At 33.5% G+C, this 72089-nt stretch overlaps 1 protein-coding gene across 1 annotated transcript; it reads left to right on the top strand.

Annotated features, from left to right (window-relative positions):
* The first annotated feature begins 30900 nt into the window (after positions 1-30900).
* On the top strand, positions 30901-44876 carry LOC149413899 (uncharacterized). The gene is made up of 8 exons (XM_089643917.1): positions 30901-30967; positions 31927-32030; positions 41817-41953; positions 42036-42197; positions 42415-42440; positions 42551-42673; positions 43253-43321; positions 44032-44876. The coding sequence occupies exons 1-8, from the start codon at positions 30901-30903 to the stop codon at positions 44421-44423; spliced, it is 1080 nt and encodes a 359-aa protein (XP_089500043.1). The 3' UTR covers positions 44424-44876.
* Positions 44877-72089: the final 27213 nt, after the last annotated feature.

Below are 72089 nucleotides of genomic sequence, written 5' to 3'. Positions count from 1 at the left end.
CATCTTCAAACTTTGCTTTTGAGAACATGAATATGTACATTCAACGCAAGCAAAAGGTTTTTTTCCACTGTGAGTAAGCATGTGCCTCTTCAAATCTTGCTTTCGAGAACATGAATATGTACATTCAACGCAAGCAAAAGGTTTTTCTCCACTGTGAGTCAGCATGTGCGACTTCAAACTTTGCTTTCGAGAACATGAATATGTACAGTAAACGCAAGCAAAATGTTTTTCTCCACTGTGAGTCAGCATGTGCATCTTCAAAGATACCTTTTGATTAAATGAAGAGCGGCAGTCGGAACATGAAAAAGGTTTTCCTCCACTGTGAATCAACATGTGTTTAGTCAAATTTCCCTTTTGAGAAAATGATTTCTTGCAGTCGGGACATGAAAATGGTTTTTCTCCACGGTGAATCAACATGTGTTGAGTCAAATTAGACTTTTTTAAAAATGATTTCTTGCAGTCGGAACATGAAAATGGTTTTTCTCCAGTATGGGTATGCAGGTGCCATTCTGCCTCAGACTTACGTGAGCAAGAGTAGTTACAATAGCTACAAGAGAATTGTTCTATCCCGGGATGCCTCTTCAGGTTTGGTACTAAGTCTAAAAAAGATTCCGGACAAAGCATTAAAATGTTAAAAAAATTAAATCACAACAGAAGACATTAAATGAAGGACACAAATTGTGAATTTACAAAGATTCGTTTGAAAGTCGAATTACCTGCTATTCGGGCAATTATTTCAGAGTGCTCTAAGCATTCCTTTTTAACATCCGGCAGATCTATGTCTATTTCCGTATAAGAAGTTCCCCCTTCATTCTGTCCTGGTTCTTCCTTCATGGGAACAGTCTCCAAGTCAGTGCTACCTGTAATAACAAAAGATATTTAAGGTTTATGGAAATTTAACAAAGGGTTAATATTTTTAATAAAAAGGAGTCCAGATGACCGTTTCTGGTATCGATGTATTCACCGACGAAAAAACCTTGGATTCTCGAACAGATTTACAAACGAGCTCACGATGTTTATGGTCAATGGAATATCTACTTAATCGAACTAAAACATTAACCAATGAATGACAAGAGGTCGTGTCGTTTATATGCATTTGTCCGCATCCAAGACCATCGGGACCATTCGAACAGTACTCTTGGCAAACTGCACACTGCTTCAACAACGCCAATTCCCAAAATCATAAACGAAAAACAATTTGAAGGTTGTAGACCAAAAAATTGCTTACCAAAATACGAACAGTGGCTAGAATCCATTTATAAATGTGAGACCGTTATTTTTGAGCTAAATAATTATAATTAAGCTCAAAAATATAGTTATATAGTAAATTTTAATTTCGAAATAAAGAGAAATAGTTGAGATTTTCAACTTCCGAAAACAAATTTGCTGGGAACCCAAATTTTCCTTTATTTTAAAGGTTCAAGATATTCAATACACTTCCAACGGATGTTAAAGAAGCTAAAAGCCTTGCAGCTTTTCTTGGATTATGCCTTAATGCTATAAAAAATAAGTTTTACATGAAGTGTTAAGTGTCCCTAAATGCCATAGAAGTAAATTGTACCAACAAGTAATTCTTAATGGTTTATACAAGATATAAAACGGATTTCTTTATAACTAAATAAAAACATTAAAAAAAACATTTTTACATTCGGAAGGTCGATAACTATATTAGTACACAGCATTTCTATTTCACCTGCGCCTTCCTGGAACCCCGACTCCGCCTTTATGGAAACACTCTCTGGGTTGGGAAGATCCATGACACTGTCGTGAGAGCGTCCTGTTATGTGATGGTAATTTGTCGAATCTCACAAAATGGACCTGAAACAGAAAATTGAGTCAACAGAACCTATTTTCGTGGAGTTTATTTTTGTCTACTACTTTTGATAACGAGATGAGAATTTTAATGGGTCTAGAGTTGATCTTGTCCGCTTTAAAACGAGTTTTGCGTATGGGTATAACAGGTCCAGATTCAGTTCTTGATGAAATTTTATTCAAATTAGACCTTATTACAAAGAAAGCAATTGGCAGACCTAAGAAATGAAATGTAAGACTGAAAAATGGTTGAAGTGAATAAAACTTATTATATATGTAAACTCCTTGCCAAAAATAGTAACTACGACGCCGAAACACTAAGGTCAGTACAAACAATAAGAAGCTTTTATCAAAACGTGCGTGGGATGCGTACAAAACTTCATCGTAAACACAATACAGATTATAGATACAGAAGAAAAACATTTCAATACAAAGACGTAAAATACACAGATATAACACAGTCAACAAATTCATAAGCATACAACATACTAAAACAGTCTCATCTATACAATTACATGCATACAATTAGATATAGAAGATACAAGATAAGTAAATGTTTGTTGGCCGAATATATGGGTGATTTTGGAATGGACGTGGCCACATTCTTGACCAAAAATTGTATTGTTTGTGTAATCTACTTATTCTTTTTATATGAAATGCGACAAAGCGTTTATATTAACAGATTATATATTAACTAATTCGTGTAATAATTTTATATCTCTGCTTTGTGCAAAATACTTCGCTAACCAAAAGCTTAGTCGTAGTTTTGGAATGTTAGAATGTAACCTATACTTGTCTTGCACGAGTTTCCCCAAGACGTTATTCCGTATCTTCATAAGTGATTATGAGATCAATCATTTCTCGTATGGCGGTTATGTCACATCTCGATACACCTACATAAACATTGTCTGTACAGCAACTAACCAGTAACCACTAGCGACTTCAGTTAGATAACAATATCGAAGAAATGTGCGTTTTGACGAAAGATTATCACTCCATGGTTCGCACACACTCTTTGTAATCGCGTCAGGGTCTCCATTTCAGGTATGCATTAAGTTGATGTGTGTGGGAGTCAATACGAAATGGGGAGTAATAATAATGACGCGTCTGTTAAGGAGCTCGTTCATATATTGACTGAGGTTGCTAGTGGTCACTGGATATGCGAGATGTGACGTAGTCGCCACACTCGCTTAGTCAAGAGTAATATAAGCAAATGTATTCCCTAATTTAGTGTACCTATTGGGTTAGTGGATGCGACATAAAACTCTAATAAAGGCGGTCTGCCAAAGTGGTTTGAAAAAATTATTTAATTAATTAATTTATTTATTTATTTTGTAAGAAACAAACAGATTTTATATAATATACAACGATAGATATAAATATACAAGTTAACTGAAGTCAAACCACAGAAGTTTCTTATGTTAAAGTTCATTAAAAATGAAATTTTAGTATCTTAAAATTAATTTGGTGTTAGGAAAGGGAGAGGAAGGGGAAAATAGGAAGAGGATAGGAGATGCTTCCGATACATTCCATACTCTTATATTAATAATCGATCGTACGCATTACTTCATATCGACATTTCTTTAGGTTACTACCAAAAACGTCAATGCTGTAAAATTTTGCATTATATTGTGCACATATACGAGGAATTGGGGAATTTTTTCGAATTTTTGTTCCACAAGAGGGTAGATAAAATAAATCAGATTGTCGGGTTGATCTAGACGGAATATGAAGATTTATTAAATTGGTAAGTTCTGGTGGGTCCAGATCATTATTTAGGATTTAAAATAATAAGATTTTATCAAAAAATTGACGTCGTGTTTAGAGGGAGTTAAAATTATGAAATTCAATGGATTCGGTATAATTTGAGAAGTGTAAGTTTAGTTTATAATTTATGTGTTTAAAATTTTTTTTTTGAATTCTTTCTATTCTTTCGATATGGGCTTGGTATAAAGGAGTCCAGATCGGTGTACAGTGTTCCAGGTGCGGGCGAATATATGAGGTGTAAAGGGAATATAGAGTGTTTATGATGTGGAAGGGTTTTGCTGTGCGAATTATAAATCCCAGCATTTTATTGGCTTTGTTAATGATGTCATCAGTGTATTGGATAAAGTTTAATTTAACATCCAGTATTACCCCAAGGTCCCTGATATATTTTACTTCATTGATGTGTGTGCCGTTTAGTGTGTATACAAAATATATTTTATTTTTATTACGTGTAAATGTTAATTTATTGCATTTTGCGATGTTACTAACAAGTTTGTTTAATTCGCAATAGACAAAGAGACAATTGAGGTCCTCTTGAAGTTTAATGCAGTCGTTGATTGATTTAATTACTAAGTATATTGTTTTATCATCTGAATATGCAAGGTAATTAGCATGTAAAAAATATTTGTGAATATCGTATATATATACATTAAATAATAATGGGCATAAATGAGAACCTTGAGGTACACCTGAGAGCACAGAGGAGAAGCTGGACTTTTTTCCCTCAACTAAGACACTTTGAAGTCTACTCCAAAGGTATGAAGTGAGCCAACGGAGTAAGTCACCATGGATGCCTAATGTAGTAGGATGCCTAGGGTAGTGCGTAATTTATCAGCTTTAAAACTAACCAATAACTATGAACAACTTAACTATGACAGGAATAATTGATCATATCTATTCATATCATTGATCCATATCTCAAATGGAATCTTCATACTCAAATAATTAAAAAACAAAATAAGAAAAACAATGCACTTCTTCAGAATCATACCAAACTTTGTCGGCTAACAACACCTGAAAATGATTTATTTTGCAGTCTGCCAATCTATTATTGAGTATGGTGTCATAGCATGAGGAGGCGGCACTTCATCTGCACTAGACCCAATCATAAAGGCTCAGAAAACTTTTTTAAAAATAATTCTAAGGCTACCTACAACAGACTTGAATCTAATTTTTAATATTATGAATGTGTTTGATGTTCGGCAGCTATTTGCAAAAACTATCCAAACTCATCTTTACTCAAATATACATAATTACCACGAAAAAAGTTCCAATACACGATGTACTCGAAGCAACAACAAATACTTACTACAAATACCGATAATACATACTACGTTTGGTCAACGAAACATTAAATACTTTGCGACAAGACTCTTCCAGACAGCATAAAACAATATGATTCACAAAAAAAATCAAATATAATGTAAAAACTTGGATCGAAAATAAGAATAGAGCCTTCACCGGTGCATTCACACAAATTCGCAGTTATTGAAGTCACCACATTATTGAGCGAATACATCTTAATACAAGTATAGGTATGTTCAAAGGTATTAGGAACTAAAACAAAAAATTCTGCCTCAACACAGGCTAGCCTAGTGAGGCGATATTTGAGAAACCTCAACTAACTGCACTTTTATTTTCTTGTTAATTTTATAACCAAAAATAAAAGTTACAAATCAATGTAATATAATAATAATAATAATAATACTTGGATGACTTGTATAGCGCCGTTTTGTGCAAAAACACCTCAAGGACGCTGTAACATATGTATTTATAATTGTAATGTGAATACTTTCCTTAATAAAGATATTATTACTATTACTGATTTAACTGGTTGGAAAAGTGTAATCGATATTATGCAGAATTAAAGGAAACAGGATGACAAGTTTCGAAAAAGCTAGAAATTTATTTAATAAAATAAAATAACATACTTTTTGTTTTAAAACCACGAGTTTTTAATAGTTTTTAGAACCGACCGGTTTCGCTTTACTCAAGCATCTTCAGGGTACAAATTATTACTCAACAAGAAGTACAGAGTGTGAACATATTAAATAATTTTTCAGAGGTAGACAAAATGATATAAATATAACAAACACAGCGAAAGTATACAATACATTTACACAAGTACGAAAGACATAGGAAAAACCGAAAGATAATTATGTAGACTAGTGGATTAAAATATAAATATATCAGTAGAAACAAAGCATCAAATGACATGGTGATAAGGAGAACTTGGACATTGTTAAGGGTTTATTGGAAATAAACCTAATATTGGACTACTTGATATTTCTAATTGATTATTCAGAATATGACTTTTGGATTTTACAGTTTTTTTTTTTTAATTCCAGAGCTTCTAGATTATTGAGTCTGTTACCATGCCCGTTTGTATGTAAAATATTAGCGCCGGTGTTATGACAGAAAGTATGATCTGTACTAATCAGATGATTGGCAAATTCAGAGAAACCGTTATTATTGAGACAACGAAGATGTTCATTAATCCTAATGTTGACATTACGGGTTGTCTTACCGATATAAAATGCCGTACAATTATGACAATTTAATTTATAAATTCCTGAATGGCTTAGTAAGTCTTCGATATCTTTTGAATTGATAAGAAATTTAACTTGATTATAATTGGTATAAAAGGCCGGTCTGACTACAGAAGGAAGGTTTTTAACACTTAGGTTAAAACAGTTATTGAATTAAATACGGCGCCATTGATAAATAATATTATCATCGATTTTTGTACAAGGACTAGCGAATAAGAAGCGATTTGCTTTAGTTTTTTGTTTAAGATTATTTCTATAAAATATGATTCGTAGCCATTATTTTCCGCTATTTTTTTAAAATTATTTTTAGTTCATTAGCAAAATTATTATCTGACATTGGAATTGTGACCAAACGATGGACCATTGAATGGAATGCGGAGTGCTTAAGTGTAAATGGATGATTCGATGTACTGTGGATTACAATATCAGTAAAGGAGGGTTTACGAAATATGTTAAAATCAATTTTGTTATTGACGATCGATAAGGTAAGGTCTAAAAAAAATAATGTTGAATTATTCCATATCTCTAATGTGAATTTAATCTGATTACGATAAGAGTTAATAAGATTGAGGAAGGAATTCAGTTGACGCTCTGTCCCTGTCCATACACAAAAAATATTTTGTTGTCTCCATCTGTTTAATTCTTTTATATAAGCTCACACTCTGTACTTCTTGTTTAGTAATAATTTTTACCCTGAAGATGCTTGAGTAAAGCTAAACCGGTCGGTTCTAAATATTATTATTTTTAATAAATATGTCAAACCACAAAGTGATTGCTTTCTACAATAATATGAAAAATATTTATTCATGCAAGTACTTACTGACCGTAATGTTCCACGTCAAGTTTTTATTTCAGGAACAAGTGTGAACAATGATATTCACCTTGATTAAATTTTCGACAAATCGAGCTTCATTATCTGGATTCTTTTTTGACAGCTAGGCCATAGATGTTTGTAAAAAAACAGATGGTTAGTCTATGACATTCGCCTTAAGGTAGGTACTGAAGCAACGAATAATATAATCTTTTCAAATACATTTATGTTTGAAAGACGCCAATTGATTTAATTTACTATTAATTTTAATGGTTCTTAATAGTACAACAAAACTAAAAAAATCAGTATATGTGAGTTTTCCCTTTCTAAGAAAGGTAACCAATTATTATGGAATGTCCCAGCAGCACTAGTCCAAATGCTAAAACTTCTTACGGCTTATTATGAAGTGTCCTAGCAGCACTCGTCAATGCGCTAGCTATTTTTTATGGATAACAGAAAAATTTGATTCAATGGGCAGGAGCTTCTTCAAGATCATTTTTGTTAAAAATGTATTAAGTCAAGGAGGTAAAAGGTCTCCCACACTATATATTTTGTACGATCTCCTACGAGAACTCAATGACTCTCGAAATGTTTGCTGTCACATCACTATGAGGTCACAGCGCTACTGCGGGTATTAAGATAATTATTGTCTGGTTATCTGTTGAAGGAACAAGACGAAAGTCATCCATGCAATAAAGTGTTTTTCATAATCATCCTAGAAATTGAAACGGAGGAACAATACAAACTACACAAATGACACGGTGCTGCTGGCACCCTTGATTAATGCGATCCGAGTAAAAAGCGAAGAGTACGCAAACTTACACGTTGTGCATTTCCAAAAATTCAGTCATAATCGTATTCAAACACAACAAAGAACAACTAAATATTCCACCAATATGTATAGAAGCAAAGTAACTGACTGTGGACTCACTGGTTAACTCCATGGGATTTGTCCTTACAGAGGATATTGAAATATGGATTTATAAAAGATCTGTCATTTGAGATTTTCTAACTTAAAACCCTTTTTATTCAACGGCACAAAAGGAGTTCTAATAAAAACATTAGCGCCTCCCACTCAATTTAGATAGCGAATATCTAATGTGCTCGATCAGGGACCTACTGCATTCCATGTTGATGGCTCATGCGTCAGTGGTCCTGGCCTGGATTCCGGGACACCTCGGTATTACTGGAAATGACTACCCTGATTCTATTGCTAAGAAAGCCACTTCCCATGGTCCGTTAAGTGATATTCCTATTCCTGAAAGACCATTTACCTTATCTAAAACCAAGTACCAATTCCAATGGTCATCTGAAAGGAAAACATTCTCTATAATAAAACATAGCCAGCACTCATTAATCCAACCTTCTATTCTTGTTCAGAGGAAGTTACAAGCCAAAAATGTCTATATTCTTGGTATACCTTATATTGTAGGTAATAGGCATTAAAATCGCTTGTCAAACGGAGTCTAGAAACGTTCGATTTCAAGCAAAAAATGGATTTTTATTTATTTTGTAATTAATTTTAATAAGGGTTTACTGAGTGCACACATGCTTTAAAACAGTTTTGCTCATTTAATATACTTTCAACAATGTTACTTCACATTATTCTAAAACTACTTTCATAGTACCTTGACCTTTTTTGTACTCTTATTATCGTATAAAATTATTGAACTCCGTTGTACAACTCTCTATGATAACTTGCATTGTACCTGCTTATAACATTCATACACAGTACTGTACACTCATTATTGTACTACGTATAAGTATGCTGCAATAGAATATGTTCCATAGCAAAATTGGGTATTAACAAACTGTTTTAGTACATCAAAATGCAAAATCGTTGTATTCACGAAAGCGAAAAATCCGAACACATTTGGATATTTAATAAATGGTAATATTTTTCATTGACTTGGACAAAAAAAGTTCGTGGAGATATTTTCCAAAGCAAAATGTAATTTCAACATTATGTTAATAATTTATGCAGCAGCGAATAGACTGCTTGAATTTGTTATTCGAAATAATCTATCATTCCAATTCCGAGTTTAGATGGACTAATTGCTAGTTGATCATGCGCTTGTCTCCGGTTTAATAAAACAGTGTTTCTTACATTTATCGTTAATATCGAAATGCTAAAAATGTAATACGTATTGTTTTATTTTTACTATAAATACAAATAATAATAGTTTACTAAAAATGTATGCAGGGGAAGAGAGTGCAACATTCTAATTTAAAACTATTAAAATAGCAATACCTGGATATTTATAATTGAAACAGAAAATGCTCAAAATAAGCACGTAGTTCGTCAAATACCTCAATTTTAGCTGTAGGCGAATAGACGGCCTGTGGGGTAAGGCACTCGACTAGCATACCGGATGTCACGAGTTCTATTTTTGGCGTGAGCAAATAAATGTTATTTGAAAACTTTGCTGATTGAAAGATTCTTTGAATATCGCGATGGTGTAAGACGACAGTTCAGAATTGAAACCTTGCTTGAAATGGTTTTGGCCGTGTTAAGTGATTAGACCTGAATAATCAGGTACTTTGACAACACGAATATGCATAGTGCTAAAAAGCAAAACGTTTTTCTCCGCTGTGAGTAGAGATATGGTTCGCCAAGGGCCCCCTCCGAGAAAATTATTTTTTGCAGTCGGAACATGAAAAAGGTTTCTGACCACTGTGAGTCAGCATATGGTTCGTGAAGAGCCTCCTCCGAGAAAATGATTTTTTGCATGTCAAACATGAAAAAGGTTTTACTCCATTGTGAGTCAGCATATAGTTCGACAAAGACCCCCTTTGAGAAAATGATTTTTTGCGGTCAGAACATGAAAAAGGTTTTACTCCATTGTGAGTCAGCATATAGTTCGACAAAGACCCCCTTTGAGAAAATGATTTTTTGCAGTCGGAACATGAAAAAGGTTTCTGACCACTGTGAGTCAGCATATGGTTCGTGAAGAGCCTCCTCCGAGAAAATGATTTTTTGCATGTCAAACATGAAAAAGGTTTTACTCCATTGTGAGTCAGCATATAGTTCGACAAAGACCCCCTTTGAGAAAATGATTTTTTGCGGTCAGAACATGAAAAAGGTTTTTCACCACTGTGGGTTACTCACATGCTTTCTCAAAGATACCTTTTGAGTACATGAATATGTACATTCGAAACATGAAAAAGGTTTTTCTTCGCTGTGAGTCAACATATGTCTCATCGTACTTGCCTTTCTATAGTATGAATTTCTACAGTCAAGACACGAAAACGGTTTTTCACGAGTGTGAGTCAGCACGTGTTTCTTTAAATCTTCCTCCCTAAAAGATGAATATGCACAGTCGTAACAAGTAAAAGGTTTTTTTCCACTGTGAATAAGCATATGGTTCGTCAAAGTCCCACTCTGAGAAAATGATTTTTTGCAGTCGGAACACGAATAAGGTTTTATCCCAGTATGACTGCGCAAGTGCAGTTCTATCTTTGACTTATGCTAGCAGGAGTAATTACAATAGGTACAAGAAAATCGTTTTTTTCCGGGATGCGTCTTCTGGTTTGGTTTAAAGTCTGCAAAAGATAACGAATAAACCAAAATATATGTTAAGTACATTAATTCATAACAGATGAAATTATTTAAAGAGCTCAGATTGTGAATTTAAAAAAAGAAAAAAAAGGGTTTTACATGCAATCCGGGTAATTTTTTCAGAGTGCTCTAAGCATTCCTTTTTAACATCATATAGGTCTATGTCTATTTCCGTATAAGGAATCCCCCCTCCATCTTCTTCTCGGGGCTCTGGTTCTGCCTTGATGGGAACAGTCTCCACATTGTTGATATCTGTAAGAACAAAACAACAATACATTCCGTTTATGGAAAATTAACATAAGGTAAATTTGGTTATAAGAAGGACCACAGATGTTTGCTTCTGTGGCCGATATTTTCACAAGAAAAACCTTTTATTCTAGAACAGATTATGATTTTTATAGTCAATGGAACAATTATTTCAAAATCAATAACATATTTTTATTGGCGCTGAATGAATAACTATATAGGTATAACTAGGTGATTCACAAAACATACAGAAAGAGAAAGAGTTGCCAGTAAGTCGGATGGATTACTTCAGTCGTGAAATAAGGAGTGGACTCAGCTTGAGGAATCGGTAATTTTTAACTAGCGTCAGAAGTCGAAAGTTTGTTTCGTTTGGCAATTTACTGTAACGTTAATGTTTAACGAAAATACAAAAGTAACTAATGTACTACTAGAGGGGACTTCGTTTAATAAGAATTTGTATTGGCTGCGTTACGTTTTACGCAGTGAATTTAGCAACCCATTTGCGAATATACATAAAAATATATTCATTAAACTTACTGGCTTCCGGAATGCTCTCTACATACTGAAAACATTCCTGCTTTATATCCGGGAACTCGTATACTATATCTGTACATGGAATTTCTATTTCTATTGCGCGTTCTTCCTGTGAACCTGGTTCCGTCTTGATGAAAACACTTTCTGGTATTGGAAGATCCACGACAGTGTTGTGATAGCGTCTTGTTGTGTGATGGCAACTGATAGAAGCTCACAAAATGGACCTGAAACAGAACATTGATTTAACGGAACCTATTTGCTCGCAGTTGTGTATTTTATTTATTAGTACATCTATCTATGAAGGCAATATAAGTTTTAAGATGCGTGCCAAACGTAGACGTTGACAAGGACATTAATGTGCCGTAAATAGGTTTCATTATTATTAGTGTTCATTTTTCTAATGTCGTTTAATTACGACTTAATAATCGGATAACTTTGTGTAATTGTGGGAGTCTTCGATGATATTAAAGTTGTTCGTCAAGATTACAAGTTGTTTTAATCACATCATGAAATATAATAGTACTGTTGTAGGACTGACGTCCTATTTGAAGTTATTCCGAGAACTGCCGAAGGCAAGTAGCGCCTCCTGGCCACAATCGGCTAGGTCTGGAATCGGTCAGAACCATTCAGATTCTGATGTGCGCGCGCATCACTCCTGTTGGCACTACAATTATCGTTAGATTGAAGGATTAGCACACTATTCGGAAAAACAAACGATTTGTTAGCTTACAAAGCTGGGCCTTGAGCAATTCCTTGGGGGACACCGAAAGCATTCGGAACAGTTAAACACAATGGGTTCGATTAGTAAAGTTGGTAACTATGAAAAGGACGTAGGCAAGAAGGAAGAAATTCCCGGTTTACAAATAACCTGGAATGGTGGCAATATTTGAGAACCTCCTACGAACATCGTCGGTTACTTGGTATTCCAGCTACTCTTAGTTTATTTATCATATATCATGGGAAATAAAATGCCTATCAAAGGAAAATGGAAATCCATTTTTTACCGTGTATGAGTTTGAAACAATAAATTCAGTGACATCAATAATTGCATCAGCGGTACGTTAATGACATTGTAATTCGAATAGGCTACGTGAAAACTATTTGACGACCACTTTCAGAAGTGAGTTGATAATTGTATTTAATTATTAAGTAACCGGTCAGTGGCTGAGTTGACATCGCGTTTGGGTCCCACCTAGGCGTAGTGTGTTCAATTCCTAGGCTGGCTTAGTCCTCCACCACAACACAAGCAACATTTTTAGCTTAATGTGGTGGTAGTAGGAGATTTTCAAATATTGTCCGGTTATTCGTAACCCGGGAATGTTTGTCTTTCATTTAAAGAAATGTAAAGTAAAAAGTAGTGTGATGCCTTTCATGCCTGCAGTTTGGTGGCGTCCATGATCGAGTGGTAAAGCTCTGGACTAGCAAGCTGGTGGTCGTGATTTCAAATTCCAGCGTGCGCAAGACAAATTTATTTAACCCTGCAGTGGTCGCGTGGACTACATATATAGTCCACTAATACTAAAACAAAAATTTCTCTAAAATGGTAAGCATTAGTTTCACGTGCTGCTAGGTACTTTTAAACGAACTATCGAGAGACGCACTGAGTGCAGCGCAAGCCATAAATCGTGTGAGGACGTGTAACAGTAGATCCGCAAAGATCCATACGTAGTCCGCGCGACCAATCACGTAAGTATTTTTCAAGTGTGTAAATACGTATGTAATATTTAAAAAGATCATTTGTGGGGATCATTCGAAATTATTTTCTTTCCTGAACAGAAAATATTACAAGTTAATAATTTTTAATAAATAGTTTTATTATTATCTCAATTAGAGGCAAACCCGTGAATTATTAATTATAAAACAGAGGATTTGTTTTGTGTATTGTTACTAGTTAAGAAAACTGAACTGATTATATTTTCTTATTTTTTGTTTTATTTCAATTTAAAAATGGACTACGTCTGTAGTCCGCGCGACTCCTCATTTAGATGCGTGACCACTGCAGAGTTAATTGTGTTATTTCACAAATTACTCATTAGAACCTACTTATAGTATATTAGCGGCATGTTCAGAATGGAAGATACTCTCAGTATCACCCTGGTGTAAGACCACGATTCAGAATTGAAAAGTTGCTTGAAATGGCTTTGACTGTATTTGGTGACCAAAGTTGAATAGCCAGCCACTTCCCCACCTTCATCTCCCCATCGCTTTCCCCTCCACACTACCTTCCGCCCCACAACATACCCCAATTGGGGATGCCATAGTCTCACTGGTTACAAACGGTTGGGAGCAGTTGGTACTCTTGTACGATTTCACATAAAAAAGTTCTGTATTTTTTATAGAATTGATAATTTGAAACCCTATTTTGACTATTTTTTTGCGAATTTTTTTTTAACAAAAAACTAAAAATTATTTTCCTACAACCAATTTAAACTCATGATGAAAGAGAAAGGGGCCTTTTTGGCCCGGAGCTCAGTATGCCATTATTTCAAAAAGTCAAAAAGACACACAGTGCGTAAGAACTCGAGGATATTAATTTTGCTAGTAACCAACCTTGATGAAAACATGATTACATTTTGTAAATTAAAAAATTACAATTTTGTTAATTTTTTCAACTAACATACTAGACTCATTTCTGTATTATGGTAGTCGTAAATGATTTATGTAAGAATAACAATAATAAAACGAAACTTAAAAATAAAATTTATGGTAAAACAGAAATTTAAAAAATGCATATCATTTTAGAAACTTTATGAGGAATAAAAATAAAGATAAAATTAAATAAATGATGGGTAAAAACTTATTTATATTAAACACTGTTAGGAAGTCATTTGAAGAAGGCTCTTTCCCTTTCAAATAGCCAATATTGAACACGGATAATAAAAAAGGATATAGAATGATATAGAGTTTAAAATGTAAGTATCTTTGAATATGAAGTCAATTAAGAATTTGGAAAAATGCATTGTTGACTTTGATGTTGCACAATATGCAATCCAACATTTGAAAACGGTTGAGCCAATCGCCAACAGTTATTGGATTTTAGCAATATAATGCTTCCCGCTTATATCAATGTATATTTGATCCACAATTTCACTTTTTATTAATTTATGTGAAATCATTACAACTAATATCTAAGAAATACAAAGTTAAAGTGAAGAAGATGTCAAATTGACAGTTCAATCATTCCTCGCTTAGCCAAATTTAGCGAAAAGATTCCATCTAGTTGAGCTAAGTCGCGTTGGAAATCACGAAATAGTGTATTAAATGACGCCTCAGTCTTAATCAAAGCTCATCGGTGGCACAGTTTGATTTGGAACAACATTAACTGACCAAGCAATATGAACTACGCCATTTACTAGGGTAGAAAACATAAGATTTAGAACTTACTAACAACTAGGACAAGATTGGAAACATTGATTTAATTCACAGAGACGAAATTAAATCATGCTTTATTAATAGTTAGGTTATTCATAGACAATAAATGGACTAAGAAATTATAAAAAAAAGATAAATTTATCAAATTCTGCTGCCCGATTAAAGCCCGTTCATAATAGGAATAAGCGTAAGAATTGGCCGGTGCCGTAATCCGTAATATTTTAGATCGTGGTTTATAACGTTAGAACGTTATCACTGATACGGTACGCACGTCTTACTGTCGCGCTGTCATTAAAAAAAAAATTTTTTCGCGAATTTTGTTCACTGCTGGATCGAATAATGAGTGACGTCGTGCTCCTAGAGCTGAAGAGCATCATTCTCGAACAAAGTAGGACGATTAACGAGTTGTTGGACCGTGTAAAGGCCGTGGAAGCGACATTAAATCGGCAGGTAACAAGCAAAAGTGACAACAAAAATGCACTACCTACAAATCCCGCGCCTCAGCGCTGGGCTGACGTAGCGGCCCCCGCTGCACCGCACACCGCGCCCGCTACCCTGTCAGCAGTAACGCAAACCAAGGAAAGGATGAGAACTAGAGCGGCCACCAAAGCAAAAAATGACGCCGGTCAATTTGAAACCGCATCTTTTAGCGGCGCGATCCCCAAAACGCACGCCACGGAACCACACGTTCCAATTTCCGAGCCGGAATCAAAAACCGCTCCTAATACGGAAGATTGGATAAAAATTAAACGCAGACAACGCACAGTGAAGAATTTAACTATCGGTAACTCCGATAAGTCTTCGAGTATAAAATCATATCCAAGAATAAAGAATATTATCGTGTCTAGATTACATAAGGACACAACAGTAGAAGAGATCCGGGCACATCTGGAGAAAAACGAAATAACAAAAAGTGAAATAGAAAAATTCATCGCACATTCTCAAGAATACGCAGCTTTCCGTATAGGTGTAACGGAGGATCTATACGAAAAACTTTTACGGGAAGATTTATGGCCTCGAGGAGTACCGGTAAGACATTATCGGTACTTAAAACCAAAACAAAATCCTATTGATGATAATCAAAACCGGACCAAAGTGAATGAAAATGCCGCCGCGAAATGACTAGAGAACCCCCTAAAAGTGAATTCTCTCCCTTGCACAATTTTTTACCAAAATGTACGGGGATTAAGATCCAAAACCGATGATTTCCTACAAAGTGTAATAATACAGAACAACGATCTTATATTACTATCAGAGACATGGCTTAACGACAGCATTTACAATAGTCAACTCTTCGATCAACGGTATGACGTGTTCAGAAAGGACAGAACCTCGGGACATTCAAGGGGAGGAGGAGTACTGCTAGCCGCGAGACGTGACCGTGCAACTCAAACCCAGAGACTTACCTATCTGGAAAGTAAAGACGAGAATATGTGGATAAAGACATGCCTAAATGATTTTGGTGTTATTTACATATGTGTTGTGTACATTCCACCGGCATCGCCAAATAAAACATATACCGATTTTTTTGATAAGATTACTGAGAATTTTAACTTTTTAATCAATAAAAAGATTATTATAATAGGCGACTTCAATCTAAAATCTAGTAACAAAGGCACCGAAATGGATCTCATATATTTTATGAATCTTTTCCAAATGAAACAAAGCAACTCTATTACAAATGTGAAGGGAAGCACGCTGGACATTGTTATCAGCAACATTGATTTAAAAGTATATAAATCCTTATACTCACTAGTTAAAGAAGACGCTTATCATCCATCGTTGTGTATAGAGATTTCGCCGAACAAAAACACAACCAATTGTCAAACACGAAACTTGTGGAATAATATTGATAATAGTGTTAGGCGAGGATGGAACTTCGAACATGGCGATTTTAAAGCTCTTTATTGCCATTTACAATCTCATGACTGGCAACCTTTGAAGGACATAAATGATGTTAATTTAGCGACACACTTTTTCTATTCCATAATTTATAAATATTTTGATATGTGTTTCAAAATTAAGCGCACTCCGAGGAATGGTAGAAAATATCCTAAATGGTTTTCTAGTGAGATTGTTAGCGACATAAAACTCAAATTCAAACATTACAAAAAATGGAAGAAAACTGGAATGGTGAGTGACCGGGAAATGTTTTGTCTACTTAGAACAAAAATAAAACGCAGTATTCGATTAGCACATGTGCAATATATTAATTCTATTGAAAAAAATATCAAATGCGATCCCAAATCTTTCTGGAAGTATATCTCGTCCAGAAGAAGTGATGGCGGGTTTGTTGACCATGTTACTTGGAATAATCAGTCTTTCTCAGGAGCAGATATTCCAGAAGCATTTGCAGACTATTTTAAATCAACTTATAGTAAGGAAGCTGCGGACTTGAAATCTTTTATACCTGGAAAAAATACGCCAATAAAAGCACAGAATGTTGATATTCAAAATATTACAAACACTGACATCACCGCTGCTGTTAAAAAATTAAAATCCAAAACTTCTTTTGGACCGGATCTTATTCCGTCATTCGTGTTAAAGGGATGCTTTGAGCCCTTATTAACACCTCTCGCGTATATTTATAATCTCTCACTTAACTCCGGAATATTCCCAGACCTGTGGAAAATCTCTAAAGTTACACCGTTACATAAAACTGGTGATAAGGCTTCAGTCTCTAATTATAGACCAGTGGCGATCCTATCCTCTCCAGCCAAGTTGTTTGAACTAATAATTCATAAATGCATTTATACCCAAGTTGAACCCTTTATAATTGACCAGCAACACGGTTTTAGGTCTGGCAGATCTACTGTGTCTAATCTAATGGTTTTTACGGAGTACATATCTCAAGCTCTTGATAGTAACAATCAAGTAGATGTATCATACAATGACTTCGCAAAAGCCTTTGACTCAGTAGATCCGCTTATTCTCCTAAATAAACTCGACCAATTTGGATTTTCAGCGAAACTTCTATGTCTATTTGTAAGTTATTTCTCAAATAGACAACAATACGTAACTTATGGTATTTTCCACTCTTCCAACTTCATCACAAACTCTGGAATTCCACAGGGGTCGAATCTTGGACCCTTACTTTTCTCGCTATTTATCAATGACATTTACCATTGCATAAAATTTTCCAAGTTTCTCTTATTCGCGGATGACATGAAACTATTCCTTTTAATAAAATCTTTGGAAAATTGCTTGCAGCTACAAAGTGATATAAATTCTATCGTCGAATGGAGTCATACCAATAAATTAGGGTTTAATATTAAGAAATGCTCCATTATGTGCTACACCAAGGCAAACAAAACGATTTACTATAACTACAAAATGTCTTATTCATCTCTTCAGCACATTGTTATTTCAAGAGATTTGGGAATCGCATTTGATACGCACTTAACATTTCACGTCCACATAGAAACGATATGCAACAAAGCTTTAAGAATGCTAGGATTTGTGCTAAGCAACTCCAGACATTTTTGCAGCTCGGCCGCGATTCGTGTGCTATACTATAGTTTAGTACGTAGCATTTTGGAAAGTGGTTCTGTAATATGGGGACCAATGGATTTAACTTACTCTCAAATGATAGAGAAAGTACAAAAGAAGTTTCTGAGATATTTATATCTTAGAGACTTCGGATATTATCCCTGGTTATATCCATCAGCCTTTTTGTCCGGCATGCTGGGTATTAATAGCCTCACCGATAGAAGGAAAACTGCTTTGCTGATAACAGCATATAAACTTCTAAATGGTAACGTCTGTATTCCCGATATTATAGAAAAATTTGAGTTTTATGTCCCCGACAATTATACAAGAGCGCGCAGGCACAGAACCTTTGTCGTTCCAAAATGCAGAACCAACTTACCATTAGTAATGCCGCTCGGAAAAATGATTATGTTACTAAATTACCTGTCCCCTGATATAGATATTTTCCAACTTAATATTCACCAGTTCAAAAACGCTATTATTACTTAATAAATTAAAATAAAATGTATGTTTATTATTGGTTATGTATAACTGTAAATGTGCATTTAAAATAAAATAAAATAAATAAATAAATAAAAATAAATAAATAATTGGAAAGGAAAAGAATAGAATACGCCCATAGAAGTGACTATGTCGCTGTCAATGTTCTATGCCAACTGTCAACCGAGAGTTTATTCTTCCTCCATCTTATAAAAAGTCATATTGCTTTACATAAATAAATATTGAAACGATGGATCCATCAGACATTGTTGCATGTGGAATGTTTTTGTCGATTCTGGGGCTAGCACACACTGCAATTGAGACGCACAGTTGACGAGAAAAATAAGGAAAAAACGACGTTGGAGTGTGCGTCCAATTAATCATAAAAGGAAGAAAACAGGACATTTCCATATTTTGTTTGAAGACATGGCGGCAGTATACAACGATAAATTCGAGAAGTATACAAGAACGTCGCAGACCAATTTTTAAAAATTGTTAGGACTTCTACTACACAAATCAGATATTCGATTGTCAAATAGCAGATACCAGAGATTATCGATCGAAAGTACATAAATCTCAGTATATATCTTAGCTTTCTGCTAAGTTGGACCATCTTCTCGGTTATGGAAAAAATAAGAGATTATTGCCATCTATTATAAACGGATGCACAGGTTTCATATCTTCCAACTTCTACGGCCTAGGGCTTATCGAATACGAATTACGGACTACTCCTATTATAAACGGGCATTTAGTACTCAAAAGAATTATATATACCAAATAATTATTCATTGAGGTAGTTACCCCTGATCGCAACATTTCAAAGCATGTTTCTATTTCAGAAACGCGTGAGAACAATAATATTTAGCTTGATGTCTGCACTTTGATATTTTCAACAAATAGGGCCGTATTATCGTCTTGATTCTTGACAGCTAGGAAGTAGATGTGCGCTAAAAATAGATGGTCTAAGAGATGGCGTAGACTAACCATCTATTCTTAGCACACGTCTATGAGCTAACTGTCAAAGAATTCTTGCTATAATACTTTCCCATTTATTGGAAATATCAATCTGCTAATATAAAGGTGAATGTTATTATTCACAAGCGTTCCTGAAATAAAAACAGGCTGTGGAACATTTCGACCAGTAAGTACCTACCTCGATAAATAAATATTTTTTACGATTTTTTTGTCGGTCTCGTATTTTATATTGTCTTTGTATAACCTCACTTATAAAGCATGGTTTCGTCTCTGCTAAACTTGTTGTCATGTTTCCTTTAATTTTACATAGTTAAACTTATACCGTTTTACCTCTGCAGTTAAATCAACTATTCGAAGCTTGTCATAGTTATTGGTAAGTTTTAATGCTAATATTTTCTACCCTAGTTTGTTCAGTTAACTTTGTTCCAAATCAAACTGAGCGACCGATGAACTTTAATTTGAACTAATGCATGATTTAATAGCGTCGCGACTTAGCCCAACTTATGCTAAAGTTTCACTAGAGAATTAGCTAAGATTATTCTTGGCTAAGCGAGAAACGATTGAACTGTCAATATGATGTCTGAGAAGGATATTAATATTTACTTTATCAAAGGCTTTTGAAAAGTCAGTATATATTGAATCTACTTGTGCACGAGACGTGAAAGCTTCACAGATATAGTGTTCATACAATAGAAGATTGGTTGTGGTAGACCGACCGGTCACAAAACCATGCTGTTCTGCAGTAATAATATGCCTAAACTTAACAGCAATCTTATCTAAGACAATACTTTCAAACATTTTCGGGGTGGTAGACAGTATGCAAATTGGTCTATAATTTAAAACACAATTTTTATCACCTGATTTAAATAGAGGTGTCAAGTGATTAAGTTTCCAAGGATCAGAATATATTCCAGTTTGAAGTGACAGATTGAATATGTGTTGAAGTGGAGCTGCTATAAACTGTACTGTAAACTTCCTTTATGAATACTGGTGGAATCTATAGTATCGGGTCGAGCTGGTGTAGCAAGATCTAGTTCTATAATATCCGGTCGACTGGTGTAGCATGATTCTTATGATTTTAACATAATCATAAAGAATAATTCAAATAAAACAACACGAGTGCGTACCAGATCTAAACTTCTTTTAGATCAAGAAAGAAAAGACTAGAGACAAATTAAGTGGATTATTTTTTGAAGGTCGAAAGCAAAAGACTTTGGTTTACATAAAAAAATGATACGAATATTATAAAAGGAGTGTCGTTGATCGTTTTACCAGGTTCACATTACTTGTCGCGTGTTACGTCTGGGTTAAATACTGCCGTTAACATAACCAAAGCAAAAATAAAATATTTGTCTTCCAAAAGACTTGGTTGGTTAATGCACGAATTTATTTTGATTTTTATTATTTATACCCGCTAAACTGCCAAAGCAGTTTGTCAGCAGGTCAGTTTAACAATATTAATATATTACTCAAGCATACAAACAACGAGAAATCACAATATTTAAAACAGATACAGAAGAATTTAAATAAGAACAATAACTACAAAACAGAGCCATATATAAAAAATAAACAATTGAACAACTTTCAACTTACTACAATACAAAATAATATAATTCAAAGACAGTCAGTTGTAACACAGGCAAATTACTCTTATTCATATATATATATATATATATATATATATATATATATATATATATATACATATGCATAAGATTTTAAACAATATCAGTATAAAAAAGCTTGATCTATTAATCATTTTTTAATTTTATTTTTTAATCCGGTGGTGCAATTTGATTGAATTATTATGTCCATTGGAATCTTATTAAATATGGTAGGCACAAGATAAGAGAAAGTCCGTTGTCCGTATTTATTTATAATTTTCGGAATGGACATACCTTCATTTCTATTGAATCTTGTGTCATATGCATGATCTACTTTTTCTTTGAATATTGAATCTGACATTATGTTTTGACATATAATTTTAAACCATAATATTCCTCGAACAGATAATACGTTAACTGACTATATATAATAATGTTATATCTCTTCTTTGTGCATAAATAAGTTTGTTTACCAAAAGCTTAGTCATGGAGTTTTGAATTGATTGGATGTAACCTATATTTGTCTTGCAGGAGTTTCCCCGGACGTTATTCCGTATCTAATTGTAGATTCCGCTAATGACAAATAGATTATTTTTAACGTACTTGTACGCATAAAATATTTAATTTTGTAAATTCGCCCCGCAATAGCTCGTAGGCGTTTGCAGATGTTGCTAACGTGTGTATCCCATTTCATATGAGCATCTACAGTTACCCCTAAATATACTTACGTTTGTACCAGTTCAATGGTTCCACATTTAACTGGAGGTGTGATTCAAACGATGGACAAACGTTTGAATCGTCCGGTACAGTGGTAGTTCTGTCTTTTTAATTGCAACGAGCTGCTACTACGCCATTTGATTAATAAGTTGGTACAACAACTGCACTTTTCCACTTTCCGGCTCTTCTTAATTATTGTTAAATTCTGCCAGTACTTTCTAAAAATAGATGTGAAGTACTCGACCATTCTGATTCAAGCAAGGATAACAAATTCTCCCTTGATAAAATCCACAGTTTCCAGCACTTTATCCTGATCTTCCTACAAGAAACCGAAGAGTCTAGGAGTGGTATTGGCTTTCTCCGTCGAGCCGTATTTTACGACTTTGTATTGGAAGCGGAACGCCATCAGAAAATTTGGTCATATTATCATAAGGGCATACGTTCTTACGTGGCGTTTTTAAAATATCACAAGCCATTCTCGCTATTTTCCGAACGAATTAGAAATAATAACTAATTCTGTGTTTAAACAAAATGCTTAATATTTGAACTTTTAACAATGATAACTGATGAGTCACCTATCACCAAAGAATTAGGGATAAGGCATTTATTGAAAGCCAGATAATTAGCTCGTCGTTCCACGGGTCGGTAAACGGTGTTTAACGCATTAATACATTCATTTAGTGACAGGCTGCATATTTTTCTGCTCCCAATTTAAGTGCTCCGCAAAGTGTTTATTTTTGGCAAAAACAAACAGTGAAGCTGATGATTAAATTAAACAAAGTGCGCACTATCGATTGGAATAAAAAAATAATAATCAATTAGTAACATATCTTCTACAAACCACATTTAAAAATAAATAAATATTTTAAACTTTCTGAAACTGTCAAACTGGTGACAACAATATTTGTGCAGTACTACTGGTTGTAAAAGTGTAAAGTGGAGTAAGTTTGTGAAAAAATAAATATGGCCAATCTACACAAATTCATGGAAGAAGCAAAGGAGGTAGTTAGTGAACTACTTCTCCCAGTGCAAGATTCCAGTAAAAAGTTCAGTAAAGACCAACAAATTATTGTGACAAATAAAGCCACAAACATTTTATCATTATTAGGGCACCTGGCAATTGAAATGTCGGAAGATAAAAATAAAACAGAAATCGCGAACAGAGAAAAAACATATGATTACCCTCAAAATAAACAAAAAAATACAAAAAATAAATATTGTCTAATGATTAGTCCTAAAACAAACAGTGACTCTTCTGACTCGATTCTAAAAAAAATACAAAAACATATTAAAACTAGTAAACTGGGAATATGTATTGAAGGCATCAAAAAAATATCCCGAAACAGAATCATCATCGAGTGTTTAAAAAAAGAAGATACGAAGATATTACAAATGGAGATCTCAAAAGTAATAAATGATGTCGATACTAAGGAATTAACAAAAAAAAAACCTACTTTAATTTTCAAGGGAATATTTAATGATTATGATAAAGAAGATTTCACTTGTGACATCATCGAACGAAATGAAGAAATTAAAATTATGTCGGAAAATAAGGAACATAAACCTGTGTTCAACGTCAAGAAAATAATTAAAAATAAATTTAATGATACATCTAACTATGTGGTTGAAGTAGAGAGTGAAACCCGGAAAATACTCTTAAACAAAGATAAAATTAAAATCGGATACCAAAGAATCTTTGTTGAAGACGCAAATCCAGTAATGCAATGTTACCACTGTTTACGCTTCGGACACGGTGCTGCAAGATGTCTGCAGAAAGAGAAGGAAGAAAAGCCTGTTTGCAGTTACTGCGGTCTCGACCACACATACAGCGAATGCGGGAACAAGGACAAACAACCAAACTGCAGAAACTGTTGCACTCAAAATGAAAAATATAAAATGACATTTCCAGTTAATCATAGGGCAAATGACAAAAACAACTGTAAGGTATATAAAAAAATGCTCGCAATTGCTGAACAAAATATTGAATATTAATTTTTACTTATCAAAAAAAATGCAACTATATATTTTAAATAAGAATCTTTTGTTATATTGTAGTTTTTTGATAATTAATGAAGATAATCAATTTTATTTACATGCGTATGTGATATGTAAGTTTTCTTTTTTTAAGATGCTTGTTAATATTAAATTAACACATCAAAAGTTACACACTTTTCTTTACCAGATCCAGAATATTAAAATACATTTTATAATCATTGTTTATAGGCCTACACTATTTAAATACGTTCTATACACCTACTCTACATATACTATTATGTCCATTGCCTTGCATCTAAATTATCTATTAATAAATACTGTATTTCAACTTTTTACTTTTATACGGAATGTTATAAGTGTAATATTTTATTATATTTTATATAAAGAGTATAATAGTTTATATACACCGCAATACCAATATTCCCATTTAAATCTGCACTACTGTTTCAATACTTGTTTTAGCGGCGTAAACTCACGCACACTATCTTACTTACAAATCGTTACCAAATGGAGAATGAAACAAATAAATTATTGTTATCCATTAATTATCATGTTATCAATTAATTATCAATTATCAATTAGTTATCAATTAAAATTCAATGAACGAAACAAATATATTTCATGTAGAAAATGTAGGTACAGTATGTTTTTACTGGTGCAAATTATTAAACCTACCTTATACTGAACAATACTATAATCTAACCATGAATGTTTTGGAAATATTTTATTTAAATCATTATGTCTTTTAGTTTCATAGATGATGACAATGATATTAATTTTTGTAAAGTAAATAACCTGCGTGAATGGTTTCAAAAGCAAGATTCAAGGAAATGTGATACAAGTAAACTTAATTTTGTTCAACTAAACATTAGGTCAATATGTAAATATTTCGACCTATTTCATATTTATTTTAAAGACTGTTTAAATCACGTTGACGTACTCATGCTTTGCGAAACGGCAATTCGTTCGGAACTTGTTAATCTTTATGATATTCCCGGATACAATTCGTATCACTATTGTAGAAAACAAAAATCCGGTGGAGGCATCTTGTTATATATAAAGAATAACCTTTCCTTTTCGCAAATATTTCTGGACACCAAATTTTTTGAGAACGTTTTTGGAATATTGACACTTCCAAATAAGAGCACTTTAAATGTCTTAGCAATATACCGACCTCCGAATCTAAATAAGCTATCATTTTTGTCAGAAATATCCTCTGTGTTTGAAAACAATATTAAATCAAATGAAAGTGTAATATTTTTCGGCGACATAAATTTAAATTTATTAAACAAAAATGATCCTATCATAATAAATTATGAAAATATTCTTACAAATAACTATTTGAAAAAATGTATAGATGGCGTCACTAGGGAAGTAATTGTTAAACAGAAAATAAATAGTTCATGTATCGATCATTTCTACGTGCGAATAAGCGGTAAACTGCCCGCTGGATTAACCAGTACAATCTTCGCATGTGTATGTGACTATAACATTGCCGATCACAACACAACAGCTATAAGTATACGCTATAACTCGGTAGATAATTTAAACTCAAATGATTATAATAAAGTTAAAATTCTTTCGCAAAAACTGGTTGATAAACATATTTGTAATTATGATTGGAAATCGCTTCTAAAGGAAACCGAATGTTCTGTTATTTATTTGAAAATTAAAAATTATTTTGATGACTTGTATAAAAAAAGCACAATTGAAATAAGCAAAAAATCAAAAAACCGACCGCATGCCATAAATGAATGGATATCTACTGATGCACTTTATAAAATTAAAAAAAGAGATTTTTTATACAAACGTTGGAGAATTGCTCCAATGAACAAATACTATGAAAAAGAATATAAGTGTTTTAGAAATATTTTAAATAAATTGTTAATAAAATTAAAAACCTCATACTATAATGATAAATTCAAAAATATATTTCAAGACTCAAAATAAACATGGGACGAATGTAATCAAATTTTAGGAAAGAAATGTAAAAATGATTGTGACCAAGTTGCATCCAAATATTTGATGAAAGATCGGACCGAAGAAAGCGTAACAAATGACTTTGTTGATTATTTCTCTGACAATGTTTGCAATATGTTACATAAATGTAATCACAGGACAACTGGGTTTGAACCAGAGGAGATGCCTCAAAGCATGTACCTACCTAGGGCTAAAATTGCTGATATGGAAAACATTGTGAAACAACTTAAAAGCTCTTCTCCTGGAATCGATAATATCAGAATGAGCGATATTAAAAAACATATATTAACATTAGGTCCAATTATAACCCATTTTGTAAACAGAATCTTATTTGAAGCAAAAATTCCAGATGATTTAAAATGTAGTATTATCAGACCCATTTATAAAGGAGGTGATCACACCATTTTGGGTAATTATAGACCAATCAGTATTTTGCCATCACTCGAAAAAATTCTTGAAAAATACATTCAAATTAAATTAATAAAATATTTGGAAGATTTTTCTATTATTGATACTAACCAATATGGATTCCAAAAAAAAGGGCACTGAAGTGCTACTTCAAAAGTTTGCCAGCTTGATAAATAATAATTTAAATAATAAACATCATGTATTAGTCTTATTTATAGATTATTCCAAGGCATTTGACACTATTAACCATAAAAAATTGTTGAAAATACTAGAAATCATAGGAATAAGAGGGAAACTTCTAAAACTATTTGAAAATTATTTGAACAACAGGTGCATGCAAATAAAGCTTTTGAACACATTAAGTAAAAAAAGAAAAATCTTAGCAGGTGTTCCTCAAGGTTCCATATTAGGTCCTATTTTATATATAATTTATGTATCTTTTATTAAATTTATTTTTAAACATGTAAAACACTTTGTGTACGCGGATGATACTGCATTGGTGTTTTCTTGCAGTGATTTGCAATTATGTATTGAACTTTTACAAAAAGATTACATTGAACTTTTAAAATGGTCTCACGACTCTGGCCTAATCATAAATGCAAAAAAAACTAAATTGATACACATTAGATCACCAAATGCCAAGGTAAATACTATTATACCCGAAATTAAAACACACAATTCAGATTGCCTACATGTTGGTATCCCTGCGTTGTGTACATGTGAAAATATTGAACTTGTTAAAAAATATGTTTATTTGGGTGTTATTATTGATTGTTTTTTCAAATGGGATTTACAGATAAATAAAGTCTGTGAACGACTGAGATCTATTGTTAATAGATTATATAAATTAAAATTTTATGTTCCAATATGCACACTTCGAATAATCTATTTATCACTGGCTGAATCTATCATGAGGTATGGAATTACAGCTTGGGGATTTTCCTCTAAAACAAATATGAATCATGTTCAATCAGTTCAAAATTCTCTTGTTAAATTATTAGCTCATAAAAGTTTATATGAACAAAGGCATAATGTTCCATACCTTTATCAAAATCTGAAAATCCTCTCGGTAAGAGCAATTATGTGGTATAAAATAATTTTTCAACACATAAATAGCCCTATGTACATAAATAGACTGGAACACACTTACAATACTCGTTTTACATTAAATGAAGGACTAATCGTACCAAAGCATGTAAACAAATATGGACAAAGAACGCTAGACTACATGATACCAAATTGTTTAAATATGTTACCTGCAGAAATCAAAAAATGTACAAATATAAAAAGAAATTTTTTGTTGAAAAATTGGCTAGCTGAAAGAAATAGTTTGTACTAGACTCTAATACAAACTATTTCTAACTGCATACGCTTTAATTGTTTTTTGTTTTTATTTTTATTGTATTACACCTCTCATGATATGAATGTATACATTTGATATAATCTGTTTAAGTTAAAAGCACCCAATGACAAACTACTTTAAAGTAGTTTATTGGGACTTTTTGATTTTTTGTATATTATTTTGATATTTAATAAAAAAAAAAAAATAAAAAAAACACAAACCGAAACCCTGCACAGAAAATTAAGTTCGTTAAAGTAAGTAACGTTCTGCATATCAGTTCATTGTGGAACTTTTCTGCGCAGGGTCTTACAGCATTTGGTTTATGTGGATTGCTTACCGACCCTTCGAATGACGTGCTCAGTTATCCAAGAGAGAATATTTAAAGTAGCGACGTAGAATTTTGATGCAAGAACCTACGTTGATATGATATCCTGGCAAAATACGCTTATCACGTATCCCCCGATGGAACAAAAGAAGAACCAGAGGAATGCCTAGTAATAATAATAATGATGACTTGTATAGCGCCGTTTTTGTGGATAACCTCAAGGGCGCTGTACAAATGTATAATACATTTATACAGTGATCTATGTTATTACTTACTATTTATGGAGATAATATACATTACCATACTTACCTGGTAGATCACTTGAGATTAACACTTAATTAAAATTATCTAATTGTTTATTAGCTAAATTAAGATACAGGATTTAGGACATAATTAGAAAATTGGATATAACTGGACTTTCTCTCAGGAATTGTATATTTAATTTAAACATTAGAAGTCAGTTCTATTTTCAATAAATTTGACAGGTTGCCCTGTTACACATCAATTGAACGTTGTTTGCCCGTTGTGACTGAAGCATCTTAGAAAGTGTGTGGCAAAAATAACAGAGAAGGCTTTATTACTTCCACCATAAACTTTTATAAATCCGCCAAAAATTGAAACAAAACATTATTTCATACCGGGATAACTTATAACATTTATTTTACTAATGAATTCTGTAGAAACTGTTTTTCATCTTTTATAAAAACAATGTAAATGTTCGATTGATCAAAATCTTAAATCGCAGGAAGTTTAATACAACGCATTCAAATACGCGCGTGTTTTTATATCCCTTTATTTTATATATGTCACCTGTGACAGATTATAACATGCTTTAAAAAAAACAGCTGTTGGACGTGAAAACAACACGTGCTATTGTTTCTCTATCTGCACAGACAGACTGTGCCACAGCAACGTATGGCGCGGTACAGCTAGTTGTAAATAAATTGTTACTTAGGAATATAGTTAAAAAAATATACCTGTTAACTAATTTTCAACCGTTTGGGGGAACCTTAACATTAATTAATTTAAATTTTTATTCAAATTAAATACCTGTGACAAATTTTCTTCACGAATTGAAATGAGACAATTCTTTGGCAATACTGTAGTGGCGTGCACTACCTATCACCTAAGTTGACGGTATTTCACCTAAGTTTGGTACCATTTAACTAACTGTCCCCCAAATTCCTGAGGGCCAAACATTTGAGGACACAACAAACGGTTTATATCAAAACTGACCTGAAGTCTGATGGCTTCAAAACCCTTCGCTTGAAGAGTGTCAGAGAGTGTCTCCTTGTGCGGACGTTATCGATGTTTATCCGAAAAGTGCAATTAACAAAAATAATATTAGATAACGGAGAAACGGGGCGATCGAAACATAATATTTTAAAATATCTTTTTACTTGATACTCCAGTACCGTCATGTCCAGTACAATACTACCGTCGTAGACTAGCCATCTGTTTTTAACCCACATCTATGGTCTAGCTGTCAAAACATGAACAGGATGATAATACAGCCCGGTCTATTGGATATTTAAATTTGCGGTTATAAAACAAAACATCACACGTGATCCTGAAATAAAACCACACTATAGTACTTTTTTCGAATCGTCTGAATGTTCGTTTGATTCATTTATTATATTTTTATAAACAAGTTCTTCAATAAAACTGTGAAAATGATTTTGATTTTTAGAGAAACTTTAGGTGGCTAAGATCATCATTAAATATTAAACCCACAATCACAAAATAGGCGCCCCTCATAGCCCCTATCAATTGGCACCCAACGTCAAATCTCCTTTCAATTGACGCTCACCGTGGTTTCCTGACCACCCACTGAAGACTACATACAGAGAGGACGGACGGTTTTAAAATAATCATAAAATAGTTAATTTTTACTCAAAAACAAATTTATTGATGGAATCGAGGAAATAGCATTTGAGTCAGTAAAGTGTGGAAAATCACATCAAGCATGTGGTGGCCGAAATCGTTGATGCAGTGCTGGAGGCGTTCTTGGAAGTTCGCGTAGACTCTCCAACATCGCTCTATATCATAGGGGTGAAAGCGGAGATCCATAAGCAAAATTCGCCTTTCCGAACGATCACTGAGGCGAACTGCAGCAGCATGTTTCCGGGCAGATCGAGTCGGACTGCGAAGAAAGGCTTGTCGAACGCGTTCAACATTTTCAGGAGTTCGAACTGTTCGCGGAGTTCCTCCTGGTTTTCTGTTGATCAGTTCACCACGCCTGCAAAGTGATTCAACCCAACAAAGGATGGTGTTTCGAGAGGGAACAGCTCTATTCCGACGAATGTTGAAGTGGCGACGAAACTCACGCGGTACGACGGTGACTGACTCATTACTTCGGACGAAACAATCATAGGCGAGAACGCGGTGCTCCACCGTCCACGGCTCCAGGACGACAGCTGGTAAAACAATGCTAGGAACTAACGAGTCAAGCGGCACCCTAGAAGAGAACTACCCATCTCAAAAACGTCCGTCCTCTCTGCCGCACCCTGTATAAATGATTTGAATTTATTTGAAAATGTTTTACCAATATTAAACATTTTATTTCTGTGTGTTGTAATAACAGTATGGGATATTCTGTTTTTTATTATATATAACTTTAATAATATGCTTTTGAGTTATTTGTAAAGGCTTGATAAATGCATTAAGCGCACCACCCCATCCTATAATGCCGCAAATAATTGAAGATTGCGCATGAGAAAAATATGTAATTCCTACTTTTCAATTAGAGATAGTTTAATTTGTTTTCGATTCCCAATTTAGATTTGTTTCAATAATAAAACCCAAATTTATAATGTTTTCAACTTTAGCGAACAAAGAGATATACTAACAAAAAAAAATACTCAATTCACACAAGTCAGTTCTGTTTCAGGTCCATTTTGTGATCTTCGACAAGTAACCATCACATGACAGTGCCATGGATCTTCCCAACCCAGAGAGTGTTTGCATCAAGACGGAGACAGGGTCCCAGAAAGAAGACGCAGGTAAAGTAGAAATGTTTGTAGTATGTCGAAAGTACTCCGACGGCTAGTAAGTTTATGGAACAATTTATTCTGCAAAACTGTAGATAGGAATCTAAATTCCTGTTTATTGTGGAATAGAACGTTACAAAGACTAATGCATATAAACGAAATGATCTCTACCTGTACACCCAAACATAAGTTGCTTTTGTATTTCCGTTAAATGTTTAGTATTAAAACAGTTTTGGATAATATTTACCATTTTTCCCATCGTATACTATCATACCTACTTTCCATTTCCTTCCTTAAAAACAGCCTTACTCACATTGAAAGAAGATGATCTGTTGCATTGTAAATTGTCGTAAGTCGACATTCGTATTCGTGTCGTGTGGCAAGAAGGTGTAATCGTCGTGTCCTCGTCGTATATTCACACGCTTTGTGCTCTGTTTGCAAATATTAAAATCATATTAAAGATTATCTCGTTTTGGAAGAAATTTCACCATGCGAACAGTGCAAGTTAGTCGACAGCCCTACTGCCGGGATTCATGGGAATTCAAGGTAGGTTGTTTCTATCATTCCACATTCCAATTGAATGAGCTTTACACTGTCGTATTTCTTGTGGATTTGATTTACAGTTCATTTCCGTGTAATAGAACACGTTAAATAAACCTTATAGGAAATTGCTAGACGTAACAAACTTTTACGCCCCAAATAATACCCCGCTAAAAGTTCATGATTCCTTAAGGTTTTTAAGGCTAAAAAACTTCAGTTACTTTACTGTCAATGTGCTCTCTTTCTATGTGATTTGTGAATCACAAAGAACTAATGAAAATGTGTTATTGGTGCAGGAAACAATAATTGAAAATCAAACGCTCCCGTTTAAAGGTGTCTCCGGTGAAAGCATCGATCCCAGAAGCGGGCATCTGGGGTCCTTCTTATTACTTCAAGTTACCTTATGTTAATTATCATATATTATATAACAGGTGGAATTAATGTGGAAACTGTTCCCATCAAGGCAGAACCAGGGCCCCGAGAACAAGATGGAGGGGGAATTACCTTTACAGAAATAGACGTAGACCTGCTAGATGTTAAAAAACAATGCTTAGAGCAGTCTGAAAGAATTACCCCGATACCAGGTAAAATCAAGTATTCTTTGTAAATTCACAAGTTTAATTTTATAAATAATGTTGTCTGTTATGAATTGATTTATTTAACTTCTATAAAACTTTCTTCTGCAGACTTAACAACAAATCTGAAGACACGTCTGGGAAATTCCTGCTCTTCTGAGTCAAAGTTAGAACTTCACTTCCGCGACCGCGCTGGAGTTAAAACTTTTAAATGTACTTACTGTAACTATTCGAGTACAGCTAATCTGAAGATGCACATGCTGACTCACAGTGGAGAAAAAGCTTTTGCTTGTGTTGACTACACATATTCATGTTCTAGAAATGCAGACTTAAAGAGACACATGGTTACTCACAGTGGAGAAAAGCCTTTTTCATGTTCCGACTGCAAAAAATCATTTTCTCAGACGGGAACTTTGACGAAACACATGCTGACTCATAGTGGAGTAAAACCCTTTTCATGTACCGACTGCAAAAAATTATTTTCACAAAAGGCCCATTTGACGAGCCACATGCTGACTCATAGTGGAGAAAAAGCTTTCGCTTGTGTTGACTGTACATATTCATGTTTTCGAAAAGCAGACTTGAAGAGTCACATGCTGACTCACAGAGGAGAAAAGCCTTTTTCATGTTCCGACTGCAAAAAATCATTTTCTTTGAAGGGAAATTTGACGAAACACATGCTGACTCATAGTGGAGTAAAACCCTTTTCATGTACCGATTGCAAAAAATTATTTTCACAAAAGGCCCATTTGACGAGCCACATGCTGACTCATAGTGGAGAAAAAGCTTTCGCTTGTGTTGACTGTACATATTCATGTTCTAGAAAAGCAAACTTTAAGAGACATATGGTGACTCACAGTGGAGAAAAACCTTTTGCTTGTGTTGACTGTACATATTCATGTTCTGGAAAGCAAGGTTTGAAAAGGCACATGCTAACTCACAGTGGAGAAAAAGCTTTTTCTTGTGTTGACTGTAAATATTCATGTTATCAAAAGGAAGGTTTGAAGACGCACATTCTTACTCACCGTGGAGAAAAGCCTCTTTCATTTTCCGACTGCAAAAAATCATTTTATGGGAAGGAAAATTCGGCGCACCACATGCTGATTCATAGTGGAGTAAAACCGTTTTCATGTACCGACTGCAAAAAAATATTTTCACAAAGGCCCATTTGACGAGCCACATGCTGACTCATAGTGGAGAAAAAGCTTTCGCTTGTGTTGACTGTACATATTCATGTTCTGGAAAGCAAGGTTTGAAAAGTTACATGCTTACTCACAGTGGAGAAAAAGCTTTTTCTTGTGTTGACTGTAAATATTCATGTTATCGAAGGGAAGGTTTGAAGACGCACATTCTAATTCACAGTGGAGAAAAGCCTCTTTCATTTTCCGACTGCAAAAAATCATTTTATGGGAAGGAAAATTCGGCGCACCACATGCTGATTCATAGTGGAGTAAAACCGTTTTCATGTACCGACTGCAAAAAATTATTTCCACAAAAGGCCCATTTGACGCGCCACATGCTGACTCATAGTGGAGAGAAACCGTTTTTTATGTCCCGACTGCAAAAAATTATTTGCTCGAAAGGAAAATTTAACGAAGCATATGCTGACTCATATTTAAGAAAAACCTTTTGCTTGTTTTTCGTGCCTCTCTTTGTGCAAAAAATATTTTTTTTCAAAATGAAAATTTAACGAACCACAAGCTGACTCTAATGGAGAAACGCTATTTTCATGCAAAAAATCATTTTCCCGAAAGAGATATTTAATGCACCACATGGTAACTCATCGTGAAGAGAAGCCTTTTTCATCTTCCGATTGCAAAAAATCATTTACTCGAGAGGCACATTTGCATGTTCCGCATGACCTAAAGATCATCAGTACACTATCGTTATAAGCTTTTTTAATTGCTGCCCCACTGTAAGAGCAGATTGAAGGATTATAACACTAATTGTGTACAAAATTTTGAAATAAGTTACACGAAAACAAAATACTTGAATTAAATATGTTACACAATTTTACGCATAAGCTCTCAAACCACAAAAAAATGCAATAATTATATCATATACCTTTGATTTATTTCTCTATAATTTATAAATAGCAATTATTTGAGGATATAGTTGACATTTCTATGTCAAGTATATCCTCATTTCTATGTCAAGGATAAAGCAAAGTAATATCACTTATTTAACAGGAACATAACGCCAAAAATCCATTAGGTGGGTTCTTAATTATATATTTTACATATATTTAAATTGTAAGTCAAAATATCAATGTAAAAGTTGTGGAACACTTTCGTTGTTCCACGTCTACTACAAGAAGAGCAAAACAAGTCTTCGTTATTGTATTTACCTATGTAATTCATTTCTCTGTAGTAATCTATTTACAATATATTTATTGCTTTTGTGTTTATTTCGTAGAACTCCAATTTATTTTTAACATTTTTTTTATTAAAATAAAATTTAATAATAAAATTATTAAGTTCTGCAAGTATCTTTTGGTTTTTGTTATTGTTGCAGCTGTTTCGGCTTTCAAGGCCATTTTCAAACTGTGGTTTTAACCACGTTTAGACGACTAATTTATATAATTCTATTTTACCCGCTCCCAAATTAAAATGATTTATTACCGGTTAAACCTATTTACTGATAAAATAATTGTGACAATAGATTTCATATTCTGTCTGGGTATTTTGAAGTCTGTTTTCCCATATTAATGTTATCTTAATTTCTTAATAAGCTGAAACAGCTGTAACAACAACAAAAACTATTTACAGTACATTGAAAAATGGAGACTTTACGCGATGTGGTAATGTATAAAGCTATAATAATTACTGATACTTTAGTGTAGACATACTGTAAACCATTATTATTAAATAAATGCTTTTCAGAACTAAAGGGAAATTAAACTAGAATACCAAGATAGAATGATCCCAACATCCTTTGTAAATCAACCTTTCATTCATTGAAAGCTAAACATTATTATTATTACGTTTATTTGAATGCACTGTGTAATGTAATTAATTTATACTTGTTTATATAAAGCCCGACAGGCGTAAATTAATAAATAAATGAATAATTTCTTGCAATTTCATTTCATGTTATAATTACTTGTAAAGATGTAACTTGTTTTATGGGTGCAGAAAATGTTTGCAAATAAAAAGGTTGCAATTATTTTGTTTTAGTTTGGTCTTGGGAAACTACCGAAACATCCAACACGCGATTTTCCCGCAGTGGTGGGAAGAGAGGGTAGACTGCCAAGCAAATCCCCCTCGGCAGAAACTCACTTTCATCGACATGCAGAGTTATATCCCAAGACTGTGGTATAATTGTCACAATAATACATCATAGAGGACCTTGATTTAATGGTAGGTACATGAAATTGAATCAACATTTATATGTCTGGGGTATCCAACTCATAATTTATAATTTTGTATAAAAATATAAGTATATAAATATAAAAATATAAATTTTCTTCTAACACTTAACTTATGCAAGTTCAATGAATGTAATAAGAAGTCATAATCTCCTGTTTCTAAAGGAATTCCAAGCCTAAAATTAATACACCGCAAAAATTTGCGTTGGACTCTTTCAATTGTATTAAGGCGTATTAACCAGCGACCGAGAATTCGAATTTGGTCAAAAGACGGTCTCGCAATCGGACGTTTTTTAGAACGAGACAGAAATACCATATTCATTCCACTGCCAGCAGTACACTCCGTGCGGCGGTCGAAACCTACAGCATGGTTCCGATGAAATAACAATTATTGTGTTTGAATTTTCGGTTGTAGCTTTCTTCCTAATAAGTAGTTACATACATATTTGTAAATTATACGTCGGAGTGCGTAAACATAAATAAATACAAATGCAGTGCGTTGACATAGTAGGTACAAAATAGGTAGGTATTTGAATAAACTTTTTTTTTTAATTTTTCAAATATTTTTATTCACTTGTTTTTTTTTTAAATTTTATTTTACATAGGTTTAACAAAAGTGATTAACATTAAGTTTGATTGTAAAAAATCTCTCGTCTTACATATTTATCCGTTTGTAAGATAGGTATTACCAGTAAGTTTTATTTCTAATACTTAAAGTAAGTATATCAAAATAACCTCGTTTTTTTTGCTTCTAAAACAAGAAGCTCAATTCACAATATGACATTATGAAACTGACAAAAAGTAACACTAAAAATACTAAATATGTTGAATTATACCAATGTAATAGGGAATTGGACAATAGAATAGAAATGATTAACAAAAACATGATTTGAATCGCACATCACGAATCAAAAACGTTATTTTGACGGGAATCATATACGAATAGACTAAAATGCGGCATTGCCTGCTCTTTTGTAGCCAGTTAAATACATTTATATGAGGAAGATTTCGAAACAGAAATTGTACAGCTTAATGTGTAACTAAGAAAATTTTATTACAAATAAGTTTACATGGAAATGGAATTAATCTCCTTCGAAGTACTGTGCTTGACTAGAGATATACTTATCCCAACGTTGAATCCATGACTGGAAACATTTTACCACGAGTTACCCGACACCGTGTGTACAAGGTACTGTTGCATACGTGTTGCTCGCGCAACGCCGGGTAGTAAATTATGGTTTATGATTATCGCGGTAATTACAGTTGAATCGGTCACCGTAATATACCATGCATTTCCTGACACCATATATTCAAGGGTATGGTTTTGTGCGTGTAACTCGCGTAACGCCGGGAATAATTGCTAGTTTATAAATACCCCGATATTGACGGTTTCGGTCACCATAATATCCATGATTCACAATATATTGTAGGTATTACCTATTTAAATAATAATAATATTAATGTAAATTACACATACCGACGGAATTTTAGAGACAATATTTGCTTCAGAATCACAATCATTCGTCGGTAGGTGATTATTTTCCCTGAAAATTAAACAACACAAAATTATCGCTAAATTTTATAAAAAATATATGCGTATTCTGACTGATTCGTTTGAACGATCCTGTAGCATATAGAGTACGTACAATGTACAAGGATAATTAAATAAGACTAACCCTTTTTTTTCTGCAAATATTTCTCCCATGTACGTTTTTGATGACGAAATTTTTGTTTTCTTATAAAACTTTTGTCCGATAGTATTTTTCTCTCCATTTTTAAACGAGGAATTTCGTTAAAATGTTATCAAATAGACTGGCGTGGAATAGACGTCCGCTCGCCGCCCTGTCGCAGCGGGGAATGATAAAATTTCGGCTTGCGCCGGGGTAATCAGAAACAACGAACAAACAATAAACGCGAATCGAAATTAATTACTATTTTATACTTCAAGAATATATTTCTTGGTCATAAATTATTTTTAATGTTTCAATAATATCACAGTAAATTATTTTTGTAAAAAAATCTCAACTCTACCAATTTGTAAGGTCATAAATAAATAGTCAAATTGAGGGATTTTCGTCACAAAACGCGTCCTCGGATTTATTTATTAGTAATTTTATTTGAAATAAAAACAAAATTCTTATACATACATATGATAGATAATTTATTGATTGTTTATACTGTATTATTATATGATTTGAAATATTTGTTGTATAATACAACTTCGCCTTTGAAAATGCAACAAATCTGCGCATCGTCCAACGGTAACACTTTATTATGGTATGAAAATAATATTATTTTTCAAAATTTAACATCTTACTTTAATAGATAAAATAACGATCTTTCGAAATCAATTTGTGTTTTTCTCTAGAAAAGTGTCCATACGTCTAAAACTGGCCTCAAAAATGCCAAATTTCAGGTCAAGTCTACCTATTTCGCCTTAATGTGATTATTAAAGACAGGTGACCAAATTGTAGAGTTGTATTCTAGAATACTTCTAACAAAAGATGTGAACAGAATTTTTAATGTGTTGATATTTTTAAAATCCTTGGAAATTCTTACGATAAAACCTAACATTTTCATAGCCCTGTTAGCGATAGAAGTTATGTGAGATACAAAGCAGAGTTTCTGATCAAACATTATGCCTAGGTCAAGTACTTAGATTACAGAGATTAAGTTAAAATTACACAATGAATAATTATACATTATTGGGTGTTTGATTTTATGGAACCTAATAACTTGGCATTTGTTAATATTTAGTTGCAGTTTTTTACAAGAACACCATTTGAAAAAGTTGTTAAGGTTCTCTTGCAAGATTATACAGTAGTACACATCATTAATGACCCTAAACAACTTCATATCGTCGGCAAAAAGTAAAACTTTGACATTGTAGAATATGCTGGTAACGTCATTGATGAATAGGATAAATAATAAAGGTTTCAGGTGTGAACCTTGGGGGACTCCGCTGGTAGCAATAAATTCATTGGATAGAGAGATAGACAGTCATTAATCTTAACAAAAAGTGATCTATCAGATAAGTAAATGATCAACCATGCCAGTAAATTACCACTTATCACCCCTTTTACAAGTTTATTGATTATTACTAGATAGAATACAAATAGGTCTTTAATTGCATACATCATTTTCAGAACCCCTTTTGAACACTGGAGTGAGGTAGCTAGATTTCCAGCTATTGGGGAATTTACCTGTTTTAAGAGATTTGTTAAAGATTAAGTACAATGGATAGGATAGACTATTTACACCATTTTTTAGAAATATGGGTGGGATATTATCAGGACCAGAACTTGTTTTTGGTTCCATGAGTTTAATAGAGGCTATGATATCATTGCGTCAATCAATAGATCAGATATTTGCGAGTTAATATCAGTGAAAAATTCAGGAACATTGTCAACAAAGATATCATCCTCATATACGCTTGTGAAAAAGTCAGCAAATAGATTGAAAATATTCTCAGTTTTGGAACAAGTCTTACCACCATAGTTTATAATACTAGGGATAGATGCATAGTTGTTTTGTAATGATTTATAATATTTAAAGAAAGATTAAACATTAGATTTTATGGAGGTTTCAACTTCCTTATATAATTCTCGTAAAATTTATCTGAAATTACAGCGCACTGTTTACGCAATTTGTGAAATTCAGTAAACTCATGGAGTGTTCTCATTGTTTTGAATTTATGGTGAGTAATCTCTTTTTTTAAACTAAGTTAATAAGATCATTGGTGAACCATTTAGGAAAAGTTGATGTATTTCGTAAAGTAACAGGTACATGACTTTTACAAGCTTGTTTTAAGATACAGTAAAAATGTTCTATATTGTCATTTAATTCGCCATCATTCAGAAATGACCAATCAACATTCAGTAGGATGTTACAAATTTCAGTGTAATTTGCTTTACGAAAGTTATGAGACATTAATTTGATTTTAGGATTTTACATATGGTGTTGTTTATGGTTATATCTAAAGATGAATGTTAATTGTTCAAAGAAAGAAGAATTTCTGAGGATTTAGTTATAGTAACAGATTTGATATTAGAAAAAACTACATCCAGGGTTCGGTCATTGCTATTTTTGTTATCATTTAATTGATTTAAGTTTAAAAAGTTGGACATTTCGAGTATTTCTCATTCGATGTCAGATATGCTGGAGTTATTATTTCAAGATAAATCTGAGTATAATGTATCCCAATTAATGTTTGGTAGATTAAAGTCACCTGCAATGATTATTTTTGTTTCGGGATATTTAGATATTAGTATTTAAATTTCATCCATATGGTTTCTGTAAATAATTTGATCAGATGAAGGAGGAATATAAACACAACCTATTATTTTTTATTGTTTTTGTTTGTGTTAACCACTCTAAAAATATGTTCCACGTGTTTTTAAGTTGTAGTTCCTGTTGACTAATGCCTTAGTGATTGCTAACAAAACACCACCACCTCTTGATTTAGAACTGGTATTCTTGTTTCTATCCAATCTGTATATAAAGTGAATTGTAGCCCCAGTTCTGCTGTGTTGATATTAGAGTCAAGCCTAGTTTCAGTTAGGAAAAGGACATCGTGTGGAAGAGTTGGTGCAGTTGTTGAAAATTGACGAAGTTTTGTACGCATCCCACGTACGTTTTGATAAAAGCTTTTTATTGTTAGTTGTGACCTTAGTTTTTCGGCGTCGTAGTTACTATTTTTGGTGAGGAGTTTATATATTTAATTGTTTAATTCACTTCACCATTTTTCAGTCTAACAATTCCCTCCTTAGGTCTGCCGATTGCTTTCGCTGTAAAAAGGTCTGATCACATTTCATCTTTATTTGATCAGGAACATCACGTCTGTTTTGTAATATACGTTTCACTTGTGACGGTTCTGCAAATTTTATTAAGAATAGTATAAAAAAGTCTTACGGTACATTAACTTGAAAATTTAATAATTAATTGCTTGAACCTCTTATTTACCTAATTAACTTTAGCATATCACAGGTAAAATTTCATGAAGAACTGAATCTTGTTGTAATACCGATAAGCAAAACTGGTTTTAAAGCGAACATTATCAATCCTAGACCCATTAAAATTCTCATCTCGTTTTCAAAAGTAATAGAAAAAAATAAACTCCACGAAAATAGGTTCTGTTGACTCAAAGTTCTGTTTCAGGTCCATTTTGTGAGATTCGACCAAATACCAGCACATAACAGTGCGCTATCACAACAGTGCCATGGATCTTCCCAACCCAGAAAGTGTTTCCATAAAAGCGGAGTCGGGGTCCCAGGAAGGCGCAGGTGAAATAGAAATGCTGTGTACTAATATAGTTATCGACCTCCCGAATATAAAAATGTTTTTTTTTATATGTTTTTTATTTAGTTATAAACAAATCCATTTTATATCTTTTATAAGCCATTAATAATTACTTTTTTGTACAATTTACTTCTATGGCGTTTAGGCAAACTTAACACTTCATGTTTATAGCAACTTATTTTTTATAGCATTAAGGCATAATCCAAGAAAAGCTGCAGAGCTTTTAGGTTCTTTAACCACTGGAACGATTTCGGTCGAAAAATCGACCACTTTTATTTTTCTGCGATTGATATCGGTCCAAAAATGGACCGATTTTTCTAACATTCGTAAAATATTTATTGTAATTATTTAAAACGTTTCCATGGCCAGCTACTTGTTTTATCGAATAGCTGATAATATATTCTCTTTGTCTATGAACTTATCCGTTGTCTTTGAAGTGTTATTTAACGAGTTTTCGCGGTTTTTTTATGGCGTCCAGTCAAAAAACGAAATATTAAATTTTAACATTCACGAAATTTTAGTCTCTTCCTAAAATGCCGTAAGTAATTAATTTATTGGGTTTTTAACGCATAATTATATATCTGTGTAATCATGATTGACTTATCTATCTTTGAAATGCGTTTTTAATTCGTTTGTTTGTAATATATTGTTTTGGTGAAAGTTTTTGTGTAAAAATTCGTCGACTGAAGATGTCATCTGTTTTTGATTTAAAATAATTACATAAATACTGCACTCGCGCATTTGAAATATAGATATTCCATCAGAGTGATTCAAAACAAAGAGATATATATAAGTTTTATTTGAATTGGTTCATTATTAATACAGATATTTGCGAACCAATTATTTCAAGTCATATGTCAAAAAATCGACTCTTTTTTAGATGTAAAATGGTGTAAAGCCTTCGTCACACAATAAAAATTTAGTTAATTAGTTGTATAATTAATTAATTTGTGTACTTTTACCAAATTTGTGCAGAAACAGCTGTCGGGAAAGTCAGCACTCCACGACCCAATAATTATTTTCAAATTTTATATTAGTGCAATATTTAACAAAATTTAAACATTTAAGTACTTACATTAAGTGTCAATTTAAAATATATAGAGTGGTGCTGACTGCAAGAGGAGGCAGAGGAAGAGGGAGAGGTGGGGTACGAGCTGGTGCCGGACTACCTGCACGTGGACGTCAACGCAGAGCTGCAATTGCAGCCTCGTCTGGAGTGTTAGTATTTTTTAATGTTTTTTTATGAAAGTACTTTGCTGTGGCCGTTGAACTCATCATATATTTGTATTTATTTAAACAGCGACCCTGCTTTGCTACTGGTGCGAGAGGATCGCGTCAAGGCCCTAAAGGCTGTTAGGGCCCTGCCTGCTTCCTTCCGGCTAGAGCTGGAAAGCCGAAAATTCAAGAAGCAGGCGGCGCGCATTTTGCTCCCTACCGCACCTCCAAGAAAAACTAAACAAAAGTAAGCAATCGTATTTAGATGCTTGACACAATATTATTGTTTTTTCCCGACAGCGTTCCACTCTTACTGTGAGAGTTGGTAAGATCAGCGCTCTGTGCATTTGGCACATTCAGTGCATATTTTACAGAGTTCTAATTTTATTGTTTATTTACATACTGTACTTACTGTTTCACACGTGAATGAGAACAATTTATATGATTTATGTAAATGTTTTCAGAATTCCATCTCCGGAGAGAACAACGTGTCCCTTTTCACAAGTGACGCCTTCACCGTTGCCACGACCCGTACCACCACCGTGGATGTCCACACCCAATCAACGGCTCCCAATGCACCAATTATGCCTATCCGTGCAGCATCTCCCGAGCCGTTACCTGGGACATCGCGGAGTGGGGAACTCTTCTCTCCGGAGGCCGGCTATCACAGCGAGCTGTGGGTGGACGTGCCATTCTACGAAGAATTGTCGGCGTTTGGGAACGGTGAGTTTATTTTTTGAAATGTCATACCAGGGGCTCAATATAAAATCAATTATCTATATTTTATATTGATATCCCTAGCACAGTTTCACTGTTGGTATATTGGCAGGAAATAAGCATAGTACTTAAAAATTCCACATAACAAACATACAAAATGTATTGTTGTTATGACGTGGATGCATCATTACACATCTTTTTTTTCTATAACGGGTATTGCAGAGTGAGAAATAAGACATGCCGAACTTCTTTGCGAGGATTACATTTGATTCACCGGCTTCTAAACGGTGTAATACAGCATTTTTTTCTTAAATTGAAAAAACACTTTCGCTTCACGGGACTCATTGTGTCGAGCTTCTTAGTCAAAAGCGAGGCTGTATTGGTAGGTAGGTTTTGTAACCGGACAAATTATCATTAAAATAGGTCGCTTTACGTAGTTGGTCACTTTAAACGGATACGTTTTCCTACTAAAAGCTATGAAACCTTACTAGAGTTTACATTATCGTCACTTAAAACAGTAGACCGTTAAATGCAAAGTCATTATATCCAAATTCTACTGTAAATTTGTGTTTTCTTTTATTTCAGAGTCAGACATGGGCAGAAACAGTAACGTGGACGAGGCAGCTGTACTAGAAGAGTCTGTACTTGGAAACCGTGAGTTATAAAACTAACTAACTTACCTTCACGCCATTTCGGTAGGCAGAGAGGATGAACCACCATGCAACTCGATCTTGGCACACACACTCTTTTCTTCATTCCATACCTACCTGACTGTGCTATTCTGACTCCTGACATTGCCCGCCTCAAGTATTTGATTAACTTTTTATTTATTTTTTTATATGAATACCTCACAAGAGCCTTTTTTATCAACCACAATTTAAATACTAACGCAGACCCGTGAAAAATCATTAGATATATATTTTTTTATGTGCTTACCGCACATGAGTATCAATTGCTCCCCACCGTATGGAGCCAGTGAGACTATGGCATCCCCAATCGGGGTATGTTGTGAGGCTGAAGGTAGCGGGGAGGGGAAGGAGGTGTGGAAGAGGGAGGTGGAAAAGTACCTGGCTATTCAGAACTGGTCACCAAACACGGCTTAAGCCATTTCAAGCAACGTTTCAATTCTGAATGTGGTCTTACACCAGGGCGATACTATGGGTATCTTCCACTCTGGAACGTGCCGCAAATATAATATATATTATTTTTAATGAATTTTGTGTGAACATAACACTTATTATTCAAATATAATTTATTTGATTTGATCCCGCGACCATCGTATTGCGAGTCATAAGCCGTACCAGAGGCAGTGGGTTATCGTAATATAGACACATTAAATTAATTTGGGTTTTCTGTTGTTTCAGAAATGGATATGGACAGATCGAGCGACGAGGATGACGAAGCGAGCGACGTCGACCACGAAGAGAGCGATGAGGATACATGCCACCAATACCTTATCATAATATTATCAACGTTTCACCTAACTCCCATAGACTTTAGTAGACAAGACCAGGTAGATAGTGAGGCAATGCGTTCGATTCTGCCGCCTGAAGGTTACTCTTTCGATTGGTCTAATGATATCTTACGGGATAAGGGAGACTTTCACAGGCACGCCAAGACCAACTTTCAATACCGACGAAATGGGCAAACCTTTCTTAAAATCTTTGATGCAGATTTCGTTGAACTGATCGCGAGAGAGACCAACAGGTATGCAGATCAATCAGACTTACAAACCTCAACTCGTACTAGACTATAACAAGGTAATGGGGGGGGTTGACCGAAAAGATCAGCTTTTGTCAGGCTTCCCCATTGAACGACAGCGAAACCTGGTCTGGTACAAGAAGCTTTTCAGGAGACTACTAAGCGTTTCGGTGCAGAATGCGTATATATTGTACGGCTCAAAGCTCCGCAAGGAAAATAAACGCATTTTGTACCGAAACTTCAGGAGTGAGGTTGCGGATGAACTCCTTCTGCTGTTCTGTCGTAGTCAAATTGACACGACTGTGCGGACCATTGGCCTAATAGCTGAAGGAAAGACTCTGCGACCTATCCTGAAAGGCAACCACTTCGTGGTCCGTAGCGGGAAAAAGGTGAAATGTGCGTGGTGCAACATAAATAACATTTTCAAAAGGACCCTTACAAAGTGTGATGTGTGTGATGTGGCATTATGCTATGATTGCATGAAGCCATATCACACTACAATATAGATTTGCTGAGGGTTTTTTTTTATTTCATTTTTTTCTTTTTTGGTTTTTTAGTTATGAAATTCAAATTTATAAATTTAATTAAATTTGTTTGAACATCAATTATGATGGCCTGGATGGCTGGAATTAATCATTTCTTTCCGCATACTCACGTCTCATGTTATGTTGTCCTCAAAGGTTCTATATGATAAGGTTCGGTGGACATTTAATATGTATATTTCAATTCTGATCATTGAAATATGCATGTTAACAAATGCACAGGTATTCTCATTTTTCCCTGTTTATTGTACACATTAAATAACTCGTTTTATTTTTATGTCTTAATTATATTTTGTCAATTTTTCTGTAAAGAGGCTTTTCCAGATCTAGTCACTAAACATAACTAAGCCAATTCAAGCAATGTTCAATTCTGAATGGTGGTCCCTCACCAGAGCGATACTCAGAATCTCACTCTATAGCGAGGCACAATGATATTTATTATGTATTGATTTTCTTAAATTATGAATAAACCAATAAACTGTACATTTTTATTATGACAAAGTGTGTAACCAATGTTTAAATCAATATACTGCTCTTTCATTGTAACCATACAACTGTAATATTGATTTAAAAGGATATTAGGGCTTAATAAATAAATCAATTATTGGTTCCATCAATTATTTTCCCCTCACCCATTTTTTTTCGATACCTTTGCGTTTAGATATAAAATTATCCCTATGATTTTATTTGCCATTCTACGGTCATACAAAGGTTTGATATATATATACAAATTTATCATCATTTTACATATTCCGATTTACCCTATGTAGATTGACCTTAAGGTAGCTGTCAGAAGTGATTTTTCGTCAAATATTGGTGAATTTCATCAACTTTCAAAGTATCCCCCTGAAATATTGGCAATGTTTATATCTATGATATATATCTCATTTTAAGCCTTATTTCCTCATTTTGCACGTTATATAAAAACATGGTTACAAATCTCCAGTTCTAATTTACAATTATTTAAAAAGTAGCACCATGATTTTGACATCGTGAAATAGGCTCTCTGTATAATTCATCAAATGAATAAAATAAAGCCAACACGGCGACTATGCTTATTAATAATTGTAGACAGTTAATGTATCTTCCTAACGTTATACCAGTTTTTGTGGTAAATTTATTATATAGTATAATACAGTGATTTCAATTTTGACACGTCACGCACTCAAATTTTAAAAAATTATTTTCTTACCAAACTTTTGAAGAGAGCATAACGTACAAAAAAATATTTTTCTACTATATTCTTGCATCTGTGGTTATCAAACAGGCCATAGAGAACATAAAAACGTAGAAAATATTCTATAAAGATATTTAAAACTGCTTATTTATTGTTGTTAAGTTTAATTTGTAGAACTCCATTTTATTTTTTTATATATACAATAATATTATTATTGGGTTTATAAAAACAGTTTATTTTTAAACAAGTTCTGCTGTGTAATTATTATTACGCGTGACAGCTGTTTCGCCCTCTAAAGGCATTATCAAACTGTGGGTAGCCCACTTACAGACGATACATTTATATTATTTCTAGGTAGGTATTTTAATTTCAATTACTGATTTCTTAATTGATTTCTGTGTAAAAATGTTAGAAATTATTGATGGTTATTACCCTAGTAAAGTTTCCCCAAGTAGTGTAATGTTTGTAAACATTACACTATATTATTGTATATATAAAAAATAAAAAAAAAATTGAAAACTGCCACTGGCGGCAATTTCAAATCACAAAAACGCTAATTTCGCGCATTTATAAAGTTTAAGATTTTTTAATAATTAATCTATCAATTCTAAAAATATAGAATAATTATTAAAATATAGGTGAATTCATTGGCTGTATAGCACTACAATCAGTTTTATGTCTCCGTATTAAAATTCGGAGGTTTGATTTTTTTAATGTTGGCGGAAAATATTCAAATTCGTCGCCAAAAAACCGCGAGCAATCGGAGAAAAAAGTTTTTTGACGCGCGATCGTTCGAGTGGTTAACATCCTTCGGAAGTGCATTGAATATCTTGAACCTTTAAAATAGAAAAAGTTTTGGGTTCCCAACAAATTTGTTTGCGGGAGTCGAAAACCTCCACAATTTCTCTTTTTTTCGAAATTAAAATATACTATATAACTATATTTTTGAACTTAATTATAATTATTTAGCTCAAAAATAACGGTCTCACATTTTACAAGGGATTCTAGCAACTGTTCGTATTTTGGTAAGCAATTTATTGGTCTACAACCTTCAAATTGTTTTTCGTTTATGATTTTGGGAATCGGCGTTGTTAAAGCAGTGTGCAGTTTGCCAAGAGTACTGTTCGAATGGTCCCGATGGACTTGGATGCGGACAGATGCATATTAACGACACGACCTGTTGTCATTCATCAGTTAATGTTTAAGTTCGATTAAGTAGATATTCCACTGACCATAACACCGTGAGCTCGTTTGTAAATCTGTTCGAGAATCAAAGGTTTTTTCGTCGGTGAATACATCGATACCAGAAACGGGCATCAGGACTCCTTTTTATTAAAAATATTTACTAGGGTGGATCGCCATTGTATGGAATTAGTTTTCGCGGGGTGCGGAATAGATGCTCTAGGTACATACAATTAAGCATACAAAATATCAATTTAAAATTTTGATAGCAAGTACTGCCCCAAAGCAGTTGAATTATTTAAAATCTGGTAAAAAATTGTCCCTTTATAAAACAGTTTTGTGTCAATATTAATACTTTAATTTTTACTTTTACATTTCATAATGAATAAAAATTGCCGCGCCTTATTTAATAATATTAAAAAAATGTGATAATATTTATTTTCCCGCGAAAATTTGACAAATTGACGAGTCCACTTTCTCGCGCCTCGCTCGCGCACCGCGCATCTTTAGATCAACCGTCCATATCTCGCAGTACAGTTTCAAGTTTTACTAACGTTGATCTTCCAACTGACCAACATTACTTTGCTTCATCTACTCCTTCTTCTTATGTCATAAATCCAACAGACAGTGGACTATCATAGCTCACAAATTGTTTGCATATTTTGTGGCAAAATCCATTGATTTAGTGTGTATCGTGGCTATCGGATGTGACGGAACAACAGTTAATATTGGAACTGAGTCTGGCATTATTCGACTTGTTGAAGGAAAACTCCATCGCCCACTTCAGTGGTTGGTCTGTCAGTTACATGCTAATGAGTTAAGTTTGAGACACCTTTTCGAATACCTTGATGGAACGACAACAGGTCCTAGAAGCTTTAGCGGCCAACTAGGAAAGTTACTCAAGAACTGTGAACATCTTCCTGTGATAGAATTTCAAGAAATAGAATGCAACTTACCTATGAACCTTACTTATGAAATTACAAAATCCCTTGACGACCTTAGCACAGACCAGCTTTATTTATTGGAAATGTGCCAAGCAATCGCCGAAGGACAATGTAATGAAAACTTAGCGAAAAGAAACCCGGGTAAAATCTGTCTTTCGCGTTGGTTAACAACAGCCATTACTATTCTCCGACTTTACACATCAACCAAGAATCCGACAGAAATCAGGTGATATTGACTGAATTTGTGCTAAGAGTGTATGCTCCGATGTGGTTTAAAATAAAAACACAACCTTCGAGACAACCAAGAGCAGACTTCAACCGGCGAGACACCTCCACGAAACCATAAAATTGTCTCTTTACCTACCAGAGCCTTTGAAAAAGGTGGTAGATCCCGTAATTCAACGCAACGGGTATTTTGGCCAAGCGAAAATATACTTATTACTATGTTAAACGACGAACGAAGACAGATTAGAGAGTTGGCTCTCAGACGGAATCTAAGTATCCGAGAACTTACGTTGGGGTTCTCTCCAATAAAAGTATTTAAGCTACCTACTTTTAATTTCAACGCGGAAGACTATATTGAGTTGATCTACTGGGAAAAACCATCAGAAGTACCTCTTACAAAACTGATATCTAGCGAGACAATAATTGATGCCATTGCAGACCACGAAATTATTGAATCCAACATTTTGTGTAAGTTCCGATTGATGCCTTGTCACACGTAAGCCACGGAAAGATGCATCAAAGTGGTAACGGCATCATGCAAATAAATTTTATTTGATTAATTTGTGTTATTTCACAATTAATTAATTAAAATAATATATAGTACCTATATTTGCGGCACGTTCCAGAGTGGAAGATACTACCAGTATCGCCCTGGTGTAAGACCACCATTCAGAATTGAAACGTTGCTCCAAATGGCTTTAGCCGTGTTTAGTGACTAGATCTGAATAGCCAGGTACTTCCCCACCTTCCTCTTTCCCTTCCCCACTTACCTTCAGCCTCACAACATCCCCCAATTGGGGATGCCATAGTCTCACTGGCTCCAGACGGGAGCAGTTGGGACTCTTGTGAGGTATTCACTGTAAAAAAAAAAAAAAAAATGCTCTGCTGTTTGAGGCCCTGAAATACGTAAAGGGTGGATACAAAACAAGCAAGAATCTTGTCGTATAATGCCAGTATCGAATTCGAAGAAGGACTTTAAAATACAATAACTTTTATAATTTTTGACTATATTTTTTAACAGTGTTTGTGATTTTTTGTGTAGCAATAGTACTTTATTGTTTCTTGATTAGTAGATAATATTATTAGTAAATGAAAAGTTAATTTTTTTAATATTTTAACTACTTTTATTGAGCGAAGATTAAACCCTTCTTTTTCTAGTTTCACGCTGTTTTTTTTAAATTTGAATATACTTGGGGCAGTTCTTGCACTCAAAATATCTTAATGCTGTCATAATGACTTTTAAAAGTATCCCCATAGAGCATCCATTCCACACCCCGCTGCTAAGAAAAACATAAAAACAAAAAATCGATCCACCCTAATAATTATAGTTCAGAGACACAGATAAAAAACGGGACTCCGCAGGGAACTGTTCTTGGTCCGATTTTATTCTTAATTTTATATTAATGATTTATGTAATTTTGTAATCCCTGCTAAAATTGTGTCTTACGCCGACGACATGGCAATAATAGTGGATGGTAATAATTGGACAGAAACTTTTTCGAAAGCAACTGAATGTATTTCACATGGTTAAAATACAACAAACTCGTTCTAAACTACAGCAAAACATAGTACTTACCTTTTTATAAAAACATTAAAAACAAACATAGAGACAACCTTAAAATAAGAATCCATAATACAAGTTGCAATCAAGAAATGTGCTTCCTGTGCAACGAACTCGCTAATGTCGAAAATATAAAATATTTAGGAGTATCAATAGATTCTACAAGGAAATTCTAAACAATGAAAAATTTAAAATGAATTACTGTTCCCTGGTGCAGTCTTCAATCACTTATGGCGTAATAGGATAGGGTGGTGCACTACATACATTTATGCCTTTACAAATAATACAAAAAATAATAATTTAAGTCAAATATAACAAAAATAAAAGATTCTCGACCGACTTACTGTACAAAGAATATAAATTATTTAATATTCGTAAATTATTAAATCACAAACTATGAAATATATATTTAATAACAGAAATAATTTCAAAATAAATGAAAACAGAATGAGAAAATAATATATTTTACACCCCCAAACCAATAATAAATTAATGCAGACACATAGCAGTTTCATTGGTCCTCGTACATTTACTTCTACCACTACAAACTCAAATGATAAAATATTTAAGAGGTAATTAAATATTTATTATGACTGAATGACGCAGATATTGAAGCGCTTTACTATAAATTTATCTATCCTTCCACAACTCACTTACTGAACCTTTTTAAACTGTTGAACATTATGTTTTCTCTTTACTTTTTATAATAATTATTTATAAATTTTAAAAAACTTTTTCACTTATTCTACTAATTTATTTTATACTTTAGGTACTTGGAAATATAGTAATCGTTTTTATAATACCACACTCAGGCAGTGCCTTAGTGGGTTTTCGTTTCTTGTTTAAACTATTTGTTATTATATATTGTGTTATTATATACTATTTGTTATTATGTATTACATGTGTAAAGAAATGAGTATAAATAAAGTTTAAAAAAAACAGTACGACGGCAAAAAAACCGCTGAAATTCAACGGGCGTGACGTCGTGATTCGATAAACCAATCAAGGGACGTTTACATTGTAATAATCTAATGCCATTTTTTAATAAATAATTATCAATGAATTTATAAATATTACACATTTTTAGTGCGATGATTATAGTCATAAAAATAAATTTTAAATATTCCGAATATTTGAACGGTATCCCTAGTTTGTGAAAATACCCCATTGTAAATTATCGACTATCACAGAACAAGTAATCAAATTGCTGAATAGGAAAAAGTACAATCTCGCAATAAACGATTTTCTCTTTCTCTCTCTCGTTCTAATTTTTTAAATTTTATTTATTTAAAAAATTTACATTTAAAAACGTAAATTTACATTGTTCATGCACATTCAAAGACTAAAATCAGATTAGGTCATCTACTCAACAGTGTTTTAAGTATACCAAAACACTTCTTCAACACTACCTTTTCACACAAAAAACCAAGCTCTGACATGTAAATGCCCAAACATAGAAAAAGTTTACCAATATACATACCTTGGTCTTACAATAGATGTCAATTTTAACTGGTCAAATCACATTGAAAATGTATGTAATAGATTAAGATCCATATTAGGGAAATTTTATCACCTAAAAAACTTTGTTAATAAAAATATATTATACTGTATATATAATGCATTAGCGAAATCAATTATAGGATACGGAGTAAATAGTTACGGATTAACGTATAAAACGTACTTAAATAAAATAGAACAATTACAAATCCGTTTCCTAAAATTGATATCAGGCAAAAAAAAATACAATTATGTGAAGGCGATTATAAAAAATGTTTTCTTTGTGTAATGTGCTCTCTATACATAGTAGGATAGATTACCAACTAACGCTAGATGAATTCTGGAACACAGAATTCAAAAAACCTGTAAACCATAACTACCCTACTAGGCATAGAGAAGCACAAATGCTCATTATTTAAATATCGCAAAATGTATACGGAGATAGAACAAAAAGAAATAAAATTGCGGAATTATTTAACTCATTTCCAGAAGATATTAAAAATGAGACATGTTATTCAAAAATAAAAACGAAAATTAGATTGTTCTACCTCCGTCAAACATAAAAACTATTAATATTGTGGATCAAGATAAGTATCAAGTTCAAATTAAATATATTATTATAAGCTAATACATAGAAAAAGTGAGAGATTTCTTACAATTAAACTGATTGATCAGTTTTGTAGGATCTAAGTAAGAGAAAATAATGTACAAATAAAAAAAACTGAAACATATATAAAAAAATATATATAACCAATTACTGTTTAATCTAAATACTGTGCGTGAGCATGTGTGCCGTCAAATGTCTCTTCCGAGAAAATGAGTAGTTGCAGTCGGAACATAAAAAATATTTTTCTCCGCCATGAGACAACATGTGTCTCGTCAAATTTCCCTTTTGGTAAGATGAATAGTTGCAGTCAAGACATGAAAAGGGTTTCACTCCACAAACTCCAAACTTCCCCTTCGAGAACATGAATAGTTGCAGTCGGGACACGAAAAAAGTTTTTCACCACTGTGAATCATCATGTGTCTCGGCAATTGTCCCTTTTGAGAAAAAGATTTTTTGCAGTGGGAACACGAAAAGGGCTTTTCTCCACTGTGAATCAGCATGTGTCTCTTCAAAGATCCCTTTTGAGAAAATTTATAGCTGCAATCAGAACATGAAAAGGGTTTTTCTGCACTGTGAGTCGGCATATGTTTCCGCGAATTCCCCTGCTGAGAACATGAATAGTTATACTCTGGATTTTCACCACTGTGATTCAGCATGTGTCTCGTAAAATGTCTCTTCCGAGAAAATGATTGTTTGCAGTTGGAACATAAAAAAGGTTTTTGTCCAGTATGGGTGCGCAAATGCTGATCTAAGTTTGACTTATGATAACAGAAATGGTTACAATAACTACAAGAGAATCGTTCTTCTCCAGGATACGTCTCCAGATCTGTCGATAAATCTGAAAAAGATTACGGAAAAGGTAAAAAGTGTAAGCACAGTTAATTCATAACAAAACATAAAAATTAGGAGAGCATGAATTTTCAATTCTAACAACAAAATATCGGTTTACCTGCAGTTCGGGTATTTTTTTCAAAGTCTTTGAAGCATTCCTTTTTAACATTCAACGTGTCTTTGTCAACTGTGATATAAGAGTTTTCTCTTCCACCTTCTTCTTGGGGTTCTTGTTCCGCCTTGATGGTAATAGTATCTACATTAATGCTACCTGGAAAAACAAAACAACAATACACAGTAGTATTAATATATTCAATGACGCCGAGTTATTATCTACATCTAGTCTACATCCGTATGAGGCTTTTTACCTAGGTCTTCTTCCTGGGGCCCTGGTTCCATCTTGATGAAAACAGTATGTGGATTGAGTAGATCCATGATACCTCTGTGGTAGCGTTATGGAAATCGTCCAAAAAATGCTGAAATTGCACAAAAAAGAACGTTGTTTTAAAGTAACTCTAATTTATTTTGGTTGGAATATTCTGTCAAACCAATGAAGTCATATTCATATCAAATTATTGAAATAACCATATAATTTTCAATCTATCAAGACAATAGTAATTTAACACTGTCTTCCACTATATAACTATATTAACCTGTATAATTCGGTATTACCGTATATTGTTCCACTGCAACACACATAAACGCAATTACATTGCAAACTCCCTAATACAGCGGTTTCACACTATGGGAAACCAATACATAGGTGATGTCGATATATTTAATATTAACTATGCAAATTTTGTGGATCACGTAAAAGACTTATTTCAACACTATTCCTAAATTATAAAATTCGTGATATTTTTCCAGGAAAAGTTCCTTCTTTACTTTCATTTTTAATTTTTTTTTATTTTTCATTTCCTTGTTTTATCTATTAATATTTCTTTAGTTTATTATATCAGCTAAACATTAGTAAAAAAAAAAAAAAAATGTCGTGGTATAACTGAAAGTATACTAGATTATGAATATACATTTGTATTACTTTACCAACAGAATTTCTTCAATTCAGTTTCATTTTCAAATTCATTTTCTTGTTTTTATCTATTAATATTTCTTTAGTTTATTATGTCAGCTAAACAATAGTAAAATATGTCGTGGTATAACTGAAAGTATTCTAGAATATGAATTTACATATGTATTATTTTAACAACAGAATAGTCAACACTATAATTTACATGTAAAAACATTATCATATTGGAATGTCCTAAAACGGGCAATCGCCTAGTTGGATATTTTAAGTTCATTAATTGTATTATGTAATATTTACAAACAAACAAACAATAAATTAATAAATAAATAAAATAAATAAATGGAAGTCATATTTTTGTAAACCAGTCAAATCGCTGTATTTTTTAAATTATGTTCTTGTTATTTTTAATTTTGTTTCTTGCATATATTATATTTTAATGTAATTTTATTTTTATTATTTCTTTCTCATGTTTCAAAACTGTCTGTCATTAAAATTGTACCACCTACATGTAAAAGCTCTCTGGGCGTTAAATTAATAAAAATAAATAAACAAATATTGGATCCGCCATTCTACATTGAAACAAATTTCGATAAACCATATTATAATTAGTGATTATTGTAATAAATGACTTCAAAATAGAAACCTGAAATACGTAGACGTCAAATGACAGTCCTGACAGTCCGAAGGTTTGACAAGTCAAATGGATTCCCTAATGCAGGTGTACCGATTGGCGTAAGGTAGGCAAGATAGTGTTAAAACTCATCTCTTCAGAAAACCATAACCATAAACGGTAGTTCAATTGTAGTGTCCGCGATATCGTAAATAACTAAAAATTTGAATAACTCTTGATATTTCCAGGTCCAGCGACATCAGGTTAATTTGTTGCTGTCTGTTTTCAAGTAAAAGTTGCACGGCATTACATAAACTATCTAATTATTGTTAGACACGGCGCATGCGGTAGTACACAATACTTGGGTAGAAAATATCAGCAAAGCAAAAGAACCAATAACTATCTCAAATAATTGGATGATTAATTTAACAGTGTAAGGGATATTTTGTAGAATTTGACAGTGGAAAGAGGATGAAACGATTGGCAGGTGACATAATGCGTCAGAAATAGTTCGGTTAAATGTTAAACACATTAGTAAACCACCTGCGTTGTTCGCTTAAATTAGACAATAATGCAGTCATAGACTATGAACTAATCATTATTTTTATTAGGTAGGTACTGAACACAAGTATTGAACAAAATATTGGTGATATATTTGATATGTCCCTAGGTATCTACGTGACTTGAATTCACAGAAAGACCAAAGTGAACACGTGCTCCAGCATTTGTCTCTGTGATTTTACACGCAGATGGAGGCGGCAGTTCAGATTTTATTAGACCTTAAATATTTTGTCAATAGTTTCACCGGTCCCGCAATAAAAAATTAGAAAGCCAACTTGGAAATACACCCATCAAGTCGTAATCCGAAATGGGTGTATTGTTAAACCAGCGACCCGGCAATAAAAACCTTCGCCCAAGGCTAGGCTATATTGTAATTGTTTGAAAGCTTTGCAAAAATGTAATTTTAAAATCTTTTAAAATAATAATAACTCTAGCGGTGAGGATGGCGATGCCAGCGCCACGGATTCAGACAACGTACCGAAGTGGTGTAAAGCGGAACCACTTTACTTCCAGCACCCCACGACAGGCGCGCTACGGTCGCTGGATTGCGCAGCTGAAGACAGTCCCGAGTCAAACAGTGAACAGTTGATTTTTTGGCACTGGAGAGTGATCATCTCGCCCCCCCCCCCCCTTGGGGCGGTCGCCGAGGAAGCTGCCCTCTCGGCAGTTATCATCTCGCCTCAACAGCTGAAGACAGATTCCGCAACCAACAGTTCATTTTTTTTGGCACCCGACAGTCATCATCTCGCCGAGGGGCCTCCGCCCAGGAGGCTGCCCTCTCGGTGGTCACGATCTCGCCTAGTTCTCGACAGTTCACATTTCCGCACTCGACAGTCATCATCTTGGGAGTCATCATCCTGCTCTCCCCCTCTCAGCGGCGCCGAGGCAGCTGCCGACCAGGGAACTGCCCTAGCAGAAGTTACCGTCTCGCCTCCGCCGAGAAACTTCCTGCTCTCCCCCTTTGGAGCGGCACCGAGGCTCTTCCGACCAGGGAGCTGCCCTAGCAGAAGTTACCGTCTCGCCTCCGCCGAGAAACTTCCTGCTCTCCCCCTTGGAGCGGCGCTGAGGATATCCCTACGAGGAAGCTGCCCTCTCAGGAGTCGCTGCCTGCCGACTCCGCCCTTCGGAGCCTTGGCCCAGGCTGAACTAATTCCGCCCTTCGGATCCAACCCAAGTTGCCGCTTGTGTGATGTCGGTGATAAGTGCGAACATGGAGATCCGCGGTTCCAGATAAGAACTATAATTTACGCCTAGTATTGAGCTAGATTAAGACTAACCCTTCTTTATACATTTTTGTTTTAAATAAATTTTAAGAGGGTTTTGTAACTAAGTAACTTCTTTTTTTACTCGTTCCTCCTTTTCTTTTACATGAATAATATTAATTATTAACTTCCCTTAAGTAGAGTTGTAACATATTTATCAATGCACATATTACGAAACTAGTTGTACCACTCTACGCGTTGCTGTAGCTCAGCCTGTTTGTGCAAATAGAGAAACATTAACGTTTGTTTTTAACGTCCAACAGGTATCGCTGTTATTAAAAAGCATATCAGTCCAACAGATGGCGCTGTTTTTCAAAAAATAATGTTTTATCCTGTCAATAATATATCATTGAAAAAGAATACCAACAAATCTAATCGAAACATGAAACAGAACAAGACACAGAAAATAAAAAGAAAACGGTTTAAAAAACTTAAACTAGAAATCGAACCCAGGATCTCTGTCTTAATTTCTTTAGGAAGGTTTACATATATAATAGATACATATTGTATAGAAAGTAGAGAAAAGTCGTTGTTTTGTAATCAACTCGTAAAAAAATTATTTTGGTCTGTGGGACTACTTTATTCCATCCCACATGTGGCAACACTTTTTAAATTAATCCGCCGCCTGACGCTCCAGAAGAGCTAGGCGGGCGCGAGAAGAGAAGTCTTCGTTCATTCTAGTTTCAACCTTCGATCAGACCACCACTCCCCACTACCTTGTCTACCACCGTCTCCGCGTTTCGTAAATTGTAAATTCATTCTCACGAATAAATTCAACTCATACCGCAGACCTTTATTTTTCAATCATCCAAACTCCTTGAACACCAATTTACGGTTCATGCAGCCACCGTAAATTACATACATACACACATCACCGCCACACTGGTGACCCCACACATTGCTGCCATAGGTCCTTACATTGTTCATGCTGGCTAAACATTATGAGGTACATCAAAATAATGTACTACGGAATTGTTCATTTTGAAAAGGCCTACAGAAAAGTATGAAATGGTATATGTCTATCTCCTAAGGATAACCCCCAGCAACGCTGGGTACATGTCAGCTGGAACATAATAAATTCTTAAGTTTTATTAGTTTTAAAATGGGTTTCCAGCAATTTTATTTAACAACAACACTCTTTTGAATAAAAACAAATCGCTTAAATTGAGAGACAGAAAGATTTTCACTGACTTCACTGATTAATTATATATAAATATAGATATAGGCAAGACCATTAACCGCTCAAAATAACTCCTCTTTGCTGACGATATCAAACTTTTCAGAGCTATCGAAAGTTGTATCGATTCCATTCTTCTGCAGAACGATCTTGACTCTTGTCAAATGGTCGGAATTAAATAAATTACCTTTCAGCATCCAGAAATGCAGTGTAGTTACATTTACAAGATCCAAAGATACATTTCTATTCCTATATCACATTAATAAAAATATATTAACACGCAAAAACGAGATTCGTGACCTTGGGGTGATCTTCGAAGCAAATCTCTCTTTCAAATCCCACATATATGACATTGTCTCCCGCGCCAACAAAATGCTTGGATTTGTTCTTCGTAATGCGAGATCATTTACTAATGGAATTGCAATGCGGAGAACATATGAAGCACTTGTCCGCAGCATCCTGGAAAACAGCTCCATTGTTTGGGCCCCTTCTGAACAAAACCATATCTTAGAAATAGAAAAAGTACAAAAAAGGTTTATGCGTTACCTGTATATGAGGGAATATACATACTATCCATTCCTGTATCCATCTTTGTTCTAAACAGGAATGCTCGATTTCAATATATTCTATATATCGATATATCTATGGTTAACTATAGTGCTAAGATCTGAAATTTCCGCGTCCCTTATAAACAAGCCGAAAAATTAATAGGAGTTGTTTAAAGCCACAATAAATAGTTTAAATTAAAGTTTAAACCTTCTACGTTTTGTGGGATCAAAAGTTTTAGTTAAGATTTCAAAGTGTGAGTGATTTTTGCGCAAAAACTAAGTAAAAAAAATATTAAATGTCAAGTTGAGTGACTTTGTCTATGCAATAAAACAAATATTAAATAGTGATTGCCACCATCAATTTTTCATCAAGCATAATTAAAGAGGGGCATTTGTGAACTTACTAAAATAGTGATGTCTAGCACACGTAGCAAAACCCCAATAATTTCGGAAGATAAATTGAACATGGATAAGATTATTGAATACATTGATAAAAAATTTGAAACCCTGAAAAAAGATATATTTACAAAAATTGATTTACAAACCACAGAAACTACTAAAAGTATTGATTTTATCAGTGCTCAATACGATGAGATGATAAAAAAATTGAGGTCTCAAATAATTTAAATCGAGCGATTCAAACAGATTTTGAAAATATAAAAAAAGACCAAATGGAAAAAAATATGATTATTAAAAAACTTGAAATCCGACTTTCTGATTTGGAAACGTTATCAAAATCTAATAGTTTGGAAATAGCAGCAATTCCTCAACAAAACCGCGAACAACCTTTGGAAATTATTAAAAAAGTTGCTGCCGCAGCAGGAATCCACCTCTTACACACTGATATAACTGACGTCACGAGAGTCTCAGACAGACGAAATGAAGCCCCTCCTAAACTTCTTGTGACCTTTTCCGATAAAAAAAAAGAGATTCCCTCCTTGATAAGAAAAAGGAAATAAATTATAATGAAATCAAGGATCTGGCGACATCTCGAATCTTTATCGGGGAAGAATTAAGCCCGTATCATTAAGAAATCCTATGGAAAACAAAACAATTATCAAAAGAAAAAAATTACCAATATGTATGGTACAAACAGGGTAAAGTTATGATACGCAAAAAACAAGATGATAAAATTATCTACATTAAGCACCTTGATGATATGGTGAAAATAATTTAGTGAATAATATGAACAACATTACTTAATCCACTTAATAATTTAAATTGAGAAAATGAATAACGCACTAACAACAAACATACCAAACATATCATCCATAAACAATAATTTTAACATAATGCACCAGAATATTAGAAGTATCAATAAAAACTTTGACGAACTACAAATATTGATGAAAAGTTTAAATTTAAAATGGGATATTATTATTCTTACTGAATGTTGGCTAACTGATAAATACTACCCCCTACAAATTGGTAATTATGTCCCTTACTCTACAATAATGAACAACACAAAAAATGATGGTGTCATCGTATATATTAAAGAAGATATAGAAGCTGATGTCAGAGAGATCTGTATCAATAATGCAAACTGTCTAAGTATATCAATCGGTAATGACACAACAATACTCGCAATTTATAGATCTCCTTCTACACAAAATCTAGAACCATTCCTCAACTCCTTATCTAATCAACTAAGTCTACTAAAAAGAACTAAAGATGTATTTATCATCGGTGATATAAATATTGATATTCTTGAAAATGGCCATCCAAAAAAATTTGATTATTTGCAAACACTAGCATACCATGGATATAAAAGCCTAATTGATGAACCAACACGTGTATATAATGAAAGCAAAACTTGCATTGATCATATCTTTTGTAAAACTAATAGAAAAACTCAAGCCATTATTTGTACTACCACACTGACAGACCATTATACAATAATTCTATCTATTACAAAAAAAATACATATGTAAACCAAAAAAAGAAATCACTCCTAACGAAGTCTGAAACAAATTGGGAAAACATCAAATGCGAGTTAACAGTGAATGACTGGACAAGCCTTCTGGAAAAAGATGATACTGATACTGCTTGGAGTTATTTTATAGAAGTTTTACAGAACATTATCCTATCAAACACCAAAACCATAGAAAAAAAGTTATCTCATAAAAATTTACACATTAAACCTTGGATTAGTCAGAATATTATAAACTCAATCAGAAAAAGAGATGAACTGCACAAAAAAGTCAAAAACAACCCTTATGATATCCTAACACTTCGATTCTACAAAAGATATCGTAATACATGTAAAAATGTAATACGTTATGCTAAAGAAACATTCTATAAAAACAAAATTGATGAATGTAATAATGATTCACGTAAACTCTGGCAGATCATAAATGAAATAACTAATGCTAAAGCCTCACATAATGACAATAGCATTAAGGAGTTAAACATTGATGAGATTCCCACATCTTTTACAGAACACCCGGACAAACTTCTTGACTTTATAAACAACTATTTTTGCAATATAGGCTCAAACTTAGCAAATAAAATTAAACAAAATTCAATTAGTACTATCGAAAATACAGTGAGGATTGACGATGTAAATCAAGAAAACAGCCTCAATATTGTCAAGATAACAAGTGATGAAATAAGAAATATTATAGCCTCCCTAAATATAAATACTTCATCGGGAAATGAACTGATATCAAGCAAATCAATTAAATATCTACAAAATGAGTTAATCCACCCACTGACGTATCTTATAAATCTGTCAATATCAAATGGTATTTTTCCTGCTTGTCTTAAAATTGCTACGATCATTCCAATATATAAAAACGGTCCCAAAAATGATGTATCAAACTATCGACCAATTAGTATTTTAACTACACTATCAAAAATATTAGAAAAAGTTATAAAAAAACAAATGCTTACATTTTTGGATTCTAATAAAATATTATCATCTACGCAGTATGGTTTTAGGGAAAACCTGGGTACTGGTGACGCTATAGCTAATGTAACAAATACAATTATTAGAAAATTGGATGAAGGCAAAAAATGCCTAGCAGTTTTCACTGATCTTCAAAAAGCTTTCGATACCATTGACCACGAAATACTGTATTTAAAACTAAAAAAAAAATGGAATAACCGAAACAACCCTAAACCTACTTAGAAGTTACTTAACGGGAAGAGAACAATTTGTACAAATTTGATAAAAGAAGGAGCAAAACTCTACCAATTAAGTACGGTGTCCCCCAGGGAAGCGTATTAGGACCTATACTATTTCTAATTTACATAAATGACCTTATGAATCTTCCCATCAAAGGAAACATAATGAGCTTTGCAGATGACACTGTAATTTTATTCCATGAACAAGATTGGACAAGCACATATAAGGAGGCTGAACATGGCCTAACTGTTCTTCAAAACTGGCTTAAAGCAAACTCCCTTACATTAAATGTGAATAAAACCAAATATTTAATTTTCTCCAAAAACAAAAGAGGACAACCAATGAATGAGCATATACTCAAACTACATGAATGTCAAAAAAAATTTCCTCAATGTTCCTGCTCGATTTAACTCAAACCAAAAGCATAAAATATCTTGGTATTGAAATTGACGATAAACTACACTGTTACGGAACATTTTGTCAGCTAGGGATTTAAAGAGAGTTTACTATGCTTTATGCCACTCCAAATTGGAATATGGAATAATAGGATGGGGCTCAGCAGTATCAACACATATAAAACAGCTGAAGGTAACTCAGAATTGCATCATAAAGACCATACTAAAGGTTCCTATAAGGACGTCAACAACAGAAATTTTTAAACAATTTGACGTTCCAAGCATACAGAAAATCTATGCCAAAAACATTTTGGTACAACACCTCAAAAATAATTCTCAGGAAAACACCTCACATACTCATAAAACCAGAGCCAAACAAACAGAGATACTAACTATACCAAAGTGTAACTCTACCTTTGGACAAAGAAGCTCTGAATTTTTAGCAGTAAAGGTATATAACAAACTCCCACTTAGTATCAAACAAATCAAAACAAAAAACAACTGCATTAAGAACATTAAATCTTGGCTTAAGGAATTACCGGAAAAAGAACTTACTAGCATATTTAAAACATCGTCGTAGAAGTTTCTGGAAACCCTTACCCAAAACATGGAGTCATACCATAGAAGTCGCTGAATAACTTATCCAAAACCTAGTCCCCCTCAGCACAGGATCTCCTAGTGAGGAGGACTATGAATATAATCAACATCTATTTTTTATATATATATTCTTATAAAAATGTAAAAAAAAATGTATAATATAGCTACTAAATAAAAAATAAATAAAAAAGTATTAGTGGACTATATATGTAGTCCACGCGACCACTGCAGGGTTAAATAAATTTGTCTTGCGCACGCTGGAATTTGAAATCACGACCACCAGCTTGCTAGTCCAGAGCTTTACCACTCGATCATGGACGCCGCCAAACTGCAGGCATGAAAGGCATCACACTACTTTTTACTTTACATTTTTTTAAATGAAAGACAAACATTCCCGGGTTACGAATAACCTGACAATATTTGAAAATCTCCTACTACCACCACATTAAGCTGAGAATGTTGCTTGTGTTGTGGAGGAGGACTTAGTCAGCCGAGGAATTAAACACACTACGCCTGGGTGGGACCCAAACGCGATGTCAACTCGGCCACCGACCGGTCACTTAATAATTAAATACAATTATAGACTCAATTCTGTAGGTTGGTTTGAATTATGAGGGGTTTTTTTTATGTTTCATACTATGTTAACCCCTCCCCTCAATGTAATTTGCCAATGTATATAAACCCTAGTTTAAGACAAAAATTGTACCAGTCTGAAGATGGCCCTAACAGGCTGAAACCGGTCACGGTCTAATAAAAACAAAGTGGAAAAAAGTTTAAAATTGTGTTCTTTATATATATTTATAATGGAATTCCACCACGAAATAACAGTTTCAAATATTAAAATATTAACCTTACAGTGAATTGCCAAACGTTGCAAACTTCTGATGCTAGCTAGCTAGCTTCTGAGTCCTCTCCTTATTTCACGACTGAAGTAATCCATTCGGCTTACTGACAACACTTTTTCTTTCTGTATGTTTTGTGAAACACCTACTATTATTCAGAGCTAATAAAAAATATTATTGATTTTGAAATAATTGTTCCAGTGACTATAAAAATCAAAATTTGTAATAAACGGTTTTTCTGGTTAAAATATCAGCCACAGTAGCAAACATCTGTGGTCCTTCTTATAACCAAATTTACCTTTTGTTAATTTTCCATAAACGGAATGTGTTGTTGTTTTGTTCTTGCAGATATCAACAATGTGGAGACTGTTCCCATTAAGGCAGAACCAGAGCCCCGAGAAGAAGATGGAGGGGGGATTCCTTATACGGAAATAGACATAGACCTATATGATGTTAAAAAGGAATGCTTAGAGCACAATTACCCGGATTGCATGTAAAACCAATTTTTCTTTTTTTAAATTCACAATCTGAGCTCTTTAAATAATTTCATCTGTTATGAATTAATGTACTTCTTAATCTTTTGCAGACTTCAAAACAAACCAGAAAACGCATCCCGGAAAAAAACGATTTTCTTGTCCTTATTGTAATTACTCCTGCTGGCATAAGTCAAAGATAGAACTGCACTTGCGCAGTCATACTGGGATAAAACCTCATTCGTGTTCCGACTGCAAAAAATCATTTTCTCAGAGTGGGACTTTGACGAACCATATGCTTATTCACAGTGGAAAAAAACCTTTTTCATGTCCCGATTGCAAAAAATCATTTTCTCAAAGGGGGTCTTTGACGAACCATATGCTTATTCACAGTAGAGAAAAATCTTTTACTTGTTACGACTGTGCAAATTCATCTTTTAGGGAGGAAGATTTAAAGAAACACGTGCTAACTCGCACTCGTGAAAAACCGTTTTCGTGTCTTGAATGTAGAAATTCATACTATAGAAAGGCAGGTTTTATGAGACATATGTTGACTCACAGCGAAGAAAAACCTTTTTCATGTTCCGAATGTACAATTTCATGTACTCAATAGGTATCTTTGAGAAAGCATGTGGTTACTCACAGTGGTGAAAAACCTTTTTCATGTTCTGACTGCGAAAAATCATTTTCTCAGAGGGGGACATTGACGAACCATATGCTGACTCACAGTGGTCAAAAACCTTTTTCATGTTCCGACTGCGAAAAATCATTTTCTCAAAGGGGGTCTTTGTCGAACCATATGCTGACTCACAATGGAGTAAAACCTTTTTCATGTTTGACATGCAAAAAATCATTTTCTCGGAGGGGGCCCTAGGCGTTTTGAAAAACGTTTTGCTTTTTAGCACTATGCATATTCATGTTGTCAAAGTTCCTGATATTCAGTTCTAATCACTAAACTCGGCCAAAACTATTTCAAGCAAGGTTTTAATTCTGAATTGTCGTCTTACACCATCGCGATACTGTAAGTATCTTCCAATCAGTTTTCAAATAACATTTATTTGCTCACGCCAGAACTAGAACTCGTGACATCCGGTATGCTAGTCGAGTGCCTTACCCCCACAGGCCGTCTATTCGCCTACAGCTAAAATTCAGGTATTTGACGAACTACGTGCTTATTTGGAGCATTTTCTGTTTCATGTTTAATTATAAATTTATCCAGGTATTGCTTTTTTTATTAGTTTTAAATTAGAATGTTGCACTCACTCCCCCTGCATACATTTTTAGTAAACTATTATTATTTGTTTTTTGGTAAAAATAAAACAATACGTATTACATTTTTAGCATTTCGATTATAACGATAAATGTAAGAAACAGTGTTTTATTAAACCGGAGACTAGCGCATGATCAAATAGCAATTAGTCCATCTATACTCGGAAACACTAAAAATTATCAAAAAACATATCTCAAAACCCTTAACACATTTAATCAACATAAGTCTCCAAAGCGGAATATTCCCAACTGTATATAAACAAACCATCATCACTCCAATTCATAAATCTGACAACCCAGAAGAAGTTTCAAATTATCGTCCAATATCGCTGATCTCAAACATTGCGAAAATCTTTGAAAAAAATATCAAAAAAAGATGGACTAAATTTATTGACAAAAATGACGTAATTCACGGCAACAAATACGAATTTATGAAAAATAGAAGTACCCAAGATGCAATTGCCAAATTATCGAACATAATCCAGGACACATTAGACAAATCTTTGAAATGTCTCGGAATCTTCATAGATCTTAAAAAAGCTTTCGATAGTATTTCTCATGATAATTTTATTGAAAAATTGAATTGTGTTGGGATAAACGAGTTGATAAACGAGATGTTGACGAGTTTAATAAACATGTTAATGAGACTTGTCAATTAATAGCAAACTGGCTGTTATCACAAAATCTGTCGCTTAACACAAACAAAACTGAACTTCTTAAATTTTGTACAGTACAAGCTACACCTATAAACATAAATGTTAACTTTTAAAAACAATCATATCGAACCTTCCCAAACATGTTCACTGCTAGGAATACAACTAGATGCAAATATGAACTGAAAAGAACATGTATCTAAAGTTGTTGCAAAAATCAGTATCTTTTCTTTTGTTCTAGGCACCTTTAAAAATATCTTAAACATCGAGTCAGTAATCACCGCATACTATGGATACGTATACTCAATGATAAAATACGGAATAGTTTTTTGGGGAAACTCAGTAAACGCCAAAGATGTTTTTATCATCCAAAAGAGGTGCCTACGAAAAATTACAAACTCTGATCACCGGGATTCATGTAGACCAATTTTTAAAAATCTTAATTTTCTCACAGTGATGGACATATATATAATGGAATTATGCCTGTTAGTACGATCATCTCCAGAAATGTTCCCACAAAAAAACTCAACACATAAACACGCTACAAGGTTCACAGAAAAAGTATTAATCCCAAAAGCAACCAAAACTATTTTTCAAAAAGGACCACACTACATGGCCATTAAAATATATAACAACCTTCCACGTAGCATCAAACAAATAACCGACACACTTAAATTTAAATCAACACTAAAAACATTTCTTTTAAACAAATGTCACTACACCTTGAATGAATACCTTACATGAATTAAATACCTCTGTTTTTTTATTTTTATTTACTGTTATTTATTTTTATTTATTTGTTAACATGTAATTGTTGGGTTATGTGATATAATGTGTATTTGTTGGGTTAGCTGGAAGAAATAGGATGTAACCTATAAGTTATACCCTTTGTACTCTTTGTGTGCAATAAATATTTTTTTGAATTTGAAAAAAAAAACGATAAAGCTCTTAAATGCATAAAAAGCTATTTATTTGAACGATGCCAAGTAGTCAAGATAAACAACAAACTCACTTAGTCTACCACTTGACTAACAAGTAATTTCGGGATACCGCAAGGCACAGTCCTAGGCCCCCTACTGTTTATAATTTATGTCAACGATATTTTCAAACTACCACTTAACGCAAACATAATATCCTATGCTGACGACACAGCTATCAAAGTGAATGGGATTGACTGGAATATAGTAAACGAACAAGCAAATAATAGCATGAACACATTGAAACAATGGTTTGATACAAATCTTCTCTCATTGAACACTAACAAGACATACTATATACATTTATCAATTAACAAACTACAAACAGTCCCTAACACTAAAATAATTATTCACAATAACAAATGTAATAGTAACATATGTATCCAAGGCTGTTCAATATTGAAATCAGTATCAGAAATTAAATATCTCGGAGTGATAATAGAACAACATATGAAGTGGAAAAGACATATCTATGAATTGGTTAAGCGAATCAGAAAGTGTGTATACATATTCATAAGATTAAGAAATATTTTAAAAAGAAATAACCTAAAAAGAGTATACTACGCACTAATCCAGTCGTTAATTCAATACGGAATTATTGGATGGGGGGGTTCATACAATAAGATTCTAACCCCGATCAAAGTGGTTCAGAAGCTAATCCTCAAAGTAATCCTCAAGAAACCCTCCACGTATCCAACAGAAACACTATTCACAGATTTCGGGGTGCCCCGGGTAGAAGATAAATTCAAGAAAAATGCAATTATCCAAATTTATAAAGATGATAATAATCAAAAAATTTGAAACCCACTTATCTAAAAAATATCAATATAATATCAAAATTCAAAAATGTAATACCAAACAAATGCAAAATAAATATAAATATTTAGGAATAAAGCATTTCAACAACCTTCCGATTGAAATAAAGAAATTAAAGGATATTAACATACTTAAACGAAAGCTGAAGTTACTCTTTCAGAAATAATTAACTAAATAATTGCCTGTTTTTCCCTTCATTGATATTTATTATCAGTCTATACTAATCTCCACTGGATTTAGATTTTGTCTCTTTATATATTGTTCCTATCATATATATACTTACTTATAGCATAATGATATTCTATTTTTCTTATAATTAGTGTAACTCTATCACCAAGCACAAGAACCACTTTCTTCATTGGTGAGATTGCGAACATAAACATATTTTGTAATGTAAATATATTTTTTATGTACTCATATTATATCCTGTACCCACTTATATATATTAAATAATAAAATAAAAAATAACCAGATTTTTGAAGAATTTAACTTTTTAAAATTTTATGATCTTGTCCGAAAAAACCTAATTAATAAAATAATAAAGAAAAACACAATCACAGCTTTTTAACTAAAACTCTTATTCGTCAAAAACATCCAAAACAAAAATCTAACACTACTTTTGCTCAACATCATTACATCTAGGGGAAAAAATACCAAAATTATAGAATTATCTTTATTTTTAATATAATTAAAAAACAAATTATTTACATATATTTTTTTTAATAATCTTATTTCCTCAAATCATAATTAGTTAACAACACTTATTATTCTTCATTATAATGTTCACCACTCTTTTAAAAACAAGCGCCTGCTTCTATAGAAGAGAAACATTAAAAAAATCAATAGCGGTCAAAAGTAATTTTACGAATTATTTTAGTAAATTTAAATTATTATATTCTGTGAACTGTTTAATTATATTTGAACAAATATTGCGTACGAATATGAATAAAGAATTAATCTTTTAGTTATTAATGCTAAGCAATAGCTTATTTCAACCAAATAAATTAATAAACGTTATCTACGAAACCGTAGGTTATAACGAGCGTTGTGTTCAACAAAATCACAAAGTGCATTTCGATACAATTCACAAATACTTGTTTGACAACAACTTAATTTTTTAAATCAACGTAGACAAACACGAGTGTCAAATCAGATTATTATAAGTTGTTTAAATACATAATTCATAGTAAATTCTAAGGTTGGGTACAAAAATGGGTTTCCATAATTAAATGTCACAATTCTTAGATGTACAATGAATGTAAAAAATAATTTGCTCTATGCTACTCCTTTTATTTTTTCGTTATTCCTTATTCTGAGAGATGACATTCAGGACTTATACATTCAGGATTTTGACACGTTAGGTGGTAGAAAGATAACTTTTGTGACCAATGTGATCCTCTCATGGTTTTGAACAAATTTACAGAAAGCTTGTGCTACATTTAGGCTCAATGTGACATTTTGACGAACTGGGTGGTAAAAGAATTACAAATCCACTGTGAGACAGCATGTGTTTCTGCAACTGTGCTTTCCGAGAACATGAATATGTGCAGTGATAGCAAGAAAAAGGTTTGTCTCCATTGTGAGTCATCATGTGACTTTTCAAATTTCCTCTTTGAGAACATGAAAACGTACAGTCATCACAAGCAAATGGTTTTTCCCCACTGTGAGACAGCATGTATCTATTCAAATCTCCCTTTCGTAAACATGAATACGGACAGTTGTTACATGCAAAAAGTTTTTCGCCACTGTGAGTCAGAATGTGGCTCTTCAAAGATTGCTTTTCAGCAAACGATTTTTTACAGTTTAAACATGAAAAAGGTGTTTCTGTACTGTGAATCAGCATGTGTCTTTTCAGGTGTGCCTTCCGAGAACATGAATACGGACAGTCGCAACAAGAAAAAGGTTTTCTTCCACTGTGAGTCATTATGTGATTCGTCAATGATTCCCTTCGAGTATACGATTTTTTGCAGTCGGAACATGAAAAAGGTTTTTCTCCAGTATGTGTGAGCAAGTGTTGTTCTATTGCTGACTTATAAGAGCAGGAGTAAAAACAATAGGTACAAGGAAACTTCCTTTTCCCAGGATGCGTCTTCTGGTTTGTTGAGTCTGAAAATAATGAGAATAAAGCTTTTTACATGTTTTTTTTTACATAGAAGCAATGACCGCCATGTTCAACGGAGTGGTCAGAAGCAAGCCGGAGTACGCCAGTACTGTCTGGATACTTTATCAACTTAAATACATAAATATGATTGAACAAATTCAAAAAAAATTCCTAAGGTATGTTTACATGCGATCATACGGAATATTATTAATATTAATTATTAAGAATTACAGACCTGTTGCCATTCTGTCAACTATACCCAAAATATTTGAAATGATTATTTATAAGAAATTACATCACCAAATTATGCCGTTTCTAGGAGAAAACCAACACGGTTTCATGCCAAGAAAATCCACGGTATCAAATTTGTTAACATTTTCGCGATTGGTGGCCCTCGGACTGGACTCGAGACACCAAACCGATGTAGTGTATACGGATTTTGCCAAGGCTTTTGATCGAGTTGATCATGATATTTTATTACTTAAAATGTTTAAACTTGGCTTCGATCAACTGACACTTATCTTCTTCGCGTCATATCTAAAATCCAGAAGATAATATGTATCAATAAATGGACAGGAATCTAAACAATTCCCCGCCTTGTCAGGTATTCCCCAAGGGTCAAACCTGGGTCCTCTGTTGTTCCTAATACTTATAGACGACATCCAGGTCTGTGTAAAATATAGCAGATGTCTTTTATTTGCGGATGATCTCAAACTTTTGAAGGAAATAATATTTTACGAAGACTGCTTAAAAATGCAATCTGACCTTGATGCTATAGCAGAATGGTAAGATAAAAACAAATTAGAATTTAATATAAAAAAATGCGTAACAATGACATATACCCGCTCTCAGAAGCCCGTAGTTTTTGACTACACCATTAAAGAGAAAAAATTATGCCGAGTCAATAGCTATAAAGATCTCGGTATCGTCTTTGATCCCAAACTAACATTCTCGGACCACATATGACGACTTACTACAGCATGCTACAAACTCCTGGGGTTTATCACCAGAACATGTAAACAATTTCACGACCCAGATGCAATGATAGCCATGTTTGATGGCGTCATACGAAGTAAGCTGGAGTATGCTAGTGGTGTGTGGACTCCGCACCAAACTAAGTATATTAATATGCTGGAACAAATCCAGAAAAAAATCCTCAGGTATATGCGGATGCGTGGAACTTATCCAAGGTTCATGCACCATGTGGACTTACTTGAGGCAACAAATAGATTTAGCTTGGAAACTAGACGTCATGCAAATCTTGCAATACTTAGTTTTAATATGATCCATAACTATATTAATAGCCCGTTCCTCTTGGAATGCTATGGTTTATACGTGCCCGAAAACTTCAGCCGTAGTCGTCGACATGACTTATTCAAAATCCCATACGGCAGAACAGATATTCTAGCACAACATAGCATGACAAGAGGAATGGTGCTATTGAATGAAATCTCAGAAGCACTAGATATATATAATTCTTCTTTAAAATAGCCTAAAGTTTTTTTGTATAATAATTATCTTCATAGGTGTTAAGATTGTCAAATTGAGAATTGTACAGTAATTGGATAATCTATCTGTTGTGCAATAAAAAATAAAAAAATAATAAAAAAAAAAAAAAAAAAAATATATATATATATATATATATATATATCCGAAATTCATGCATCACGTGGAACTGCTAAAGGAGACAAATTACCAAAGCCTGGAGACTAGGCGTAATGCCGGACTCATGGTATTTGAATTAAAGTTACTAAAAAACCTTATCGATTGCCCATATCTCCTGTCATGCTGTGGCTTATTCGTTCCTGATAAATACTGTCGAAATCGTAGCCACGACCTATTCTGTATACCGCAGGGTCGGACAGATGTCATTGCCCAACATAGCATGACAAGAGGTATGACCTTGCTTAATACCCTACCAGCGGATATAGATGTGTTTAATATCACTATACCATGTTTAAAAAAAAATATTTACATGTATTGTTAGTTTTAATAAAATCGTACCATAATTGGACTTACCTGTCTGTCGTACAATAAAAAAAAAAAAAAAAAAAAAGTTAGGTAAAATAATTCAAAACAGAATTGTGAATTGACATAGAAAATGGATATTACCGATTGAATGATCTAAGCATTCTTTTTTTATATCCAGCAGGTCTATGTCTATTTCCGTATAAAGAATTCCCCCTCCGCGTTCTTTTCTGGGTTCTGGTTCCATCATGGGAACAGTCTCCTCATAATTTCTATCTGCAACAAATATTCGGTTTACAAAAAATTTACCCCATGCAAATTTTAGTAATCAGAAGGACTCCAGATGTTTAGAACATTTTTAATTTTAAAATTCTAATTAATTACATAAAATGAACGTTTTATTGGATGACAATAATTTCTGAACATTTCTGTCTACGATATTTTCATGTGTTTCTATTCCCGATACTATACGCAGGGATAGAAGAAAAGTTAGTACAATTTAAGTATTTTAGGTAGGTATTCAATGGGCTTAAAGAAACGTTAGTACCACTTCATTCAAGCATATTAGGTCGGCATTATTTTGGCGAAACACTGGAAATAAAATTAAGGTATTGAGGCAAGTTTTTTAAACATTTTTTTGAATGTAAAAATAAACCTTTTTCAAATTAACCTAACCCATATTAATTTGTGACCAATGTCATTCTCTTATAGTCGATTTAATAAGATGCTTGCGCTACATTTTGAGCTCCACT

This window comes from Hesperophylax consimilis, chromosome 20 (assembly GCF_061612785.1).
Source record: "Hesperophylax consimilis isolate HC1 chromosome 20, BYU_Hcon_1.0, whole genome shotgun sequence".
NCBI classification, from domain to species: Eukaryota; Metazoa; Arthropoda; class Insecta; order Trichoptera; family Limnephilidae; genus Hesperophylax; species Hesperophylax consimilis.
Note: the sequence above shows the minus strand (reverse complement) of the source record. Positions and strands in the feature narration are given on the sequence as shown.

Excerpts from the sequence above, each read along its gene's own strand:
- LOC149413899 (XM_089643917.1), top strand. The coding sequence starts at position 30,901 with ATGGATCTTCCCAACCCAGAGAGTGTTTGCATCAAGACGGAGACAGGG. Across the intron at positions 30,968-31,926 it reads GTCCCAGAAAGAAGACGCAG|GTGGAATTAATGTGGAAACT; the intron begins GTAAAGTAGAAA and ends ATTATATAACAG. Across the intron at positions 42,441-42,550 it reads ATCTCCGGAGAGAACAACGT|CATCTCCCGAGCCGTTACCT; the intron begins GTCCCTTTTCAC and ends CTATCCGTGCAG.